General features: G+C 48.2%; 1 protein-coding gene across 3 annotated transcripts; it reads right to left on the bottom strand.

The window, feature by feature from the left end:
* Positions 1-1,438: 1,438 nt before the first annotated feature.
* On the bottom strand, positions 1,439-55,055 carry Apcdd1l (APC down-regulated 1 like). Of its 3 annotated transcripts, none has more exons than XM_078051874.1 (5): positions 54,796-55,055; positions 13,209-15,335; positions 11,656-11,794; positions 8,655-9,207; positions 1,439-3,844 (listed from the first exon to the last, which is right to left on the bottom strand). In XM_078051874.1, the coding sequence occupies exons 2-5, from the start codon at positions 13,330-13,332 to the stop codon at positions 3,098-3,100; spliced, it is 1,563 nt and encodes a 520-aa protein (XP_077908000.1). In that variant the 5' UTR covers positions 13,333-15,335; positions 54,796-55,055; the 3' UTR covers positions 1,439-3,097. The 3 variants fall into 3 exon arrangements, with proteins under 3 accessions (XP_077908000.1, XP_077908002.1, XP_077908003.1); XM_078051876.1 differs by having other exon boundaries at positions 13,209-13,277; positions 54,796-55,054; XM_078051877.1 differs by lacking the exon at positions 13,209-15,335 and having other exon boundaries at positions 54,796-55,053.
* Positions 55,056-60,948: the final 5,893 nt, after the last annotated feature.

Here is a 60,948-nt window from a genome sequence, read left to right as displayed (position 1 = left end):
CCTCTGAGAGCTGTATGCAATTTAAACTTTTTATTAAAAAAAAAAAAAGCTCATTTACTCTCCTGGGAGTTGGGCTATGAAATTATCAACTGCATGGGCTCCCCCCACCCCAAACGTGACTGCACATACAATGGAGAACATTAATTTTGTTTTGAATTAGGACTCTGGGCCTTCTTCCTTTCTGTGGATGCAAAGCTCCCTCCAGGTTTACATGGAGGCTGAGACTCAGGGATGGGGGCAAAGGGTCTGGAGGCTGAGTGTCCACCCCTTGCCTCTGAGATGAGCCCTCATCCCTCGGCCCTGTCTGGGAGAATAGGGAGCCCTTTTTCCATCTCTGCACTTCCCAGGAGCCAACGGGGGCCAGAGAGTGTGGTCCAGTTGAGGATAGCCAGGAAGCGTGTCTCGCTTAGCCCACCTCTTGGGGCTATGGCTCCTGCCAGATTCCATGAAATACCACCCAATTGCTTTCCCCAAATACAGCAGGAAATCCCACTCCCTCTGCTGAACCTGGAAACCGAGAAATGGAGGCCCAGATCTCTGGCTCTGGGGTCTAGCTGCTCAGGTTTAGATCCCTGTCTTTCTTTACAGTGTGATCTTAGGCCAATGCCTTTCCTCTTCGTGTCCTGTTCAAGATGCTGAGGATCGATCCCTTTGCCTGACTCAGGTGGGCCTCCTGAGTGATGTAGCACCTGCCCTGTGGTGGTGGCCTGTTCACAGGTCTCAGTGTGAGGCTGAGCCAGGATCACCAACCTTTTTTTTAAATATTATTTTTGTTTATTTTTATGTGGTGCTGAGGATCGAACCCAGGGCCTCCCGTGTGCAAGGCAAGCGCTCTACCACTGAGCTACCATCCCAGCCCCTAGATCACCAACCTTGTTAGCTATGTTTACTGAGGCTCCTTCCAGCAGGCTCCTGACCCACTGGAAAGATGGCCATACGTGGACTCTGCCTTCCCCTGTGAGCTCACATTCTAGGCGGAGGAGGCAGAGAATAAGCATGAATAAATAAGACATTTCAGATAGTGGTCAGAGTGCATTATAGAGAACATAAAACAGAATGGTGGGACAATAGGTAGAAGGACAAGGGACAAGGGGGCTACTCTTTTGGGATGCCAGTGGTGGGTGGGGGAGTGACATTTCATCCAAGAGACTTGAATGAAAGGAAAGAGCCAAGCACCTTGGGAGAAGTGTTGGCGGTGCACATGGATAAGGAAGCGGGCCAGCATGGCCGGGGTGTGGGAGCGTCCCCTGAGTTGGAGCTGGAGCTTCCTTCCCTTCCCAGGGAGCTCCAGGCAGGGCAGGGATAGCAGGAGGGCACAGCTGGCCAAGCAGGAGTTCACCTCCACTGGCTGCTTCTTCACATGTTTTCTGGAAGGCACTCCACTTCCTTTCTTTAGAACCATAATCCCCTTGGTTGACTTTAATAACCAGCAAGAACATTTTTCAGGCTGTTTAATTTTATTAAAAGATTCAAATTTGATGATAAATAGTGGCATGGTTGCTTCAAGCCTCAGATACAAGACTTGCTCAGCCATGGACATATTATCGACACCCACTGTCATCCCCACCGGGAACTCCCCCCACCAAGATGTAGTCGAAGACTGTAAATAATCTAATTATTTCTTGTACTTTGGTAAATATGCCAAGAACACCGTAGCTCTCTGAGACCCACACAGAATATTAACTTGGTGGTTTTTCTTTTTTCTTTTCTCTCTCTTTTTTTTTTTTTTTTTGAAAAGAAGAATGGATAATAAGTTAGAGCAATTTGAGCAGGCTGATTGAGACCCACACAATCTCAGGGAGGACAAGGGCTTCCCTCTAAAAGCATCGTTAGCCTCAGAGTGACTGTTGTTCAAAATCTGCAATAAGAGCCAGAGACAGGAACAGGGAAGAGGAAGGAGAGGGTGAATCAACCGCACACAGTCCCCCAAACCCTTGAGCCCATCAGGATACCAGTTAATTTCACAGTGTACAGATGAGGCCCTGGGAACATAGGCAGGGTTCCTGAAGAGGCACAGCCTGTCCCCACCGTGATGATAGCCCTCTCTGAGCTGAGAAGGACACCAGTATATTAGCACCACAGCGAGGGGGCTGGGAGGGGCCGACTTTCCTGGGTCCTGGCCTCCATGTGTTGCCATGTAGCCTGGTGATGCTGAGCTCCCCCTGGGGTGGTCCCAGAGCTGTGTACTCGGGAGGTTCCCCCCGTCAGACTGGCACAGGGAATCTGGAAGGCCAAGGACAGCGGTGCAGGGCTAATTACAGAGCATGTTAGCGCTGCTGCTAGCATTAGTATTAATTACTCTCCAAAGACTGGAACACTGCTCTCCTCCACAGACGTGCCCCCGGCATCCAGCCCAGTGTTCACTGGTGTTCTGCATGGGCGAGGGAGGCTCAGAGGCTAAAGCATACCAGGGGAGGCCACATTTCTCAGCTCAAATGGTGCCCTCTTTGCTTGCACGTGGCTCTGGAGAACTGGATTTATCCACACGAAGTGTTGACAGCTTGAGGTCTGACTCGAAGAAGCACAGGCAGATGCAGACAAATGCCAGCAGTCAGAACTCAAGAAAGACAAGTGGCCCCCTAAGAGACAGGCCCTTTGCCAGGAAGCTGAGAAGCTCTGGAAGCCCGAAGTGGCATCTTTAATTCATGGCCCCGCTTTGAGTTTGTATTGCTAAATTTGAATTAATAAACTTTCAACAACAGCCTGAAGGCTTAGCAGAGCAGTGAGCGGCACTGTCCCTAGGCACCATCTCAGGCTCTCGCTCCCATCTCAAAATCTCAAGGGCCAGGAAGGGAGGGGCAGGGAGCTCTTGGACAGTGAGCCTTAGGGTGGTCCTCTGGCTCCAGCCTGCTGGGAGACCATCCAAACAGGAGCATGGGTTTGTTTGAAAAGTCGTGTAGCCACGAACTTGACCACCATATCCCAGAGTGTGGTCATTGGCCCCAACTTTGCAGGTGCGGCTTGAGCTCATGTTTTGGGCCTCTGGGACACAGGCTGTCTGCTGAAGCCCTGGGGCCACGTGGCCACCACAACAGAGAAGTACTGGTCCTTCCGGAGGTGGCCCAGTCCAGAGAAGGTCTGGAAGTTAAAGAGGATGTCATGGCCACTGGAGGAAGGCCAGCTCTGGGAGTAGGAGCAGCAGGGCGAGAGGGGTGTCAGGAGGACACGGCCCCCCTCCACGGGGCTGCAGGGACCTGGGGGCGGCTCCAGCCTGCCCCCTGCAGAGCACCAGGGGTGCCTGGTAGGAAGTGGGGCGCTTCTCTGGGGTGTCTGGACTTGACCCGTCGGTGGGCCTCTGTCCGATGAAGAGCAGGCTCTGCCCGCGGGGGTCTTGCTCCATCTTGAAAAGCTCGTACTCCACGTGGGGGAGCCTGATGCCCAGCGGCAGGCAGCCGTTGGTGACCGTGACGTCCCGCTCGGCGCCCACAGACCAGGCCCCGGGACCCCCGCAGCTGCTCGGCTCCGAGAGGTTGAGCATGGCCGCGGTGACCTGGTCCATTGGAGTCACATGGGCTCGCGTGACCTCGAACACCAGCTCGGTGGCGCCGTGGACCCTGGCAGACGGCGTGCCCCTGGAGTAGCGGCCGGCGGCGAAGACGGTGAAGGTGGGCCGGCGGCAGGCGGGGTCCGAGAAGTGGCGGTAGTACCCTTCCCAGGAGCGGCCGGCGCCGTGGAAGGTGAAGAGCCGCGTGAGGAAGAGCACGGCCGGGCGCGCCTCGCAGCCTGTACTGGCCCAGCGGCCGCCCAGGCGCAGTGGCAGGGCCACGGGGGCAGGCAGCACTGGCGGGTGGCGCTCGTCAGCGCGCGCGATGAGCTGGCAGGCCGGGCAGGGCCGCGCGTGGTGCTGGCAGGGGAGGAACAGAGACCTCTTTTGAGGACTTGGTGACAAGGTGGGTGAGGCCTGGCCCCTCGATGCTCAGCTCCCTCCCAACCTGCTTACCTCTGGCCAGAGGGTCTCACTGCTGACCTTTGGCCCCAGTGAGCAGTCCCCTGCCCAGGATCTTAGCCTGCTGACTCCCCCGCGCCCCCCCAGCTCCCAGGGGAAAAGTCTGCAGCTCTTCTGCAGGTTTCAGCTCAGAAGAAGTCCCTGAGGGGCTTCTCCTGACCCAGCGAGCCCCTACAAGGCTGTCCCCTGTCCCCTTTTGTTCTCCTCTCCCTGCTACTTTCTCCTGCCTCCTCTGACCCTTTTCCTCCATGAGTAAGCACCAAAAAGCTGGGTCTGTCTCCTTGTCCGCAGGGCCTAGCACAGTGCTTGGCTCACAGCAAACATGCTTGGTGCATGAATGAGCGAGAAACGTGTGGAAGTCCTCGTGGGCCTTGTGTCTTGGGGTTTAGAAGAAGCTGTCTCCCTCACACCCAGCCGGCTGGGCCCTGAAATGGGACCACTGAAGCCCATCTTGTTTCTCACTCCTGGCTCTTCGAGGCTAGAGCTATGCTAAATGGCTCCTGCAACCATTGCACAGGAAACCAGAGGCAGCTGAGACCTAGAGGGTGGGCGGGGAGGGGTCTGCTCCAGCTGCCCTGGCAGGAAGGGGTGTAGAGCTGAGCTGAAACACAGCCCCGCACAACTTGCTTGTCTGCACAACTTGCTTGTCTGGGTCTACCTCAGTGTAGTTTGTATCTCCTCATGAGGAAAGAGTACTTTTGTCTTTAGAGATCTCGCCTTGGAAGGTGAGCACCCTTCCATCACCCCTTGGACAGCGAATGTGGCAACCAAGAACCCTCATGCTGGAGGTGGTGCCAAGGGGGTAACTGGGAAGTCATCAAGAGCTGCTCAGTGATGTTCATTCCCCTGCAATTTTCAGTGGGAAAACCAGTCACACCAAGTTTTCAGCCCTCTGTTGCTCCAGGCCATGAACTGATTTCCTCTCTAAGGTCTTATTTACAGTTGTCCGGCCTTACAGATTCTCCAGAGGTTGGTTTACAGTAAAACACGTCAACAGGAAACAGACGCTAAATCAAATTGTGTGGGAGTAGTCAGTCTGAATTTTGGAGTGAAAAAGCTCAGTAGAGGCCAAAAAGGAACCAGATACACATATCTTCTTTTTTCTTAAAGGGAGCTGCCCGAATTTAGCCAAGAGCATCATTCTGAAAGGTCCATGGCTTTGGAACAGCCACTTGTCAAAGCTGACCAGGGAACTAGCAAACACCCATTTTGCCATTCCTAAGGGAAACTTGGGGTCTGGGTCCAAGGGAAAGGGAGCATTTTGAGGACCTGGCTGTGAAGTTAGCTTTAGTATATATTTTCATGCAAAAACCCTGCAAGATTCCCACACATTACAGCTGGGTGAGTTTCATGCCAACCAAGTGGCATAGGGAAGTTCTGGTTTAGAAAGAAAATACCAGATGACAGGGCTCTTCTTGTTTTGGATTGCCATACTTTAAAAGCTATTACTTAATCCTTATTGAACTCGAACTTCCCCTGGTTTCCATAATATAGGAGACTATACCATTTTTGGCTTGGGGGATTTTTTGAGGGGGCACTGGGGATTGAACTCAGGGGTACTCAACCACTGAGCCATATCCCCAGCCCCATTTTGTATTTTATTTAGAGACAAGGTCTCACTGAGTTGCTTAGCACCTTGCCATTGCTGAGGCTGACTTTGAACTTGTGATCCTCCTGCTTCAGCCCCCCAGCCCCACCCCCCAGCTGCTGGGATTACAGGTGTGCACCACTGTGCCTGCCTTGGCTTGGGGGAATATATATATATATTTTTTTCAGATGTTGATGAACCTTTATTTTATTCATTTATTTATACGTGGTGCTGAGGATTGAACCCAGGGCCTCACACATGCTAGGCAAGTGCTCTACCACTGAGCCACAACTCCAGCCCAGCTTGGGGGATTTTGACCCAGAGTTTGAAGACACTTTGAAAAGCTAGGACATGACTGCAAAAATGTTTGCAACAGGAAAAAGCAAATACAAGAGTTAGCCTGAGTGTTGGTCATTGGGATGCTGACTGCTAAGTCTCTACTCTAATTGAGGCATTTTAACCTGAATTCCAACTTTTGTCACACTAATGTACATTGACAGGACATAATGCTTTACATCAAAATAATCCCAGAGCTGACCCCCCCACGGGGGTAGGTGGGGGTGCTAATTGGCAGAGACAAATTGAGAGTCAGCAAGCTTTCAAGGTGAGAGAGCTGAACGATAAGGCATTTCTTCCGTGGGAGATGTTGAAGGGTCCTGTCCCCCATAGACCATTTCCCAGACATCCTTCTGCAGTGCTCTGGAGTCTCAGGTGTTAATATACAAGGCCCCCAGCCAGCAGAATCCACACTTGTGCGGAAGCCAAACTCTTACTGGCCTGTGCCTGTTACATAAAGTTATTTCTCAAACAGCACATAACAGTTTCTAATTAACCCCCAGAGGTGACACCAGGCTCAGATGATTTTGGTTGAGTGTTGGCTGATTGATTAGGATTCTATATACAGGCAATGAATTTGGGGATCAAATTGGTTTTAAATTAACTTCTAAAAATGTTCATGTTTACCATCTGGTTTGGGTTGTGGGCAAGGCTTAGGCCCCAGAGAGCATAAGGTAATGACTAATTCGTTATTTGGGGATTTATCTGCAGCATTTCCTTATTTGAAATTGTCTCCCCCCTCGAAGGGGGCTTGGTGAGCGGACATTTAATTTTATGCCTGTACATCTGGCACTGTTCGGCAGTGCCCACGTTTCTGTGTCTTGCTTCTCAATCACATTTCAGGCTGCATAGGCCACCAGGACTGGCCAGGCAGCAGGGAGGGCAGGGACGGCGATGGCCCCAGAAGTCTGCCTGGGGACAGGTGAACTGGTTAGCCCCTGTAGCCCTCAGGGGTCTGCCTTTTCCCTCTTGATGGTGGCGCGGGGGGAGGCAGCAAGCCACTCACCGCCTTGCCCTGGTTTGCTAAGTGGGATTGAGCCAGAGCCGTCTGGAACATTGGTTGCCAAAAAGGGAATGATTTTGAGGTCACTCAAGGAACTCTGAGGCTGATTTTCTGATTACGAGAATTTTGTTGGGTTCCTTCTCTGCTACCCAGATCCTGGGTTTGTGGGAGGGGGTGAAAGAGAGATGGGAGAGTGGCTGGATTTGGGGTCTGTCTCATCCCCAGTGCCACCCCTGGGGACTCTGATAAACTGCTGTTCCCAGGGGTGAGAGGTTTCCCCATCTAGTTTAGTTCCTTGAGTGTCAAATACACAGTAAGCACTCAGTATATGCTAAATGATGTGAGGGTGGCCTAAGAGTTCAAAGGGTACTTGGCAGGGATGCTGAGCTCCTCCATCCTCCCCTCCCTCTTCATCTGCACTTTCAGAAAATGCTGAGTGCCTTGGACCGAAGTTCCTGACCCAGTGTCCTATACTAATTTCACATCCACTAACTTTTAACCTTTCTTCTTGTTGTGAATGTAGGCAGCAAACCCCCGTAGCATCTGCTGAACCTCTGTCACCAATGTCCCTCGATCAGTGTCACAGATACAGAAAGTATCATTGACACCCATCACTGCTCAGGCATGAGGGTGAAGAAAGAATTCCTGTTCTTCGTGCTCCCGTGCAGCACATTCGGGTTTTAAGATTGAGGAAATATTTTAATGGGGTGGGTTTCTATTTAAATCAGGTGCATTTCATCTTGTGTTTTTAAAGACAGTTTTTTTTTTTGTGGAGAGAGAACCTTAGGATTCACCTGCACCAGAGAGGTAGGTCTTGGAGACAAAAAAGGTCACAAGGACCACCCTTGTACTGGCTATGTGCCAGGAATACATAATGCAATTAAGATTAACTTTCTTTCTGTTTGATTATCGGCCAAAAAAAAAAAAAAAAGGCTACTAAAACTTCTCCAAATTAGGGCGGCACCTTTGAAATGGCTTCCTTTATAATCTAGGTTGATGGGCTTCAGGGAAGTTCACTCTGGAGTTGGGGCTGCATCTCATAGAAATCAGTTCATTTTAGACTGGGCCTCCCCACCCAGAATGCAGACCATGAGGATACATGTTAGAAACATAGGACCCCAGAACCTGCCCGACCTTCACTCTCTCAGATGCCCAGATCCGGGGGGCAATATTGATGCAACTCCACCTGAAGTTAGTGTGGGGGTGTGTGTCTGTGGCTCTGCTTCCAGGTCCAGGGAGGGGTCCACAATGAGATCCTGAGGGTGGCATCCAGAGGGTATGCAGCAGCCCCAGGAGGAAAGGGGGAAAGATGCCCCTTTGGTTTATTCCTGAGCATCTGTTGGCCAGACTCTGTGCTTTGGCCCCACCCTTGTGAAGGGTTTTGTACCACAGTGAGGAGGCAAAGGAGAAGGGGAGAAGGGCCAGCAGAGCTTCGGGTTGTGCTCTGTGCTGGAAAATATGAGGAGCGAGGATTGGAAGGGACATTTGAGCTGAGAAAACCCGCCCCGTAAGGATAGAAATGAGATCAGCAGGGCCCATGAGGACCAAATCTGGAGTGCAGGGACTGTGGAAGACCAGACGGGGAAGACTGAACACGTGTCCTTCTGTGAAGGCCTGGAAAGAGAAATCTCAAGCAGGGGCCATGGCGTATCCAAATTCCTGAAGCCAGGGTCAATAACGGACACTGATGAGACAGGGCAGAAAGGACCTTTGGTAGAGACCAGGTCATGTAGGGCCTTCTGGGTGGGCCCAAAGCTCCCCGCCCAGGGCCCCAGACTCACCAGGGCACTCTGCAGTGGGCGCTGGTAGCCGGTGGGCCTGTAGTAATGCCTCTCCGCCCAGGTGGTGTGGACGTCCCCCAGGTACAGTTCCTCCACAAGCTGGGGTGCAGCCCGGGGCTGTGGTTGCAGGCTGCGTTGCACACGGACCAGGCTGAGCTCATGCATGCTGAAGCCCAGTGCTACCATGCAGTCCCCCTGGGTCCGGGTGCTCAGCAGCTCATACAGTGCTCCTGGCAGCCAGGCCTGGGCTGGGGGCAGCCTTCCCATGCAATCCTGGATGGCGTGGGTCTGATTGAGGTGCCTGATGACATCGAGCAGGGCACGGTGGCTGTGGAAGGCGATGCCCACCTTGTGCAGGTGGTAGTCGGCCTCGGTGGCACCCCGAGTGACCCAGGAGGCCCTGCGCAGGCGGACTTTGCCCTTGATGAGCAGAGAGTGGGTTGGCTGCTGGCAGGAGGCATCTCCATAGTAGAACTGGTAGGCCCGGAAGTGGCGGTTGGGATAGAAGGTGTAGGAGCGGGTGAGGAACTCTGGGCCTGGTCGCACCTCACAGCTGCCGTGGGGAGGAGATGGGTGCTGGGTGGAGAGGTGAGAATGCGTCCTGGGGCCCTCTGTCCTCTGGGCTGGGCTTGGCCTCCCCAACCTCCACTTCTGGCCTGGCCCCCACACTTCAGTTTCCTTGGCTTGTTTGGGTCAGCCTCACTGCTGGGGTGAGTTAGGACCTTCCACCCACTGTCGGATCTTTCTAGTTCCTCTTTCATCCTAACCTCGGGCCTAACAACAGGGGGCTTTTGCAACCATCTCGGGACCTGCTGCTCTGTGAGGTCTGGGAGGCTGTGTCCTGTTTCTTCCCAGTGAGTTCCGGCACCCCTTCCCTGTGTCCTGGCCAGCGAATGAGGGGTGCAGGAACAAGTGATCAGACGATACATAGCTTCGATTTGGTGGGCCAGATGGTTCTGTGGCAGCCACTTATGACTGCAGTTGTAGAGCTAAAGCAGATGTAGGTATGGAAGTGCATTGGCCTGGTTGTGTACCAATAGAACTTTCTTTACAGAAGCAGGTGGTGGGTAGGCCTCGGCCCCCAGGCTCAATTCTACTGGTGATGCAAACAAGTTCAGAGTGGAAGGGTAGGAAAGGAAAGCCACCTGGCTCCCAGACCCACCGCCATGCCCCGGGCTGGGCAGGGTAGGCCTCTGGGACTTCCCCACTGGGGCTCAGGTGGGGCAATGGGTGGATGTACACGGCTCAACTGGACTCCAACCCGTGCCCCTGTTTTCTTGGTATGTTATAACGGGGCTGTTGGAGCAGAAGAAATATGTTGTCAACCAGCAAGAAAACGGTTTCCCTTTCTTTTCTTTCAATCTTTCTGCTAGTATCAAGGATAAAGGAGCTGGCGTGACTTTAACACCAACGTCTTTTTTTTTTTTTTTTTTCCCAGTGAAGAACAGACTTGGAGCCTTAGGTAGGCCATGAATCTAGAGCAAATCTAATTATGCTGTTTTGTTTCATTGAGTTTCTTTTTACAGTTACTTCTTATTTATGGCAAGTGGCTCTGCTCTTTGTATAGGGGTGATATTGTGCTTCCTTTAAAAATAATTATATTACACTGTAAATGTGTGCAGTTTACTGTATGCCAATTATACCTCAATAAAGCTGTAAAAATGAATGATTATGTTTAAGTAAATAAAGGGAGTTGGTTTAAAGAAAAATAGCAAATGAGTACCAGAACAGGTGGTGGTTAAAGATGGGGAGGGGCACCCATACCCCAAAGGCCACTGTCTGGAGAGATTTGCTCAAGGGATGCAGCAGGTCACACTGGATGTCTTGGTGGTCCCAGACCCCAGAATCTTTTCCACATTCCTCCCAGAAAGCAACAGGGCTTGCCTTGAGAACATATCGGGGAACTTTCTAGGAAGAAAGTTCTGGAAGAAATTCTAGAATCTGTTTTCTGACTCATCCCTTGGGTTCTCCAGAGTGTTGTTACCTGGAGGAAGGAGAAGCCTCACACCTGTGTCCCCTCCCCATGCCCTGGTTCGGCTTTAGAGTGGCCTTGACAGTGTTGCCTGGACCCCACCTGGACTGGGGAGGGCGGAGGAGCCAGCCCCGGAAAAGCCTGGGAAGAGTGTGAGTGGCTTTGTGAACTCCCAAGGCTCCCTCCCCGCAAAGCACTACCAGATGTTTGGCAGTGGGGTTTCTCCATGAGCTCAGGAGGCATATGGAGGACACAGAGAGTCCAGTCCTTGACCCCAGAATGGGACTGACCAGGGGGCGCATCAGGAGGGATGCAGGAGGAGGAGGCCACAGCTGTCCTACTTTCTACCCCAGCCCTGGGATGGGGGAGCTCAGCTGGCTGTAGCAGGTTTATGGGCCACAGATGAGGGCCCAGCACAGAGTCCAGGGCTTCAGAGTGGCCACCAGCCTCTGAAACGTCAGTGGAGCCTGTCGGTGAGGAGACCAGCATGGGAACACCAGGCTCTCTGGCCTGCCACTTCCGGCCTCAGGGCCTTTGCCCCAGCTGTGCCCTCTGCTGGGCTTCTCTCTGGCTCTCTGGAGGGCAGACTCCTTTTCTTTCAGCTCTTAGCAGAATATCACCCCCTATAGAAGGCTTCCAGGTCATTTGCTTTACAGCCTTGGTTTTATTTCTTTCGCTGCAGACCTCGGCACCATCTCAAGTTGCTATCAATTGTTTCTGTTTGGGTACTCAGCACATGCCCCACTGCTGAGCCCTTGTGCCCAGCTCACAACAGGAACTCTCTAAGTATCTAGATAATGGGGCTCCGTGTGTTGAATGAACGCATCTCCTGGTCTGCTGTCATTGGCAGGGGTGTGATGTCCCAACGGTCCCTGCCCCCAGGTGCCGTCTGCAGAGGGGAGGTAAGCCATGTGCTTAGCACCTACCAGACCTCTTGGGAACTGGGCACACTGTGTGCACACATGTGGACACCGAGGCTCGGAGAAGAAGTCCCTCAGCCTAGGGGTCTGTGAGGACTTGGGGTCTTACCCAGTGGAGATCCAGGGGCCATCAAGGTGGGGGGGCAGAACTGCAGTGATGGGCATGCCTTCAGGCGCGGGTGGCTGGCAAGGGGGCTCCCAGCGGAGGTGGCCACTTCTCACTTCCCCGGTCACTTCTCTGGTGCCAGCTGCAAACCAGACAGATCTGGATCAGAGATGTGTACACCCCAGGTACACCACCTGCCTTCCCTACTCTCCACCTCCACCCAGGGCTGTAGCTTGGGAGGCCAGAGGAAGCCCCATAGCCTGCCTGCACCTCTACCTCATTCCCCAGGGCGACCATTCCCCTTTCCCTGCCTGTACCTCCACCTTGTCCACCAGGTGGTCCAGCACCCCTTAGACTGCCCCCAGTTCTGGACGTACTCTGCATATTGGAATTCCTAGAATCAGCTTTCTGACTCATCCCTTGGATTCCCAGTTGTGACCACCCTGGAATGCAGGCCTCCTGGAGGGAGGCTGGCCCAGATTCTTGGGCTGGGAAGCCTCTGAAAATTCGGCTCTGGGATCCAGACTCCTAGAAGCCCTGCCCTTCTGCAGGCCCCCTCCTGGGCAGTACTGGACAAGGAGGACTCAGATCTGAGGAGCCAGGCCCAGTGCCCCTGTAGAAGGCCACCTTGCAGCCTCATCCCTAATCCTAGGCAGGAATTAAAATGTCTCCGAAGGAGGTGCTCAGAGGGTGGTTGTGAGCAGCAGAGTCATTGCACTGGGCTCCAGGTCCTCTTGGGGAATCCCCCATGTGCTCGGCCCTGACCCTGCAATCATTGAGCCAGGGCGTGGGATGGCCACTGTGATTTCCAGGAGTTGTTATGAGGAGCACCCAGGACCTTCAGCTGCTAAAGAGCAGCAAGTCCCTCAGAAACTGTCATCCTCACTCAGAGGCTGAAGCAACCCAGATGGCGGGATGCTGTGGGAAGCTTGGCAGGAGCCACATCCGAGCATTGCAGCATCGGGCTGTGCTCATGGGGCCCGACCCTGGCCAACCGGCTGCTGCAGCTGCTGTCCTGTCTTGTCCTCCTCTGAGCAGTGGCTAAAGTGGGTCAGGAGCAGCTGAGTCTCCAGGGCTTCAGCCCAGGGGGTGAGACTTTGCCAGGCAGGGCCCTGGGAAGGGTCATGAGCTGAGAGGTGCCTGGTCAGCACGTTCTGCCCTCTTCCCTGTGAGGGTTTGTACTTTCCCATCTGGGTTTGGGGGGCCACGAGGCCCCACACAGCCCTCTTGGAGCTGTGTGATTGGAAACAGGGGCCCCACGCTTGCCGTGCCCCGGTGACCTCTCAGAAAAATGAAGTGGAGCAGATTCCTCTGCCCCCGGGAGGTTGGGAGTCCCAGTCAGGGTCCGTGGGGTCCCCAGTGCCCAGCTGAGAAAGCCCAAGTCAGGCTGCTGATGACAAGGACGATGACAACAAGGCTGGACTTCCTGCACGTGCGCATATCCTCCGGTCTGAGGCTTCACGGTCCCCACAAGAGCCAGAGTGTGGCCCTTCTCCTCGAGCAGGCCAACGGGCTCATCCAGATGGGCCCAGCAGGAGGGGGATTGTGACACTCACGTGTGACAAAGCCAGGACCCACAGCAATGTTCTCCTGGTCCACCGGCCCCTCGGTTTCAATCAGCCAAACTGGAGAAATGGAAGAAAAGAGCCAATCCAGGCCAAGGTGTCCTCCCACGGACATGTTGTCGTGAGAGTACCTGAAGCTGCTCAAGGCAGCGGAGCAAAGGCCTTGGAAGGAAGAGAGAAGCTGGTCGCTTTGCGTGGCCCTGGCACAAGGCTGACGTGCTGAGGGGAGCCCGAGCCAGGATGTGGGGGCCAGTGAGGCATCCACATTGGCCCTGTCCTAGTGTCACCCCCACCCCACCCCCCAACCTGCACTGGGACAGGCTGCCTCAGGGTCGGCACCTCGCAGGTTTGGGTGCGTCTTCATTGGAAGACACCGGGTCCCCCGGATTCAATTCTGCAGGTTAATTTGAACATCACCGGTGTCAATGAAACCTGTCTGCAAGTGTTGATTTGAAGAACAGATGGAAGCAAGGCGAAGAAAAGGATCAGGAGGGGTCAGCCCGACTCGCCTGGTAGGAAAACCGAGCTTGCATCTCAGAGCGAAAGAGCGGGTGGCCCTGCAAATTATATTTTCATTGTTTCATGAAAATCGGTGTTTTGAGAAAATGCTCTCTGTTCCAAAGAAAACAAGCCTCCCCCGACCCCGCACCCCTCCTGAAGGTACCAACGCCGTTTTTTGTCACGAATCCTCAGATACTGTGTTCCCGCTAGCCGAGTTTTGGTTCCTCTTGTTTTTCTGGGAGAAATTAGGATTTAATTATGTTAGCAGATTGTGAGATACGGTCAAGCCTGGCTGTCTTCAGAACACGCACGCACAGCACAGGACACGACCGTGGACCTTCTTTGTGAAAACACCCGGCCCCCAGCACAAAGCCGCCTCTTGGCCGCGGGCGAAGCCTCGACTTCAAGGTTGCAGAGATAAGCTTAACCAATTAGCAGTGACTCCGTGACATTAGCTCAGTTGCAGCTTTTGGGGTGGACTTTGATTTTCTTTTCTTTCTCTCCCGCCTCTCTTTTTCTCTCCCACAGAAAAGTCCTAACTAGATAAACAACTGGAGGCAGATGAGCTGGGGCTGGGCTGCGCAACTTCTTGCAAGGACCTGATAGACGGAGTTAAATACAAGGACCAAATTGATTTTTATCAACCATGGATTTTTAATTAACAGTGGTGTCCACTTACTGCCATTCATTATTTACTGTTTACTCACTAATTAAAAATTATGCTGCTCTTGCACTCATAAGAGCAGGGACATTTGAAATTAGATAGCATCGTTCAAATTACCTGCAGAATTAAATCTAGAGTGCCCAATTGCTCAGACCAGACTCCCAGAGCTGAAAATATGATCTGCCATGGTCCACTGTGTGGTCGTGAGTCACAGCACCAGGGACAGGCCACTTGGACACAGGAGCATGTGGAATCTGCCTAGGGATTCAGGGGAGCGGACACTTGCTGAGCTCCTACTGGGTACGGGTGCTTGGCTAAGCTTATCACCAGGGCATCATCACCATGGTGACCGCGTCTACCGAGCATGTACCGTGGGAGTCGCCTCGGTCAGAGGCTGTTTCTGCATCATGGCCATGACCCCTCCAGCAGTCCCAAGGCAGGTGGCGTGTCGACACACGAGTGCAGATGCTGTATGGAACAACGGATCTGCACGGCCACCCACCACGTGGGTCTGTTGATGCCCCCTGGTACAGACGAGGAAACAGAGGTTCAAAAGGGTGAGAGGACTCGGCTGTGGTCACTCCTCGGGCAGCTGCTTCTTGGACAATTAAAGAATGCAGCAAATCCCATCTAACATAAAATTCACCACTTTGACCATCTGCAGGAGTATAGTTCAGTAGCATTTAGTACATTCCCCACACTCTGCCACCACCGTCTCAGTCTAACCCAGAACCTTCCTATCCCCTGAAAGCAGGCCCACACAGCAAGCACTCCCAAGTCCCTCTCCCCATGGGCCATGCCACGGACTGGCCTGTTAGTACAGGCCCTCCTCTTACTTGCCGTTCACAGCGATGCCGGCAGGTCAATGTAGTCATCCCCCTGCTACAGAGGCACCCAGAAGGCTTGGAAAGCCACGCCCTGTCCAGGTCCTCTGTTGGGTTTCCTCCCAAGACCTGAAAGCAGGAGGCGTGGCTCAGGCAGGGTGGAGGGCGAAGGGTGCAGTGGGGTCCCTCCCTGAGCAGACACAGAAAGGTCAGCTCTTCAGTTGCCTTCCTTTTGGGGGCAAACTGGCATAAAAGAACCATTGCCCCCTGTCCTAACAGGTTGGGGCTGAGGTTGGAGAAGTGCAGCTCGTGGGAGGGGGTGGGTGAAGGGGTTTAGGTGCCACCCTGATTCCTTCACACCCACTTCCAGGCTGTTAGAAAAGCTGCTGTGCAGAGCCCATGTTACTGAGCTTGGAAAGGGGGTCCATCTGAAGGGGACTTTCAAATGTTAAGTAATATTTAAAAAAAACATTTCATATGCACATCAAAACCACCCTAAGATACCATCTCACTCCAGTAAGATTGGCAGCCATTATGAAGTCAAACAACAACAAGTGCTGGCGAGGATGTGGGGAAAAGGGTACTCTTGTACATTGCTGGTGGGACTGCAAATTGGTGCGGCCAACATGGAAAGCAGTATGGAGATTCCTGGGAAAGTTGGGAATGGAACCACCATCTGACCCAGCTATTGCCCTTCTCGGACTATTCCCTGAAGACCTTAAAAGAGCATACTACAGGGATACTGCCACATCGATGTTCATAGCAGCACAATTCACAATAGCTAGACTGTGGAACCAACCCATATGCCCTTCAATAGATGAATGGATAAAAAAAAAATGTGGCATTTATACACAATGGAGTATTACTCGGCACTAAAAAATGACAAAATCATGGAATTTGCAGGGAAATGGATGGCACTAGAGCAGATTATGCTAAGTGAAGCTAGCCAATCCCTAAAAAACAAATGCCAAGTGTCTTCTTTCATATAATGAGAGCAACTAAGAACAGAGCAGGGAGGAAGAGCAGGAGGAAAAGATCAACTTTAAACAGAGACATGAGGTGGGAGGGAAAGGAAGAGAAAAGGGAAATTGCATGGAAATGGAAGGAGACCCTCATTGTTATACAAAATTACATATAAGAGGTTGTGAGGGAAATGGGGGAAAAAAACAAGGGAAAGAATTAAATTACAACAGATAGGGTAGAGAGAGAAGATGGGAGGGGAGGGGAGGGGGATAGTAGAGGATAGGAAAGGTAGCAGAATACAACAGTTACTAATAGGGCATTATGTAAAAATGTGGATGTGTAACCGACGTGATTCTGCAATCTGTATTTGGGGTAAAAATGGGAGTTCATAACCCACTTGAATCGAATGTATGAAATATGATATGTCAAGAGCTTTGTAATCTTTTGAACAACCAATAAAAAAATTTAAGTAAAAAAAAAAAACATTTCATAAATCAATGTGTGAGTGGTGGATGTGGGAAGCAGCCTGAGGGCAGCCGAGGGAGTAGCCCTTACTTCCCAGGAGAGCACAGGACAGCATATGAGTTCCTGGAGCTACTGTGACAAATGACCACAAACTGGTGTAAACAATAGGAATTTCTCCTCTCTGGCCTGGTGTGTGCAAGTCTAAGTTCTGAAACCCACGCGGGCAGGGCCGCCCTCCCTCCACGGCTGCCTGGGGAGGGTGCTTCCCGCCTCTCCCAGCTCTGGGTGGCACCTCCGTCTGGTCTCCGCCTGTCTTCTCGGCTGTGTGTGTCTCCTCCTGTCCACATCTCCATCTCCAGTCTCCCTCTCCTTTCTCATGAAAAGGCACCACTCACTGATCAGACCCAAGGGTTCAGCACGACCTCGTTCTACCTTGATCGCCTCTGCAAAGACCCGGTTTCCACATAAGGCCACACTCTGGGGAGGTGGGGGGTCAGGTCTTAAACACGTCTTTTTTGTTCAAGCTCAACCCCCACCACAGCTAGGGAGGGCCATCTAAAGACGGGGACCCTCCCGTCACCTCGCCTGCTTTCCCTCACCCCTCTGCTCACACACTGCACACCTACCTCTGGTTTTCCTGGTACCTGACAGGCTCTGGATTTATAAGGCTGCCCACAAGGGCCAGAACTCTTATTCCGATAGGGAAGCGGACATTAAATAGGCCCATTGTGGGATACCGTCTCACACCATCTGAGGGTCTTGAAGGAGAATCATGCAATAACCCCAAACTTCTGTGGTTCCCAGCGCACCTGGAGTCCCATTCAAGCTTTCCCAAGAGCCTAGTAGGCCCTTTGGAATCAGTTACCTCCTGTCTTTCTTGTCATCCATGGGGCACTGCTGAGAGCCTTCCCTATGGCTTCCCAGAGATGACCTGGGGACTCCCTCTGCCAAGCACTGGGTGCTCCTTCCGCTTCCCAAGCATTTCCTGGCAAATGGCCCTCTGCATTTCTCTCCTGCTCTGCTCCACCCCGCTCTCCTGTGCAGTGTGCACATCTGGCAATTATTGATCTGCTTTCAGTTTTTTTGTTTACTTTTATTTTTTGACTTTTCTGTTTTGAAATAATTTCAGACTTACAAAAATGTTGCAAAAGGAGTAGAGAGTGTTATACCCTTTGCCCAGCCGCTCTGAAGGTCGACATCTGACACAGACATCCAACAAAGGTCAAAAATCAGGAAGTTAGCACGGGTGCAATGTTATGAGCAAATCCACAACTGATTCAAGGCTCACCCCCACCTTGCTGGCCCAGGAGGCCATCCAGGGTCCAACAGGGCATTTAGTTGTCATGTCTCCTTCAATCAGTGACATGTCTTTGTCTTTCATGAATTTGAAACTTTTAAAGAGTACTGGCCGGTTATTTCATAATATGTTCCTTAGTCTGGGACAGCCTGATGTGTCCTCATGGTCAAATACATCAAATGCATTTTTGGTAATTGAGAAGTCTAAGTGATGTTGACCCTTGTAGGTTCATTATTTCAGGAGGTCCCTCTTGTCAATCCACCTTTTTCTGGTGTTGTTCACTGTGATCACTATCTCATGGAAGTGCCTACCAAGTTCATTCACTGTTAAATTATCATCTTTCCTGTTGCAATTAATAATCATCTTCTGAGGTTCTAACTAGAGATGATGAGAACATGTCCTTTTGCATTATTTATGCCTCTAACATTTGATCATCTATTGGTGACCATTGATGATTCTTGCCTACCGCAATTTGCTATCTTTTCCCCACCATCCATCCATCATTCCAGTGTTACTTCTAGTAGTACAAACTGTTAGATATTTATTTTGCTTATAGGTGATAATCCATTACTATGGATATTTTGTTTTGCTCAAATTGTCCCTGAGATGGCCACTGAGAGCACTTCCCACTCATCTCCTGTATCCTTTCTACATATTCTTGTTTTGAACAGTTCCTTATTTCCAGGTGCGAGGTGATTTCCCAGGCTCATTTTGTGTTTTTTCAGCCCTGGTCCTGGAATCAGCCATTTCTCCAGGAAGCTCTGGCTCATTTATTGGAAAGTGGTGTTTAGAGACCACAATCTGGGTGCAGGGTGCTCACTAATGGTGGGGTGCCACTCCAGCCATTCAGTGTTCTCTGTCTCTTCTTTCTTTTCTCATTCCTGCCTTCTCTCCTTTCTTCCTTCCCTCCCTCCTACCTCCCTTCTCTCTTTCCTCCCTTCTTCCCTCCATGTTTCCGCACCAGTGTGTCTGCTCTGTTTAAGATGGGCCTTTCTTGCTCACCGATTATGCCCCACCAAGCCCGGTGCCTGACTGACACTTGATAAGTATTTGTTAAGTCACGGAAAGTTCTTAGAGCCACGCCTTCACATGTGCCCACTTTGAGCTAAATGGAGGAAGGTCACGCAGTGCAGGAGTGCAGGTGAGGCTCCTTCATGACATGGCTTTAGGGCCAGGCAGGAGGGTGCAGTTGCTGGGATTGATAAGAATCTGGCTGCTTGTCAAAAGAATACCCAGAAGGCTGGTGGTCTGGACTGATCTGAGCAAGTAGAGAGGGACAAGAAGGGAGATTCAAGAGCAAGCCTTGTCAAGAGCTTAGATGGACTGGGGTCAGCCTAAGACTCTAAAGTGGGTGCTTTGTGGAAGGCAACTACTTATCCTGGGAACCTGCCAGCTAAAACAGCCGGACATGATCCTAGCCCTTCCAGGTAAGGTTTCCCCAGCTCTGCAGCATGGCCCAAGAGAAGCTGAACTCAAGCCATAAATGTAAGCCATGGGTGTGGTTTTACTGCATGATGTTTTCTGGACCCAGGCTTCGGTGGCCAAGGTGGGCCTTTGTGAACTCCTGTGCCTAATACCTAATACCTCATACTGAATGTGCTTAGGTGGTGGTCATGTTGAACAGATATTTTACTCAGCCCTAAATATTCTATTATAATATGCAACACATACAGAAACTATGAATGAGATGTTTTATTTGCTGTTCTTTCACACCAAGCCTTCAAAATTCATTGTACAATTTACACTCACAGCTCTGCTCAATCTAGACTGAACACATTTCAGGTGCTCAGGTGGCCTACATGAGGGTCAGAGCTACAGCTTGGAAAAGGGAGTGTGTGGTCCGTGGGGTGCAGCATTGGAAGTTTTCAGGTTGGTTTCTGATGACCCCTGAGGTTGTCTTTGGGACAGAGGGGAGACTCTGTGAGTGAGGCCTAATTTCCCAGGCTCAGCTTTGGCCTAAGCAGCCCCACTCTTTGCTCAGATGAATACACTAGGATTCTGATCAACATTTGCTTTAAAAAATGTGTTTGCTTAAAAAAAAAAAATCTGGAACATTCTGGTTTATTTCAAATCCCTCAGCTTGAGGTAATTCACCTAAAATGTTTGGATTTGGAAGCTTGTCCACATTTTAAATAAAAATGTCAGCAACAGATCCACCCAAACAATGAGCTCTCTTGATTAGAGGGGCCTGCCTTCCACACACTGAGATGTGCTGGCCGCTTGGCCAGCAGGCTTCAGAAAGCGTCTGTTGAAATGGCAGCCGTCACTGGGTTGCTACAGCAAAAGATGTGCTTTGCAATCAAGTCACTGCATGAAAGCACAAAGTTTCCACTGAAAGTCCCCTGAGAAGTTACGGATTGGCACGCTAAGACAGTCCCAGCAAATCACTGCAATTATGACGACAACCTTGGAATTCTAAGGAGCCAGGCCCCCTATTGTGGGTGGCTGGCCTGCAGACACCTCACATGTCCCATGGTGGACTCTGCAACCGTGGGAAACTCAGAAATGGTGTGTTCTAGAAAAAGCATGTTCCACTCCCCGCTCCCGCTCCCGGCAGCCTCCCAGGTCTTTGGAATGTGCCTTCCTCTGCAGGGTGACCTCAGAGAGTTGGCCCTTGCCCTGAGGAACTTGGGAAGGACCAGGCAGCTGAAAAGAAGCAGGAGGGTGGGCTTCAGATTGAGAAGTTGTGCATGGAAAGGTGGTCGAGGGGACATGGTATGTTCCTCACTGTCCTCCAGTTCTTAAGACCAATCCCGGGGTGAGCCGGACCCAGGCTATGGTGGCAAAGGTGGGCCTTTGTGCACTCCTGTGCCTAATATCCGCTGAAAGTGTCTTGTAAAGGGGAGCAGCTGGCCGCTGAGGACACCTCCCTGTGGCCTGTGTTTAGCATCTCTGCTTAGGGAAGGAAGCATATGGCTGCCTGAGTGGGAAAGGAATGGGGGGCTTGGGGAGACCAGATTTGGCTTAGCACGCCAGCTCATCAGCCAGGTTTTTCTGTTTGTTTGTTTAGGAAGGTTCCAGTACAAAAACCATTCACATCAGAATCCTTCCTCAGCCCCATGGTAATGCTAATTACTCTCGCTCTGGCTGGGGCTTCCACCCAGATGAAAACTGGAAAATTCCAGCCAAAGCCCAGCTGTTTCCCAACAGCCAAGACATCAGAGTGATTGATGGGCGCATTTCCCCCTTCACCCAGATGTTCTGGTGTCTTGGAGACAAGGCCTCGTTAGCCCAGCTTCAGCACCTGTGTTCCCAGATCTGCACACGGTCTGCAGACATTTATAATCTGTACCAAATTTGGCCAGGGCTCTCCAAGGACACCACACTTCCGCCCTGGGCTGTGAGGAGGCCCAGGCCCAGGGGGCTCAAGCGAGCTCTTGTAGTGGTAGGTCTGGTTGCACAATGGGGACTGCCCTGAGGGGTGTAGTCACAGGTCAAGGTTTGCTAAACAGAACCTGGTCTAGAAGTCTCTCCTTGGATGGAATCCTTATTAGCTCTTTTGGCAGAAGTCTGAAGCTTCCATTGTTCTCCAGAACAGGAATTTGGCAAGATAATCAGAAGGTTTGGACGTACTCAATAAGAAAGAAGACGTCTGTATGAATCGTGACAGACGGTCCCCACGGAACCCCGGAAACCCTGGAAAGGAGGCCTCTTAGAGGCACCACAAGAGCTTAGCTCTTCACGGAGCCTTGCGAAATGGTCGTCCACGAGGTCTTCGCAGGACGGGCCCACCACCGTCTCGTCCACCAGAAACAGTCGGGTTTGGCGGAGCGATGGCCGCAAGCTGGAGGTGCCCGTGGGTGTGTGGGTCGGGGATCCTGGAGGTGCAGGGCGGCACCCCAGCGCTGGGGGAAGCACACACTGGCCGGGCTGTTCCCGGGACTCTCCACACGGGGGCCCTCTTGAGCTTCGGTTGGGGCGCCTGGGAGCCCGGCGAATCCCGGCGGCTCCACCGGCCTCGGCCCCCCGGCCCGGGCCACCCGCCTCCCGGCCTCCGCGCGGTCTTCGGGAAGAGCGAGCCCTCGAAGGCCCGCGCTGGGCCCAGCTCTCGTCCACGTGCGGGATCTTCGTGTCCACTCGCGTAGAGCAGGGTGTTGAGGCCGAAGGGCAGCGGTGACGAAGTCGCCCAGTTGTCTCCTGCGGGGAGCACGGCGGAGGGGACCTGGGAGGCGTGGTCAGCGGAGGACAAAGGACCTCGAGGCCTCTCGGCGGCCTCTCCGCCGGTGGCGCGGGGCCTGGGGCGCCGACGGGAGCCCGGAGAGAGAGATGCACGAGGAAGATTGTCATTTAACAAATCAATTTTTCCTCCATCGTGTGGAGATGAAGTCCGTGGTCTCCTTCATACACGGGAAATAAGGCATTTCCCCCGAGTGCCGTTTCCCGGGAAAACCTACACCGCGTTTCGAAAAACCCATTTTGTGAGAAGGTCCCAGATTTGAAGAGAAACGGTGATACTTAATTACGGCATTATTTTACCATCTAGGAAATTAATGTGCTTCCCGAATTTCGGGAGGAAGGTGGGCTGCAAAGTCCAAACCCTATTTTTGTGAATTACCATACAAATAGGATCCCAAAGACGCAAATATTGGCTTAAGTGTTGCAGAGGAGGCGCGGGAGAATGAGTTGGCTTCCTGAATGTCAAATAAACAGGCTTGTCTCTCTTGCCTTCCCCTGTGACCCTGAGCCAGCTCTGCTGTCTTCCTGGAGAAGAGGGTCTCCACTCACAAAAGGGAAGCTTGGCGCCAACTGGGTGACCACAGTGGATTAGTCACCAAGGGCATCATGGTTACCACTATGGTAAAAAGGCATGCATTTCTGGAAAGTTCTAGCGTTTGCACAGCCTATGTTTAGGTGTTCTTCATAATAGACATTTAGGGTTTATTGTCTTCATAACAAACATTTAGGGTGGGCACTGTTACGACCCCAGAAAACAGAGGCTCAGGAGAGAGCCCGCCAGTTACTTGCTTCTCCCATGCAACTCTGTGTAGAAAAGCCCAAACTCGAAGCCACCTTGGGTAGCCATAAACCCCAGCCTCTTTCCTCCAGGAATCACAGCCCCTGATCTTTGCTTGACGTTTATTGAGCACCTACTATGTGTCCAAGCACAGGACTGTAAAGATTTTTCTTCCAGTGCTCTGGGTCTGACCTTCCAAGCTAGGCCTGGAACAGCCATGTGTTCTGCCTGGTGCTGGCCCAGTTTGCCCGAGGGAACTGGAGAAGGAGGGGCCTTGGAGGGCTCTCACAGTCTACATGTTCCTTGAGGGTCTTGTAAGAACAGAAGCCGCCTGACAGATGTAGCTGTGCGTAATGGGCGCTGGGGCAGAGCTGCGAAGGTGGCCGAGAGGTGTGAAGCACAGAGATGGAGAGGATGTAATTAGTCCTGGGCCCGGCGGCCTGGGGGAGGCTGTGGGGAGAGAGGCAGAGGCAGGGGGCCGTCCAAGCTGCCGGAAGGCACGGCCACCGCTCCAGGGGTCAGTACTGTGTGTGACGGGTGAGATCACTGTGTTCTCAAAACCGGTGCACTGCAAAGAGCATTGTGCCTCCTGGGGGGAGCCTGCTATTCCAGGGGGGCCTGATGGACGTCTTATGTTTGATTAGTTTCATGTCTATTTTGACTCAATTCAATATCTGACACATCAAGTCTGGGATGGTGTTAGGATGACACTAAGACATAGAGGGATAGATTATTTTTTAAAAATAAGTGAAAATGAGTTAGTTGATTTCAAGAGAAATGCTGACTCAATTATAGGACAGCAGCTATCAGAGGTGACCAAATTGGCGGTGGCCCACAGCCGCAGGCGGTCGGGGGCCAAGGCTCTCAGGCCCCTGTTGTGTAGAGGATGACGTGGTACCTGGATGCGGGTGGCCAGCGGGGGGGGGGGGGGAAGGAGGTCCTGTGGGGACACTTCAAGTCCTGAGGAGGCCAGGTTGAGGCAGTGGGGTGTGGACAGGAAAGCGCCTGTGGGGGGAGCTCGTGGTGCGGTATGAGCCCCAGGCCTGGGGTGGGGAAGATGGGGTGCCATCCCTGCGGTGGGGGTCTGGGGAGTGCTGTTCTAGGGGCTTGCTCTTTGAGCACCCAGGGAAGGTGCTGGCTGGGGCCAGACCCTTGCCCATCGCGCACACACACAGATGGTGACAGCATCCCCAGGACCACAGCTCTGCAGGGAAGGCCAGGGGACGGAGGAGGGCTCTCTGAGGGGCAGGAGCTGGAGAGCAAGGAAGTGGGACTGCAAGTAGGACTGTAAGTAAGACTGTAAGTAGGACTGCAGGTAAAAGGCAGGATGCCTGGCTCAGTCTGACAGCCAGATACACAATCAAGTATATTTTACTACCACTGCATCCCAGATTTTGCATAGGTGAGGGTAGAAATGTGTCCGTGGACAGAGAAGAGAGGTCCAAGTAGAGGGATGGTGTGAGAGAGAGATTGTGTTTAATGGTCCAATTACTATTTTTGCATAGATTCTTTAAGACCATACGCAGGGTGACAAAATTAAATCAGAAAATACAGAAAAGCACTAAGATGATTTGATTTCAAGGTCACCTCCTTCAGAGTGGATTGTACCACCTGCTGGTGTTCATCCCTTCTAGATTCTGGGCCCCAGGACTCCAAGGGGCACAGAATAGGGACTCGGGTCTCCTCTAGACTCTGTCTCTGCAACAACGCCCCATCCTCGAGAGGCAGGCAATATGTTTTTGTTGAATGAATGAATAAATCTCTCTAGGCTCTTCTTCTTTTCATACACATATAAAGTGTATTTATTCTGTATTTTTTAGAAAAATGGGATTAACCTGTATGCATTATTTGAAATCTATTGTTTTAACTTCATAATAGATTTTAGAGATCTTTGCGGAAGGTTGATTTTTTTTAAGACCAGAGGGTCTGATGCATATTCATGGTAAGCGAGAAGGAACCGGCCAGGATGAGGAGGCAGAAGCAGTGGCTGTAATAACCCGGGGAAGCAGGTGCCCTAATCAGCGAGAGTCCAATAAAAACAGGCTCCACTACTCAGACAAAAGCAGGACGTGGCTCGCAGTGGAATTTTCAAAATGTATAAAAAGGTGTAAAATGAAAAGTGCGAGGCGCATCCTACCCTGAAGCCCTGGTTGCTTCCTCCAAAGTGAATCATTTTCACAGTTTCTTGTGCATCCTCCCAGAAAATGGTTTCATGCCGATGTCTGCATATAAATGTGTATGTTTTTTATTTGGCTATTAAAATATTTTTATGAATGCAATCTTTCTGTACACATCGTTCTGCATTTTGCTTTTTACACTTAAATTATCAGAGATTTTTTTTTTCCACCTGAGACTTATTTCTTTTTGGAAAAGACAAAACAATACTCCATTATATCAAGGAAGCTTGATTTAGGATCTAGTTAGCCTTTGCTCTGTCGATGGCTATTGAGGTTGTGATCCTTCCCCTTTCCCTCCATCTCCTCCTTCTCCTTCTCTGATTTTTTGCTATTATATCTTTGTGTAAATTTTGTGTGTTTAATGAAGATGTTTCTAACAGAGAGGCTGAATGTGCATTTAGCATGTCAGTACATTTGACCAAAACCATCCTCAAAAAAAATGTTTCAACTTATCAATGATGTGCGAGAGTACCTGTGTATTTACCTTTTTGGTCACACTAGATATTATCAGAAATAAAATAGGATATGTTCATTTTTGCAAGTTTAACAGATGAAAAACTATAAGAGAAATTCAAAATTAATAAAGATTTGTGGTTAATCACACTTTTTTTGTGTGTGTATGTGTGCCTACAAATGAACAAGGGACACGTATTAATGACTAGGTTACTCCACTGCCATGGTTTATTCTCAACACCACCACTCTGCCTTGGGCACCTGTCATTCTGATCATGGCCTCTTGCTGCCTGCCAGGCAACTCTGTGCCTGCAATCATTCTCCACGGAGCTGCAAGCATGGTCTTTAAGGGCCATAAATCAGCCCTCTGCCTCTGCAATTCAGCCATCTGAATCCTCAGAGGAACTTCTCCTTTGTGCAAACCAGACTTGACTTAATGACACTTTTTCATAAAGCAGGGAAGCCTCGAGTTCCCTGGACCCCAAAAGTGCATGGAAGTGGGACCTGTGGAAACCGTCCTAAGGGCAAAGTCAGTGTCAGCCTTGCCTGTGGCATCAGGTTGGGTGAATAGGGGATGGGGTGGTCTTAGGTTGCTGGTGCTTCTTGGCTCCTGAGATAAGCCAATATGAACACTCTTGAGGAAAGCATTATCATTTTAGATTCCAATGTTTTCACAAATCAGATCAAACAAAAATGAGTTCTCAATTAGAGATCACCAAGTATACAAGTAAGCAACCCACTGCAGAGTAAGAGTGAGCAGAAACAAGAAGTTTATATCCCAAGACCATCAGATAATGGAATTATTTATTACAAAACACATAATAATATGTATGAAATGTTTAACAAAGTGAAATGCGAAATTAAAAAAAAAATAAGCAAACAACCTTAGCCTATAAAAATGACCAATCAGATTTTAAAAAGAATCAAGTAGAACTTTAAGAAATATAAAAAATTGTTGAAATAAAAATATAGTGACTGGATTATGGAGCAGATTAGACACAGTTGAAAAGGAGATTAGTCAACTGGAAGTTAGATGTATAGGAATTATACCACATTCAGAAAAGGAAGAGAAGGGCCTGAACACTAAGAAAAAAGGGGCTAGAAGACAGAAGAGATATATTGAGAAGGATTAACTAATGTCTTCCAGAAGGAAAGGAAAGAAAAGAAAAGGTAGAAGAGAATGAAGAGGTAAAGGAAAAAACATCCGGTAACATTTTTGGAAATTATAAAAGACAGCAAACCTCTGGCATCAGGAATCCCAGTGAGCACACCACAGGGTTAATGAAAAGAAACTAACACTGGAGTCTACGGAACATCAAAGACAAGAAAAAGAGAAAAGGATCATCAACTCCAATTTGTGTATCTACTGAAATATCCTTCAAGAACAAGGGTAAACAAAGACACCTTTCAGACGAACAATACTGAGAGTGTTTACTGCTCTATTAATTGTCCCTTCTGAATAAAGGGATTTGAGAAGAAAGAAATTTACTGGAAGGAAGGTCTAATTTTTAAGACAAAATAATGAATAAAGAATTTGAATATATTATGTTTAAGGAAAAAAATAAACAATAATCTCGAATTTTGTGGCATCAGAAAAAAGAAAAAGAAGAAAGAAAGAACAGAACTAAAAAGTTGGAAAAGAGAAACATGTAATTTGAGAGAGGGATGATTAGGTGGTTGTTCTAAATTCCTTGTGTTAATCAGGGAAAGGGTTTAGATTAATTAAATTAATTAATTATAGGAATAGCCGCTAAAACAATGGAAGTATTGTATCATTTCCAAACCGGAAGAAAAAGAAAGAAAGGGCAGTTACAAGAACGAGTTTAGAAAACGAATCCCTCAAGTATTAAAAAAACCAGAAGCAGACAAAGAGCACAAGAAGTACAATCTGTAGAAAAGATGACGAAAACAAACGGAATACATCAAACCATTTACTTGCCGACAGAAACCATCAAGTTGGTTTGAAACCCCCAACTCTGTCATCTTTACAGTGGACACACTTGAAGCATGAGGACCAGAAAGGCAGAAAACAGATGGGTGGAACTTACCAAATACTCAATCAAAGGGAACTGGATGACTATACAAAGCCAGATGAAGCAGGACACACAACCCCAAACAAGATTAGGGATGTAGGTTGTCACTGCATAAAAGGCCCAATCTACCAGGAAGCCTGAACTGTAAAATAGCATCAAAATATACGAAGCAGGGCTGGGGTTGTAGCTCAGTGGTAGAGTGCTTGCCTAGCACCGGGGAGGCCCTGGGTTTGATCCTTAGCACCACATAAACAACACGACAACAACAACTAAAATAAAGGTTACATTATTTTTAAAAAATACATGAAGCAAAGATTGCTGTAGATCAAAAGAGACTTGGACAAATACACCATCATTGAAGGGATTTAGCACAATTCTTTAAAAAAAAAAAAAAGAATGTTTTTTTCCCCCTTTGGAACCCAGGTCCTTGTGCATGCTAGGCAAGGGCTGTGCCACTGTGCCCACCTCCTCCCTGTAGATGGAAGATCAAGGGAGATGAAAGATGAGTAATAAGGCAGAGGATTTAAAAACACAACCAAAGAGTTTGACTCACTACGTGTGTGCATACACAAGTGTGCCTTAGAATGCACACTCCCTTTGAACATTTTAAAATATGCAGCATTTACAAAAACTGATCCTGTGAAGGGTCATAAAATAAATCTCAAAAAAATTCTAAGAATTGGTATCATGTAAGCTGCATGTCTGATCCCAGTGCAATGAAATGAAAAGCCAGTAATAAAGAATTTTTAATACATGAAAAGCCAGCAATTGGAAACTGAAATAAAACACTCAGGCATCAAGGAAGAAATCAAAATCCAAAATGACTCAGATGTTAGAACTAAGCTGAAATTGAAATAAGGTGCCTCCAAACTTGTCCATCGCCGAGAAAACAATTCCTTGAGGTAAACCTATAGACGGGCTTAAAAGAAGAAAGTCTGACAGTCACTCTAACTTAAGGAGTCAGAGAAAGAAAAAAATAAATCAATTCAAAGTAAGAAGAGAAAAGAAATAAGAAAAAAAGAAGATATTAATAAAACAGAAAACAAAGCTCTGACACCTTAATAAACTAGAACCCTCTGGTGAGACTGACTGACAATGAGAAGACAGAGGGAAGAAGAGTGTGCGTGGGTGTCTGGGGAAGAAATGAATAATGTCGGGAAGGGAGCCACAGGTCCAGCAGAAAGGGTTTTTTGTTTGTTTGTTTTTTATTGTTAACATGTACATCTGTATCTACCTGTGTCTTCCTGGAGAGTCCTATAACTGCTGAAGAAATTGAGTAGGGATTTAAAATATGCCTCCAAGAAACATAAACAAAACCCGAAACCAAACCAAAGCGAACAGCAAAAGGAGCAGTGATCTTTTGAACTTCAAAGAAACAGACCCCTTCAAGTTTGCATGAACGATTCCAGAGAGCAGAAAAAGGGAGCAATGCCCAACTCAGTCTGAGTTCTCATTGCCAAGGGCAGGACCAGCCCTCTCAAGGAAAAGAATGCAAATTATATTAAAACTCATGTTTGGCATAAATGTAAATATTTTATATACTTTTGGGCTTACTTGTTTTTTTGTGGTGCTAGGGATTGAATCCTGCATGCTGGGCAAGTGCTCTATCACTGAGTAACATCCTCAGCTCCCAAATATTTATTTAAAATAAGAAAAGCATAATTATACGTCTTATAAGCCGGCAAATATCACAGATAGCAAAATCTGGAAAAATACCACAGTATTTTTCACAATCAGCCACTCCTGAGTTCACTCTGATGGTTGTCCCTGCGTTTTCTGGATTGCGCTCTGATTGTCTTTTCATATGACAAAAGCCTCGCTTTTCATTTTCAATGGCGAGAGGAGAAAGCCCATTCAGTCCTCTTCTTCCTGTGTTGATTGCAATTTATTTTTTTTTTTGTTATTGATATTGAGTGTTTTTTTTAGTTCCCGCAAACTCATTTTTATAATGCCACGAGTTTGAGTTTCGAGTTTCGAGGTTGTTACCAGGTTTTGGAAACCGGTTAGGTTTCTTCCCCCTGAGTTGTGAGACGGGCGGCAGCTTGCTGCAGTGGGGCTCTGGTCCGTCTGCTCCATCTGTGTCTCCTCCACCTCCTGGAGCTGGACTGACTCCTCCACAGTCATCGTCATGCCACCAAGGAGGGGACGTGGTGCAGCCTTAGAAGTTAGCCACAGGGAGTGGCTGCAGAACACGCGCGCTGGTCCCAGTGACCGACAGAATTGTCACGCAACTGCCTCTGACACTGGATCCCCCAAAAGCCTGTGGTCATGCCACCAATTTGCAGCAAAGGCTTTGTTAAGCAGAAACAAAGTGGAGTGGGACAGAAGCAGGAAAGCAGGGTGGTGGGAAGAGATGTCTCCACTGATTAATGTTAGAATATCTGGGCTGGGGATGTGGCTCAAGCGGTAGCGTGCTCGCCTGGCATGCGTGCATCCCAGGTTGGATCCTCGGCACCACATACAAACAAAGATGTTGTGTCTGCTGAAAACTAAAAAATAAATATTAGTATTCTCTCTCTCTCTCTTTAAAAAAATAAATAAAGTTAACTATTAAAAAAATGTTAGAATATCTTTTGTTTTCAATGTTTGCAAAACTTCCATCCCTGTGAAGGCACTGCCCCCCTAGGTTTTCCTCACCCTGCCACCTCTGGGCTTTGGAAAGGACTCCGTAGGAAAGGAACCCTGAAGTCCTTGAGGATAGTGAGAGGAAGAAGAAACAGAGCGAGATGAGAGCAATATTATTTAGGGCCTGCTTGCTATAAGTCCTGAGTAAAAACTTAGTAGATGGCATAAAGAAGACTATGACAAAACGTAACAAAAAGATAATGCATAGGTCTGTGTGGGGTCTATCTCAGTGAGGCAAGAATGGCTTCCGTCAGAAGGATCTGTGAATGTCAGACACCACGTCCACAGATTAAAAGACCCATTCATAGATGCAGAAAGAACATCTGATAAAATTCCGCACCCATTCATAATCAAAAGCTCTCATCAAAAGAGAGATAGTTTGATATGTTCTTGTGCTGATTAAAGGCATTATCAAAAATCCCTACAGTAGATGATATTTTTTTTAATGGTGAAAAACCAAACTCAAGACCAGGGATGAGACAAGGACATCGTCATCACAATGAATGCCAATTACTTCCGGCATTTTACCAAAGGTCCTGGCAATGAAACACAAAAAAGAAATAAGAGGCTTAAAGATTAGAAAAGAGACAAAATCACCACTATTTGTAGATGATGTGATTGTCTGTGTAAAAACTCAGCATCTACAGACAAAATTATTAGTAATAATTTGTATTTAGCAAGATGTGCACAAACTAAGGATGTTCCCTGGCAGCAACCAGCAGCTGGGGAGAGACCACTTGCAGCAGCAATAAGGACTTCGAGGTCCCTAGGAACATACTTCCTCAACATAAGCAGGGTGTGCTTAGCAGGGATCATGAAAAATTTTGAAAGACATTAAAGAAGATGTAGATAAACCAAGAGAGGCACATTCCTGCATAGAGCATACTGAGAGACATCTGTTGTCTACCCACTGATTCAGATACGATGGATTCCATTTGGAATCCCAACAGGTCCCCTTATTTTATGTTTTTGGGTTCTTGACAAGATGGCTATAAAACATAGGACAGAGCCAAGGTAACAGGAGCTGAAGGAACATAAGATATAGGGGTGTCTTGTATCAGAGACCGAGACCTATTGGAAATTTGAATAATTGTAATGCTGTTTATTTTGCAAAGAGATAAACAAATTGACCAAAAGAATGGAATACTGAGCTCAGATCTTGACTCAGGGAGTTTCTGCCAGCTACTGGGAGCGGAAAGAGAGGGAAGACCCCTGATAAGTAGGGCTGGGAGGATTGGCCGTCCACCTGGAGAAGAACAAGAAGTCAATTTCGTCCTCAGCTACACCCCGGAACCAATTTCCAAAGATCAAAGACTTAACATAAAAGGTAAAGTGCTAAAGCTTTTAGAAGATATGGAGTGTTTTATGATCTCCGGAGAGTAAAGGATTTCTTACACAAAATGCAAAAACTACAAAAGGGATTGAAAGGCAACTTGGTAAATATGACCACATTAAAATTAGGAACTTCTGTTACTCGAAGGACCCCACAAAAAGAATGAGAAGGAAATGTCACAAACGGGAAGGTGCCTGCCACACACGCACTGCCAGGGAAAGGTAACCGACAGGCGTGCAAAGGCACCTCCGACCTTAAGACAGACTGGCGCATAGGGACACTGGCACGGGACAGGAGATGGGACCTCACCGACGAAAGTGGAGCGCAAAGGAAGATGCAGAGAAACTTCCCCTGGTGAGCATCAGGGCATGCAAAGGAAGACCAGCAAGGTGATACTTTGTGCTCCTTGGAGAGGGAGAAGTTACGAATTCCCAAAAGTCAAGTGTAGGTGAGGATCCAGGGGAACCCTGCCACTCGGAGCATAAGCTGGGCTAGTGACTTTGTAAAACGACTTTGGTGAATCAACTCCGTAGACGTCCCCAGCACGAGCACGGTGGTTAACGAACATTCCCCGTGATTCTCAGTCAGAAGCACATTTGATGCCACCACCTGATGTGCACACTCACGCGGTGTACACAAGTACACTCGCATATGATGGGCACAGAATTTCCAGGAAATAATGCTGGCTCTCCCTAGGAGCCACCACTTGCAAGTACCCTCTTTTCTTCCATGTGTGAAAAACTTGGGTCCTGCTAATGTGGTTTCACGACTCATTAGGAGATGGTGACTCAGATGCTGGCAACGTGTGTACCAGGCAATGAGGACAGGAAGGTCCTTCACAGCCGGCTCACGACAGCCAAGGCTGCACCCAGACGAGCGCCTGGAGACAGAGGCTCAGGAAGCAGCCCGCGGCTTCTTCACACCCCGGAATATTATCCAGTGGTGAAAAGTGGGTGATGCAGCCACACCTGATAGAGGCTCTTAGCCAAGCTGTCGGGGGACAGGAGCAAGTGCTGAAGCACAGGTGCTATCAGCCGCCCCCTGTAGAAAGCCAAGAACACACAGGGCTAAAAATATGGTGTGCAAGAGCACCTTGCTGGAAAAGACAGCCAGGGAGGAAGAGGCAGGAAATTCACAAAGACCCGGTGCTCAGAGGCACAGGCAGCGGAGTTTGGGGTGAGGGTATTTCAAAGTGTGCATTCTCCCTAGTCAAGGCTCCATCAAGCCTCCTGCTGAGACCCTTCCCCTTCCAAAGTCCTAAAAGCCCACTCTGCGCCCAGGATTCCTCTCCTGCCGTGTTCTCCTTGCTCAGTGCTCTCTAAACTGCATCAGTTTTTTTGGTCACGCTGAGCCCATGCCAGCCCCCAGCCCTGAGCTCACAGCTGTACGATTGTGGCCTTGAGCCCACTTCTCCAAGCTTTTGGTCCCTGAGCCTGGTCCGGGCCTGGTGCTCCCACGCCCTCTTCCCAGCACCAAGCGCAGACTGCTCAGAGTGGCCCGCAGAGCCAGGGCCAGGCAACGCTGACGGTGCTCAATCCTCCTGAGCACAGACATCAGGGCTTTCCTACCCAGTTCCGCTCCCCAGGGTTCAAGAGTGCCAGTGGGTTTTCTGAATCCCGTGAGGGAATATCAGAGGGTGCAAGTCCTGGGCAGGGGCCGGGTGTGGGAGGGGCACCAGGCGTGGAGCATGGCTCCAGGGGGACTAGGGGCCCAGCCCAGGTGCATGGCCGCTATTCAGGGTGCCATGGGGACTCGTGTGCCTCTGCCAGCCTCGGGCATGTGCCATGCTGGGTGTGAGGGTTTGCTGAGCAGGGGCGGTCAGCATGGGCCCTCAGGCCTCTGGGCAGACAGCGTTGCCCCAATCATCCTTTGAGGGACCCGGTTCCTTTAAGTAAGACTGGGAGCTCCCTGGGGTCGGGAGCTTAGGGAGCTGAGGTAGAGAAGCAGCTGAGGTGGCCTGGCTGAGGAGCCAAAGCTACCAGGACACTAGTCACATTGGATTAGGGTCCACCCCAATGGCCTCGTTTTAATTTGATCACCTCTGTTAAGACCCTATCTCCAAACAAGGTCCCATTCTGAGGTCCTGGGGGTTAGGACTTCAACACGTGAATTTGGGTGGGTTGGGGACACAATTCAGCCCATAACACTTAGTTGGGCGGCGGGACCCACCTGCAGTCTCTGAACGCATAGTCACCGCTACCGAACATCTGTGGTGGCAGGCCCTGACAACAATGTGGCCAGGTTTACTGGGCGGTCTTTCGCTGTGTAGGCACATTACAATGACGTTCACACAGTGACGAGATCACCTCAGAACATGTCCCATTAGGCCACAATTCACATATCAAACGCTAATCCATACAGAGACTCAAAGTGGCCCTTTGTCCCTCCAGCCACGGGCAGTAACCACTGTTAGTGGTTTGAGTCCCCTTCCAGATCTTCTTCTAGGAAGAAATAGACATAAATATGTGTTGGGGGTGTGTCAGGCTGTTTTTAATATAAATTTAAATCCTTGTTACAGTGAAAAAATCCGTCTAATGAAAATTGTGTTTCAAAATAGACTGAGGCGTTCTTCGTGCTAAATACATGTTCTGTGTCTCATTTGCAATGGAAAAATCTTTTCTTTCAAAAAAAATTACATTATTAAGAGGCTTTACAATACAAACCACATTTTCCAGTTCAATAGCGCACAAGGTCAGCCAAGCAGAGACTATGCAAACTAGCCTTGAAGCCGCTTGCTGACAGCCTGGCTCCGAGCGGCGCTGCAATCAGTGCCCTGACATGATAACCCGCAACCCACCCTTCGGCAAGTGGACCGTATTGAAGGATGCTTAACTGCTGTGCCAGCCGTGGCATTTCCTGATTAACAAGGATATGATTTCTTGAAGGAGGAAAGAAAGGATCTTGTTAATATTCTTGGTTTTCCTGAATTGGTCCTTCGCAAAAGAAATACCACCTGCTGCTGGTCTCGGGGTTGTTGATGGGAGCCTGCAGGGACAGCGGGGCCCCAGGAGGGGAGAAGATCTGTCTGAAGTGGCCACTGGAGTCCTGCTGAACCCTAAGCCCGGCTGGATCCACATCTCCCTGCCCAGCACCCTTTCCCTCTATCTGCAGGTTGACCCCTGATGGCGGGTCCCAAGCTACAGAGCTTTCAGAAGGATCCCTCCCGCTCTGTGTGACAGCCCCTCGCTCCTGGGGCCCACCTCACGCTTGGTCCTCTGCAGTGACATGGTCGGCAGCCAGTGTGCTGCTCTTGGCTGCTGAGGTTGTGAAGCACTCCAGCTCCTCATTTCAATTAGTTCTTTAGAATACAACAGAGACCACAGTATGGTCACCATGGCCAGGTGGAGAGGCCTCTGCAGGAAAAGACAGGTTGGTTTCACAGCTCTGACCAGGCTCCTTCTGTTGTGTGACTGTGCCCCGACCCTGGGCATGACTTGCATCTACGTGGTCCAGCTGGGCAGGGATCGAGTCTGTGTTAGTCTGCAGAAAGGGAAGCAGGGGCAGGCACGTCCTTCCAGTTGGCCAACCCACCGGCCGCAAAGAAGTTGCAAAGAAGGCTGGGAAGGGCTCTACCACCTCCGGACTGCCACGTAGCCAGGTAAAGACAGGGCTTCCAGGACAGTGTGCAGGGAAGCTAAGGGATCCTGAGAGACAGCCCTCGGTGTCCCCCACATGGCCTCTGACTATGTCCATGGCAGGGCCTGTCTTAGGAGGAATATTCTCCTGCAATAACCCTTTCTCTTCTGGCCTACCTCCTCATGGCCTCACCTCTGTGGTTCGGTTTAAAAATCAGTCACTTGACCCTCCTTCCTCATCCCCATCCCAAGGGGCACTGGAGGAACAGCCCTGGGACAAACGGTGTCTCCTCCTTAGCCAGCTCCTGTTCTCTTCAAAACTGTGGGGCCCTGTCTGCTCCTGCCCCGTGGGTGACTCCCCTCCACATTGGGGCTGTGGGAGACTTTGGAGCTTGGGATACCCCTGGGCACGAGCCCCTCCCTGTCCCCACCTCCCCCTCTTCCTCCAGCTCTCAGCCTCCTCTGATCTGCTGATCATTCTTTCGAGTATCAAACCTGCTCAACTTCCTCTCTCATTCCCTTGGCCTCAGTCTGTTCATTTATTCTTCCAACAGATATTCTGTACGTGTGGCCTGCTCTGGACGGGCTGTTTCCACCTCATACCATCAAACTCAGGGTCTCACAAATGCCTGGCAACTGGTCTACCCTGAGTGCAGCTCAAGATTTTTTTTTTTTAAGACTTAATACTTGAGGGTTTTTTTTTTTTTGAATTTTTTAATATTTATTTTTTAGTTTTCGGCAAGCACAACATCTTTGTTTGTATGTGGTGCTGAGGATGGAACCTGGGCCGCACGCATGCCAGGCGAGCATGCTACCGCTTGAGCCACATCACCAGCCCTAATACTTTAGTTTTTAAATAGAGCTGGTACCTATGGGAAAAAAAAATTAAAAAGTATTATGTGGAAGGCCTAAAATAAAGTTTCTGTCTCCTTCCAGCCTAGTCTATCTCTCCAAAAGCAAAAACTATTTCTAGATTCTTGAGCATTGGTCCTTTTTCCAGATCCACATCTTCATCACAGTGGACATGTATACTTGGAAGGACCTCAGGCCATTGAAAGTCAATGTGGGGCTGGGGATGTGGCTCAAGCGATAGCGCGCTCGCCTGGCATGCGTGCGGCCCGGGTTCAGTCCTCAGCACCATATACCAACAAAGATGTTGTGTCCGCCGAGAACTAAAAAATAAATATTAAAAAAAAAATTCTCTCTCTCTCTCTCTCTCCTCTCTCACTCTCTCTTAAAAAAAAAAAAAAAAGAAAGTCAATGAATTCACAGTGGAATTAGTCACCTTCCCAGTGCCCATTCAGTCACAAACATCTGGAACAAGGAAGCCACTAGCTACCAGGCAAACCCTACTGTCAGCTCCCTGTCGGCTGTCACAATATCCAGAAAATTCTACCTTTCTTGGATGTTTATTTATTTATTTTTATGTGGTGCTAAGGAATGAACCCAGGCCTCACATGTGCTATGCAAGTGCCCCACCACTGAACCACAATGCCAGCCCTTTCCTGAACTTTTAAACCTGCCCGCTTCTCACCAACCCCCTGCTCTTGCTCAAACTCAGCTTTTGGATGTTGCCACCAATGGTATTATACAATGTTATTATTTATACAATGGTATTATTTATAACGTCTACTTTAAAGATGGCCCCTGGGATGAATCTGAACATTTCCAATCCTATTTGAAGCCTCCTGGGTGCTACTCTGCTGCCCCATCCGTGGAGGAGAACATAATCCTGAATTTTGGACAAATTATTCCCTTGAATAATTGTGGTTGACTTCAAAATGTAATTCTACATTTGTTAGTTTTTAAGGGCCTCTGTTTGTGGCTGAGCTGTGTCCCCAAATTAACATGTTGATGCGCTAACCTCTAGTTCCTCAGAATGTGACTGTATTTTGGACTCTTTAAAAATGGGATAAAATTAAAATGAGGCGATTCAAGATGCCTGAGTAGAAGCAGCCGGTGTTCCTTGTTTCTCTGAGGCTTGGGATTCAAGCAGCAGGAGGACTGCTCTTCAGTGAGGTGAGTAAAAGAGGGATGTCACTAAAATCCAATATTGGACAGTCAGGGTGTCTTAGAGACTCAGAAATTTGGGTGCATTAAACAAAGAAGAAAGAGTCCCTGGAGCTGAGCCGGTTACATGGTAGTGGCGCTGGCTCAGCACAGAGGGAGGGAGAGCACAGAAAAACTAGACCAGGAAAGAGACCCGAGCTTAGCTGACCCACATAGTGCACTGTGCACTGGTGCTTGGAAAGTGCTCTCTGTTCTTCAACTGGCTGTAGAGCTGAGCTGGAGCCATCTTGTGATGGCCATGCTGTCGCTGCCGCGGCAGAGCCAGGAGATCACCGCAAACACTGTCACACTGTCCTGGCAATTACCTGTATGTGGCCTTGCAGAATGTGAGTGAAACAGGCATAGAGAAGATTGTACCCAGGGGAATTCAAGCGGGAATGTTGCTGAAAGCTCCATCCTTGTCCCCAGATGCCAATCCAATGACAAGGACACAGTTTTGAGAAAAAGGTAAAAGATGGTTGATTGCTTTGCTAGCAAAGAAGAAACACAAGGGGATTTCTGTCCCAAAGGCTGTGGTTCTGCAGACCCACAGGAACAGATGAGGTGACTGGAGATTAGGGAGGAGAGATCAGGAAGGAGAAGGTCAGGGAAAAGAAGATCATGGAGGAAAGGTGAGGAAAAGATTGGGAAAAACAACAACAACAACAACAACAATGTAAGTTTCAAAGCCACAAGGGATACAGTCAAAGCACCAAGTGAGCCTGTGTTACAGGAAAAGCAAAGGGGAGCCCAACTCACTTCTCCCTTTGAGTGTGGCAGTTCACGTGACCAGCTGCAGTGGGTCTGGAATCTGCAGAGGCAGGTGTAAACACACCGGTACTAAACCCCAGAAGCCTGGGAAGCCTGTGTTCACGGCCAGCAGAGGGGTGAAGGATTGGCTCTCCTACCCCGTGAACAGAATCCTTGGGAGACTCCTGAGATACCAACTCCCAGCAGAGATTAGTTAGCAACTGCCAGGCCCTCTACATACATTGATCTAATCTGTCCAGAGCAGAAATCGCCCAACTAAGCCCCTGAGGCCTGATTAGACCTAAGCCTGACCCACTGGTCCTCCACTCGCAGAACTCTACAGCAGCCCCATCCTGGGAGTGCCCTGTTCTGGTCTGTGTGGCCCAGACACTAAATGACAGTACTTCTACCCGATCCTATCTCATACAGGTGAAGGAGAAGCTGAGACTTATTTCACCCAGCTTTAGGCCCAGCCCACTCCAATTGGCAGCTCTGAAAGTAACGCAAAAACAGAAAGGGGTCGACAACCCCTGGCTCTTGCTCTCTGTCTCAGCATACAGCTCAAGAAGAAATAGAAAGAAAGACACTTGGGAATGGACAGTGACCATCCATTCTTGTACACTATTTTGACCACTTCAGTTTTCTTCTTCTTTCTCTTTTGCACCAGGAATTGAACACCAGGGCATTTACACTGAGCCACATCCCCAGCCCTTTTTTTGAATTTAAAAAATTTTGAGACAGAGTCTTGCTAAGTTGCTGAGGCTGGCTTCAGACGTGTAATCTTCCTGCCTCAGCTTCCTGAGATGCTGGGATTACAGACATGGGCCACTGCCCCTGCCTGCCATTTTTCATTAAGAAAAGTTTTCTTTTTTCTTTCTTTCTTTCTTTTTTTTTTTTGTGTGTGTTCTTGATGTGATGATTGGTTTGGGGACATATATATATGAACATATTTGTTTATTTTTTCTCATTTCTAGCATTTTTTACATGTAGTTATTTTTCCTTGCTTTGTCTTTTGAGGGTTAGGATTTGGGGGTTGGTATATTTTGGTTTTGTTTTGTATTGTTTTCATTTGTTTTTCTTTCTCTCTTTTCTTCTCCTGTTAACAACCAAATTCTATTAGTCTCCCTTTTTCACTCCCTTTACTTTGTTTCTCCTATTTTTCTCTTTCTTCTTTATAACCATCACCTGCTAAATCTCTTCTATATTCTCTCTGTTCACATTCTGAAACTGTAAACTCTTTTTTACTTGTCTATCACACTCTTTTCATTAATTAACTGTATTTTACTATCTTTTAGAATTGGCTTATATAATTTCTGCCCTCACCATTAATGCTGATGAAATTGTTACTGCTATGGATGACACAGTTGACACCTGCTGTTTGCTTTAAAGCCAGATCTAGTTCATGGTTATTGTTTCTATTGTTGATAATTGTTGACCCCACCATTCCTGTTTTTCATGGTAATTAATGTTGTAGAAGTCATAGCAGGAACTGAGTATTTATTTTAATGTTATGTATTTGTTTGCATCAGTTGTTACTGCTGTTTGTTTTGCCCTATTCTATGAGGTGCTGCATACCTACTGGGACACTACCAATTCACAGGGTTGAGGCTCTATTGTTGAACTAAACCCAACCAAAAGACGGTGCACCTCACCCACAAATAAATGACACTCAACCTTCAGTTATACTTTAATACAAAGAAGAGACAAAAACCCAAACTAACAACCAGGCCTCAAGTAGAAACAGAGATGGGCCCCCACATCCCACCTACAGACTGTTAGAGTCTGTAAACAAGTCTGGATGGCGCCTGGCAAAATGCCAGAGGGATCGGTTTGTGAAGTAACACCAGTGAGCCATTAAGTGTGGAGATTCCTTATTGGTTGACTGCTGTATCCAGTTTATGTTAATTAAGATAAGCTGTGTGGAATGTATAAATACTGCTCTGGTCCTAGAATAAATGGCTCCCGCTCCAGCTGTATCAATGTACACAAGTTATTCGTCACCCCCCCCCCCCCCGGGTTATTTTGCCCAGCCAGCTGGGCTGTGGCAACAGACATCCACTGCTACAGCAAAAACAGAGAATTAACACAAAATCTGTGGGTACCATACCTATGATGGGGTCTCAATTTAAATCACTCTAGACATTTTGGCAAGTGAAGACTGTGCCCTCCAAAGGCCCACACGTAAGAGCAGAAGAGAAATTTGTTTATCCAAACAGATGGATAAAACCCGACACAGAAATACAAGAAAAGTGAAAAAAAAAGTTAGCATGAAACCTCCCAAGGTTCATAATTCACCACAACTGACCCCAAAGATACTGAACTGAATGAAATGTCAGATAAAAAATTTCAAAAAATTATTATAAGAACAATCAATGAATTCCAAGAGAACATAGAAAAACAACTGAATGAATTAGGGAAGTCAGCACAGAATATTAATGAGAAACTCAATAAGGAGATAGAAACATTGAAAAGGAACCAAGCAAATCTTGAAAATGCAAGACACAATAAATCAAATAAAATGTTCAGTTGAAAGTCTCTCTAATAGAGTAGACCATGCTGAAGACAGCATCTCAGAGCTGGAAGGTAAAGTGGCCAGTCTTGAACATTCAGGCCTCTTAAAGAAGAGAAAATAAGTAAATCAAGATCAGAATATACAAGAACTCTGGGGTAACATTAAGAGACTAAATTTAAGAATAACTGGAATTGAGGAGGGTTGTGAGATGCAGGCTAAGGGAATTGATAAGCTCTTCAAGGAAATAATAACAGAAAAATGTCCAAACCTTGAGAATGAGATGGACCTCCAGACACAGGATACATTCAGAGCCCCAAATAGACAAGATCAAAAAAGAACTTCTTCATGACACATTATAATTAAGATGCCTAACATACAGAACAAGGATGGAATTCTAAAATCCTCAAGGGAAAAGCATCAGGTCACATTTAGAGGCAAGCCTATCAAAATCACTTCCAATTTCTCAGCACAAACTCTAAAAGGCAAAACGGCTTGGGATGATGTGTTCCAAGTCCTGAAAGAAAATAACTGTCAATCAAGACTGCTATATTCAGCAAAGTTATCATCCAAAATCAAAGAAGAAATAAAAACCTTCCAAAATAAGCAAAAACTAAAAGATTTTATGACAACTACATCAGCATTACAGAATTATTTAACAAAATACCCCACACAGAAGAAATCAACAAAACAAACCAAGAGTTCATTTGAAGAATTCCTAAGCCAATGAGAAATAAGACCAAATTAAATATTATAAATAAATCAAAATGGCATGAGTGAATAAACATCTCTCTGTAATCACATTGAATGTAAATGGTCTCAACTCTCCAATTAAAAGACAGGCTGGCAGAATGGATTAAAAAACTATATGTTACTTGCAACTATATGTTGATGCAAATAGATGATATTTGCAAGAGACTCACAGGCAAAGATGGTCACAGGCTGAAAGTAAATAATGGAAATTAATATACAATATGAATGGAACCTATAAGTGCCTACTCTCATATCTGACAAAACAGATTTCAAACCATAATTAATTAGAAGAGACAAAGAAGTTCAATTCATACTGTAAAGGGAACAATCCAACAAGAAGACATGACAATAATGAGTATGTATGCCCTCAAAAATGGGTACAACTAATTATAGAAAAGAGACACTACTCAAAATCGAACCCTTACATAGACCTTAGTACAATAATACTGGGTGATTTCAACATACCTCTCTCATTATTGGATAGATCAACCAGACATACACTCAGTAAAGACTCTTTGGACCTGAATGATATTATAAATCAAATGGACTTAATAGACATCTGTAGAATATTTCATTCAACAATAGTTGGATACACTTTCTTCTCAGTGGCTTGTGGAACTTTCTCTAAAATAAAGAATATTTTAGGACACAAAGCAACTCTTTCAACTACAAATTAATTTGATATGATTCCTTGTATCTTATCAGATTATAATGGTAAGAAATTAGAAATCAACCTGAAAAAACCCTACAGAAACTATATAAATACATGGAGATTGAACAATACACTTTCAAGTGATAAATAGGTGATAGAAGAAATCAAGGAAGAAATTAAAAAACTTAGATTCAAATGAGAATAGTGATACAACAAATTAGAACTTCTGGGACACTATGAAGACAATTCTAAGAGGAAACTTTATAGCTACGAGTGCCTATGTAAGAAAATCAGAAAGATCCCAAATAAAAAATCCTAATGATGCATCTTAAGGCTCTTAAAAAGAAAAACCAATTCCAAAACCAGTAGAAGGAGAAAAATAATTAAGATCTGAGCCAAGATTAATAAAACTAAGAATAAAAAAATATAAAGGATCAATGAAAGAATTGGTTTTCTTTGAAAAGATAGACAAGGTTGATAAGCCCTTAGCTAAACTAGCCAAAAGAAAAAGAGGAAAAAAATTAATAAAATTAGAGATGAAAAAGGAGAAATCACTACAGACATCACAGAAATCCAGTGGATCATTAGGGACTATTTTGAAATTTTATCTCCTAACGAATTGGAAAACCTAGAAGAAATGGATACATTTCTAAACAAATATAATCTACCCAAACTGGTTATATATGAGATAGAAAACCTAAACAGATCAATAACTAGCAATGAGATAGAAGTAGTAATACAAAGCCTTCCAACCAAGATATAGGCTCAGATAGATTCTCAGCTGAATTTTACTAAACTTTTAATGCTGAACTAATGTCAATACTCCTCAAATTATTTCATAAAATAGAAAGGGACAGAATACTTCCAAATTCATTCTATGATGCCAATATCACACTTATACCAAAAGGACACATCGAGGAAAGAATGCAATAGATCAATATTCCTAATGAACTTAGATGCAAATATACTTAATAAAATAACAGCAAATCATATACAACAACATGTTAAGAAGATTATATACCACAGTCAAGTTGGTTTTATTCCAGAGAGGCAAGGATGTTTTAATGTGCACAAATCAATAAATGTAATTCATCACATACACAGAAATAAGGACAAAAATCACTTAGACATCTCAATAGATGCAGAGAAGGCCTTGGAAAAAATTCAGCATGAATTCATGATAAAAACAACAACAAAACAAAACAAAACAAACCTAAAACTAGGGATAGAAGGAATCTACCTCAACATCATAAAGGTTATATATGAAAAACCCAAAACAAACTTCATAGTAAATGGGGAAACGCTAAAAGCATTTCCATTGAAATCTGGGACAAGACAGGATATCCATTCTCACCATTCCTGTTTAACATATTGCTAGAAATTCTAGCCATAGCAATGACATAAGAGAAGGAAATAAATGGGATGAAAAATAGGAAAGAAAGAAGTCAAATGATCTCTGTTTGCAGATGATATGATCCTGTACCTAGAAATGAAAGGAACTCCCCCAAAAGACTTCTAGAGCTAATAAACAAATTTGGCAAAGTAGGAAGTTACAAAATCAACATACAAAAGCCAATAGCTTTCCTATATACCAACAACAAAACTACTGAGAAACAAATCAGGAAAACAATTCCATTCACAATAGCCTCAAACAAACAAACAAACAACAACAAACAAACCAAAAACTAGGAGTAAATTTAATCAAGGAGGTAAAAGACCTCTACAATAAAAGATATAGAACACTGGAGAAAGAAATTGAAGAAGACCTCAGAGGATGGAAAGACCTGCCATGTTCATGAATAGGCAGGATTCATATTATCCAAATGACCATGCTATCAAAAGCAATATACAGATTCAATGTCATTCACATCAAAATATTAATGACATTCTTCACAGACATAGAAGAATCCTAAAATGCATTTGGAAGGATAAAAGACCCAGAATGACCAATGCAATTTCAAGCCAAAAAAGCAACGCTGGAGGCATCACAATACCTGACTTCAAAGTAGACTATGGAGCTGCAGTAACAAAAACTGCATAGTAACTAGCATAAAAAGAGACACATCGGCCAACGGTGCAGAATAGGACACACAGACAGACCCACACGTCTGTAGTCATCTGATCTTTGACAAAGGAGCCAAAAACACACTGGAGAAAAGACAGACTTTTTAACAAATTGTTCTGGGAAAACTGATTATCCACATGCAGAAGAATGAAACTAGAGCTGTATCTCTCACTCCGTGCAAAAACCAACTCAAAATGAATCAAAGACCCAGGCATTAGACCAGAAACCATGCAACTCCTAGAAGAGAATGTAGGGTCAACACTCCAGCTTTCAGGGATAGGAAACAGCTTTCTCAATAGGACCCTTAAAGCTCAGGAAATCACGCCAGGAATTAACAAATGGGTGGCATCAAATTAAAAAGCTTCTGCACAGTCGAGGATGCAATCAGAAATGTGAAGAGAGAACCTAGAGAATGGGAGAAAACCTTTGCTAGTTACTCTTCTGACAGAGGATTAATCTAATGTATAAAGAACTCAAAACCTTTGTACCAAAAACAAAAACAAAAACAAACCAAAACCCAAAAACTAAATAGCCCAATTACTAAATGGGCAAGTGAATTAAACAGACACTTCTAAAAAGAAGACATACAAGTGACCAACACATATATGAAAAATCATTAGCAATCAGGGGACTGCAAATCAAAACTACCCTGAGATTTCATCTCACTCCAGCCAGAATGGCGGCCATCAAGAATATAAACAATAATACATGCTGGGGAGGATGCGGAGAAGAAGGAACACTTTCACACTGTAGGTTGGACTGTAAGTTAGTAGAGCACTATGGAGATCAGTATGGAGGCTCCTCAAAAGACTAGGCATGAAACCACCATGTGACCAGCTGTACCACTCCTCAGTATTTAACCTGAAGAATTAAAGTCATCTTGTTACAGTGATCCATGAAAGCCCATGGTTAGCAGCACAATTCACAATAGCCCAACTACGAAATCATCAATGGATGAATGGATAGAGAAAATGTGGTATATATACACAATGGAATTTTATTCAGCCATAAGGAAAAATTAATTATGTCATTTGCAGGAAAATGGATAGAACTAGAGACCATTTTGTTAAGTGAGATAAGTCACACTTAGAAGGTGAAGGGTTTTATGTTTTCCCTCGTATGTGGAAGCCAGAAAAGAAAAAGGAAAAGAAAGGTAGGGGATCTCATGAAAATTCAAGGGAGATCAGCAGAGGAAAGGAACCACAGGGTGGGGGTCGATGATGGCTGGGGAGTGATATTGGCCTAATTATATTGTTTGATTGTGTGTATGTATGAGTATGCAGCAACAAATCCCATCAGCATGTGCAACTACAAAGCACCCATAAAAAAGTGGGGAAAGCAATTAAAATGAGGCCTCAGGGAGGCTTTGTGTTCCAGTTGGACTGATGTCCTTATTAGAAGACAAAATTTGGACATACAGAGAGATGGATGATGTATGCACACAGAGGACTGGCCACGCGAGGAGACGGTGAGAAGCCTAGCCAAGGAAAGAGGCCTTAGCCTCTGGCCTCCAGAACTCCCGTTGTACTAAGGCCACCAGTTGGTGGCACTTTGTAATGTCAGCTACGGGAAGCATCAGCCTCCACATCCAAACCACCCACAAGTCCTGACCATCCTGACTCCATCTCCATGTTCCCCTAGAGATAATGCCTCCTTCTCTCCATCCCTCTAAACACGGCCAAGTCCCTGTCACTGCCTCCCAGTGACACTTCTCCACCTTGCAGCTGGAGGACCTTGCACTGAAAACCGGCCGCTCGCCTCACAGAGCCCTTAGTCCTGCCTGACTTGCTGTCAGTTGGTACCTTCGGGTTGGCTCCTTTCCATCTCTTAGGGCTGGGCCTCATCGTGGCTCCTGAGGAGGAGCCTCCCTAAGCAGCCCCTCGGTCCTCTCTGGCCTGTCTTCTTATCACCATTTTCAGCACTTATCCCATTGGGCATTTTCTTGTTGACTTATTTTCCACTCCACCCTTCCAACTGGAATAGGACCCCCCCCAGGGCCACATCATGTCCTTTTTGTCCCTGGGGTGTACAGTGGCACCTGGCAGGTGGGCAGCACCCACTAAATGCTTGCTGAAGAGCTGAGTACCTGAGCAGAGAGCATTCACACCATCAGGCTGAAGCTATAGGAATCTATGGAGCAAACATGTGCTCATTCATTTAAGCCATCCCGAAGATAAAAAAAAAAAAAAAAAAAAAAAAAAAGCTTGCCTTTGTGCTTGGGAGATAAAATAAAAGATAAGAAATTTCTGGGCTGGGGTTGTGGCTCAGCGGTAAGAGTGCTCGCCTAGCACCTGCAAGGCCCTGGGTTTGATCCTTAGAACCAGATAAAAAAAAATAAATAAAATAAAGGTATTGTGTGCAACTACAACTAAAAAATAAATATTAAAAAAAGATAAGAAATTTCTAAGCAAATGACCCATGTTACTAGGAATCCGTTTCAGCCACTTACTAATGAAAGTCTTTTTTGCACATGCTTAGCACTGCTCCAAGTGATACATGTCCTGGCTGAATCCCCTATTGGATTCAGGAGATTACAGACCTGACCTCTCTTCCCTGGGCCCCTGTCAGCAGCAATAATGAAAGTCCTGGTGGGAATGGACTTGGCTTTACATGGAACCGGGGACTCTGACTTTTCTGAAAATCAGGCTGCCCCCAACCACCCCGGAGGCTCCATTATGAATGGGACTCCTTCAGTCCTTGGAAGCCTGAGATGGGGTTTACTAGAAAGTTCCATCCGTCACTCACTCGGGCAGGTTCTTAGCTTCTCTGAGATTGATTTTGCTGCTGCAGAGTCAATTCTCTGCAAGAAGCAGATAAAAACGCAAAGGTATTATAAGAGTGTGGGAGAAATAATAAATTGGAATGCTACTCGTGTGAAAGCCCAGACCCTCTCATTCACCGGCAAGTCGGTTTTAATTTCAGTAACTGTGGGTTGCTGTAAAGGAAATAGGAGCCCATCAGAATTTGGTTAAAGCTGATGGGCCAAACAGTAGACTTCAATTTCAAACTATCTAGAAACCACACCCAACCACCAAAAACGCATGTTAAGACAACTCTAATTGTACATTTCAAAGAACAAGTAATTTTGTTTCACTGTGGTCATTGCTAATTCCATTCTAAACACACCCATGTCCTGTTCTCTGTATTTGCCCATACTTTTGGGAAAGTGCTTGCCCCTCCCCCACCCTGTATAATTTAATACTGAAACTCAGGGAGGGCAATTCAGCTTTTTTTTTTTTTTAACTGTACCCCAAGCTCTGGGGGTGGTGGATTATGAAGGCGAATGGCATGTCCACTGTTAAGCTAATTACTCAGACAGCATGGGCCTCAAATGGGCATTGGAAGCATACTGATTAGATGCTTTGGATGTAAGCAACAGAATGTCACCCATGACCCCTGAAGGCTAAAAAGGATTCCTCAGAAGAGCATGGGTACCCAGTGGACCAAAGGATGCTCTGGGAATCCAGCTGGAGACACCTACTCTGCTTTTTCCAGGACCTCTTGTAGGTGTAAACGCATTTAGTGTCTGCTCATTGTTTTTAAAAGTCAGGGTCCTGGAGTGATCCTCCTGTGGGCACAGCTACAGATTTACCTGCTTGGTGGAGGTGATGGCCCCTGACTGGCAAGCTCCCCAGGAGTGGCACCCCTGAGGGATGGGTTCTGTAGCTAAATAAAGGGCCCTGCAGGCTGGGTAGGCACAACCATCACTAACTTGTTCACTGCAATTTTGCATGCAGCAGTCCATGGTTTGCGGTGGGGGAGGGATGGGGCAGGCAAAGGCTCCATTGTCCATGGAACTAACAAGTATGGTGTGTCTCCTGTTTTGGTAAAGGACCCCACTCTCACTGGTTCATCTCTGTAGTGGGCAATGGGTGCTCATGGGCTGACCATACAGAGAGATTATTAGTATCTCAGGACCAATAATCAGGAAGCAGTGAGTTCCAGGTTTAGCTAGAATCCCATATGATTCCTAAGCAACCAAGATCCCACCAGGCCTCAGTATCCCAGGATTTCTACACCTGAAGCACCCTAGTCCAGTAGCATCCAATTCCTCAGATTCAAGTGTTGATAATAACAGCACCTAAGTGACAAGACAGTGTAAAGAAAGAATGCAATGCTCCTACAGGAATCAATCAGAACAGTACCTAGTGGATGCTCACAGCAGTACCCATAGCTATAGTTTGGCCTCAATCACCCTACAGGAACTCCATTTGCCTGTTGTGAAGTCCTGTCCACCAAACTGAGGATAGGTTACTTGCAATCCATTCTCAACATAGTAGGGAGGACACAGGACCCTATCTAAACATCCGGATGTCTGAGTATTCCCAGATCAACCCTCAGGAATACAGCCTGCCTAAGAGCATTCCTCCAGCCCAGGACCCTTAGCAGTATGGGTGATCCCTCTTCTGATACCAAGAATTGCATCCAGGCTAGGTTTTACCTCTGTAACTTCAGCCCCTGTCATATCTTAATCAGCCTCTCTAGCTGAGTTTTAGCTAATTAAAGGTTGAAACCTGGGAGACTGCAAACCCAGCTTCTTTCCTTGGGATCCCCAATCCCACATGGAACTGACCCTATGGGAAATACAGAAGAAAAACATTAAGACCCAGAGAGAAATCACCCACAATTCCACCTCCCAGAGAGAACCACTCATTTTTTTTTTTTTTGCTTTCTTTATGTACTTAAAAAATAAGGACAACCCCCAAATGAAAATATACTACAGTCTGTTTCTTGAGTTAACATGTCATAAATATATTTGCATGTGCATAATTCCCTCAAAATTTGTTGAAGCTGGGGTCTCTTGTTGGGTGTTCAGGTTTTGGTTTCCTGGTCTTTCTTGCCTCCTGGGTACCTGGGTGTTTCTTGACTCTGTTCCATTGACCTATCAACTACCGAATGATCACATGACTGCTCCAACCCCCACTTCCCAGAAACTCTTAGTTCACCCCATCCACCAGAGAGGACCCTTTGGCTGCACCTCAGGCAAAGGCAACCCGAGTCCCCTGTGCCTTTGGAAGCAGGAACTTGGGCTCATGATCTCCTTTTTTATTCTGCACCTCCATCATGCTGTGGCCAGTCCAGCCACCATTTCTGACCCTTGCTTCTCCGCCAAGCTCCTCATGTCCCAGAGTGCCTTGCAGCTACGGTGAAGCAGCGGCATAGCTTGGCTCCAACACTGTCACCCATAAGGCAGTGTCCTGTTGCCCTAAAGAATGACGTGGGTGGCATCTACTGAGCACTTGCTCTGTGCCTGGCAAGGTGAATGCTCGCTTCCGCAAGCATGGAGAGATGTGGCTTTGCAAATGAGGAAACTGAGGCACAGAGGACTAAGTTGCAGGCAAGTTAGTGGGCAGCTGGAACTGGAACTGGGCAGCTGAATTCCAGGGCCCCGTGTTTCTGCAGCCTCTGTAGGTGGAAAATAAGGGCCTTCTCTCTTCAACACTCTCAGGTTAGCATTTAACTGGGGATTTACAAAACTGTTCATGCCAGCACGTCTATAGTGTCCCCACTGCAGTCTTTCCAGTAGGGTGTGCTGGGGAAGCCCTGAGTTCAGATGCCAGAGAGCATGCAGCTTCTGGTGCCTGGACTTCCCTTTAAAAATCATGTTCTTGCCAACAGGCTGCAGAGAGGGATCCTTGTGTGAACTTGAGTTGAACTTTCCCTGGATGGGGGCAATTGAGGCATGAAACTCAATGGCCCACAAATCTTAGCCCCTGGGCTTGGTGGCTGGATGACCTGGGTGCATGGGCTCATTTCCCCTTCCCTGCCACAGCATCCACCACAGGGAGGTGTATAGTGTGCTCTCTCTCTCTCTCTCTCTCTCTCTCTCTCTCTCTCTCTCTCTCTCTCATACACACACACACACACACACACACACACACAGAGCTCATACTCATATACATACTTGAAAGTAGGCATTATGGCAGGAGTATTGGCCACCTGCTCTCCCCTCTGGGGAAAGGCACGTCTGCTAATGGCCCACATGTGGCTGCAGACATGTCAAGGGTGTGACCATGCATGAGAAGAGGAATAGCAGTTCTATTCTGGGGACTTGGGTGAACAAGCAACGAGCTTGGGGGAGCTGCGCATGTACAGGCGACAGCTGCTTTCCTGTATACAAAGAGCACTTACAGATCAATAAGAACAAAGATTCTGTTCAGAGTCCAGTATAAAGCTGGGTGAAACCTATGACCAGGCAGTTCACAGGCAAAGCAATCCAAGGGCCATAAAACACAGACTTTTCCTGTTTCCTAATGACATGAGTGCAAATCACAACTACCAAACGTGGCCTCTGCGAGATTCTTAAAGAGTGCTAACGGAGAGGGCTGGTGGGATGTAAGCAATTCCTGCCTTTGTAGGCCACCCGGACCCCACGACCCTCCAGGACCTGGCTCTGCTGACCTCTGACATGGTCCACCTCCTGGCCTCAGCCCCTCGCAGCCCAGAAGCCTTCTGTCCTTGAACACATTCCCGCTGTCCTGAGCATCAGGCCTCTGTGCTCCTACCTGGAGGTTCCTCCAGCCCTGGTTACCGGCTCCTCCTGTTCACCAGGTCCAATTGACCTGTCTATCACCGTTTTAGGGGCCTCTTCAACCTCCCTGATGCCCCTGGACCTGTTCTGTAGGCAGCTCTTCACTCTTGTAATTACTTCCACCTTTGAGGATTAAATGCCTGCTTGACTTTGGTTTCCCTGGGTGCAGGGAGCCATCTGACTGTCCCTCCACCTTCACCATTGCACACCAGCAATGGCACATGCAGAAGGAGCCCGATACATGTCCCCCAAGTTGAGACTCTGAACACAGCTCTGCCAGACCGTTCCTCTTCCCCCCACCTGCCCGCCGTCTGTATTCGCGTTTCACATAAGAACGTTGGTGACAGAGAAAGGCCTGGGCCTGGCCCCACAGAGCTTCAGGGCGCCCTACATGGGAACAATAGGGAATTTTGTGGCTGTTGTTGGTACTATCACAGCAGCCAAGGAGGCTCCTGTGGGCACATAGGACATCAGAGAGGGAAGAAAACATGGCACTTGCCACCAGGAATGAACATGAGGTGACATCTCTAGCTCCAGCCAAGGCAGCAGCACCCTGTCTCCTCCTTCTCTGGGTCTGGGGAGCTCTGAGCAGGGACAGTGCTATGGTAACAGCACGGGACTAGCAAATCCTTGGTGTTAAATACCTAACCACGCATCAATCCTACTTAACCCTTTCAGCCCCCCAAGGCCACCGCTGTCACCATTCCCAATTCACTGATGGAGACACAGACCCAGGGAGGCTCAGTGGGTACAGGTGACAGGTAGGAACGTCATGAAGCAAGGATGGGATCTAGTGTATTTCCAAAAACAGTGTTCTCAAGCTCTCTGCAGCACACAAAGTGTGCTAGTTTCAGCCCAGCCAGCTGACTTCCAAGTGCATGGGCAGAAGACTGGGGACGGTCTGCCCCTACCAGTCACCTCAGTGCTCCTGGCCTGCCGGTCACCACTCCAGTGGGCCTGACATCCTTTGGGACAAGGCTTCCCACATGGCCTGTCCCTTTCTTCTTTCTGCCACAGATCTAACTTCTTAGGTGTCAGTTTTTCCACATCAAGGTCTTTTGGAAACAATCTGATAATCCATGTGGCGACAGGATTTGGCTTTGCACAGAAGTCATTCTTACTTAAGAAACAACAGCACCAAACCCCCAGCTACAACTCATAACTGCCCCTGCACCACCTTCAGATTTAGTCCTCCCCAAGAGGCTCCTTGCTCAGCTCAGATGCCCCAACTTCACTCAGTTTTGCAGCCTCTCTTTCCTTTGCAACAGGCTCCTGATCTCCATATTGACCTTGACAGTGAACCTCCCTATCTTAAAAATTGTAACAGGGGTTCTTTCTGGCTTGCAGCTCTCATGAGCACAGTTGACTCTCAATATGTTGCAAAAATATTTCTTCATGTGTAGCTTCTAACTGGTTTGCCATCCAGATGGTTTTGAAATCAAGGAAGCTGCTATATTTGCCTTGAGCTGGTTATTTTGAATTTAGAGATTACAGCCTTGGTCAGAAGATAAGTGAAACAGCTGCCCGGGATGATTTGCTTGCGACTTGCCAAGCGGCAAGATGAAGTTTCCATTGATAATTTTGTTTTAAATAATTAATATGATTACCCATCTCTATTCATATTTAATTTTCAGACAAGTGTGTTTTTACTTAATTTTCTTTCCCATTTTTATTCTGGGTTTTGAAGCTCCGCATCAACAACTAATTTATTACTGTACAGCCTGTGATTTTGTCCTAGTTAATCTGTCTCCAAATGATAACTTGCAATCACAAAAAATATATGGCTAGAGATGAAAACAGGACCAAAATCTGAAAAAAAAAATACAAGTGACAAAAAAAAAACCTTTGGTTTCTCTTTTTCCCCCTCAAGCATAAATTGTTGAATAAGGAGATTTTTTTAAAAGGCAGAAATTACTGAGGAGGGAACCAAAGCTGGCAGCTGGAGAGCTGGCCTGATACATCTGGCATCCTGGGTTGGAGGCAGGTTCGCTACAGCGGGTAACTGGGTGTTCCGCAGTCTCCCTCCTGTCCCAAACCCGAGGACATTGTCAAGTACAGATGGAGGGAGAACAAATGGGAAAAATCAACGTCCCCATTAGAAACCACCTAGGCTGTGTTGTTTTTCCTGGGGCCCCGCTGTGCCCTTGATTTCCTGATTGTTCAAAGCAAAAATAACCAAGTCCACCCAACCCGATGATTTGGACAAAGATTTATGTGAAAAGCTACCAACTGGGGTCAATCTCTCCATACCACACCAGACCAGTGGCTCTTAGCAGGGGACAATTTTGCCCCCAGGAGACACCTGGCAATGTCTGGGGACTTTTTTTGGATATCACGACTGAAAGGAGGTGCCACTGGCAGCTGGCAGGGAGAGGTCAGAGATACTGCTAAACAGCCCACCATGGGCTGGACAGCTCCATGCCCCCAACAAAGACTCTGGTTCCAAATGTCACTCAGTCATGCTGAGGTCCGGACACCTTGGCGAGGGTGTGTGTGTGCATGTGTATGCGTGCTCAACCTGAATGTCCTTGGCAGGGCACTCTGGGTGCCATTCTACTCCAAGCTTCTAGAACCTGGACACCAAGTTCACATGCCTCAGCTCAGGTACCAAATGATGCAAGTGGCTGAGGGATTAGCTGGGCTGTTTCCTTTTAGGAAAGCAAGAGGATCTTGCCATCTTGTGAGGCGGCCAGTGGCAAAAAGGACATCTGACAAAAGTACCCCTTGGAAAATGGTTCCCAGGGCTCCTGCTGGTGACCGAGCCCTCTTGGCTGCTCTCCTCCGGAATCTGTCTGACCTGCTATAGCAAAAAGTCACCAAGGAATGAAGCAGCAGGACTCCCCAAGAGCCTTGATGTAAACTTCCAGTGACTTTATTGGCATGTCGAGAGACTCGGGCCTGCCAAAGACAACAACCCTGCACTGTGACTGAGAATGTCGGCTCCCGGGGTAATATGTCCTACCAATCAGGACTGCCCTGTTCCCCAGCATGGGAGAGCTGGGGGCCGGGTGCTGCAGGAGTGGATACGGATGCAAGGTATCCTTGTCCGCGCATCTCAACACCCAGCATGGACTCTTCTTGGCTATCCCTGGATACCCTTCCGGTCCTGACTTTCTAGTAAGTCAACGGGGTTGTCTCGGGCCTATTTTTGCCAAAAATAGGCACTTAGTAGCCAAGGATAGCTGTGTGACCTCTCAATTCCAGCTGAGTGGGGAAGGCAGCCCTTGACCAATGTGCCTTTTGAGGGGTGCATCTGCAACTCTTCAAACTGAGCACACCCTTCCCTTGACCTTCCTTACGGAACCTCTGTATCTTCTCAAAACATCTTGTGAAGAAACCAGGGCTATAAGAAAAGCCTGGGCTCAAAGAGCACCTGTGCCAGAGGTGGGCTTTGTTCTCCGCCTGTGGGTGGAGTTGAGTGCCCACGGGAGTGGGCAGCACTTCATGGCCATGGAACTGGCTGCCATTTACGGGACACTTGATTGGTCCCAGGGGTGCCAGGCAGCAAGCCGAGGGCTTCTCTTGTAACCCTCTTGCAATCCTTGCAGTGATCCCCAAAGGCAGCGAGTCTGCTGAGCCGATCTGAAAAGGAGGCAGTTGAGGAGGACAGGGCTGGCGGCCAGCGGCCAGCGCTGATGGCCACGCGGACAGAGCTGATGGCCATGCACACAGGTTGAAATAAAGCTGATCTGGGTTTCCAAGCCAGTGGGTTTGACTCCAGGGCCAAAATTCTTAGTTCTTTATCATGTGAGAGGATGCTCGGGATGAGCCCTGGGCTGACCCACACTTCAACAACTGCTGTTGTTATCATCATTTTTGCCAACAGTGACTGGACCCCCATAATGACATGCCACACTCAGGTGGCATTTACAGAGTCTCCACCCCGTGAAGAGCCATCAGGAGGCCACTGTCTTTTCTACTAAGTTTTTCAGGGGGTCCTTGACTCTCTCTGCCAGGCCTGATGGGCACCAACTTGGGCCCAGTTACACTGCACCCTCCCCTAAACTTCTCCCAAGCTGAGCACCGCCAGGTTCACGGTTCAGCGATCCATTCCAGCAGCACTCCTCTGAGAGACCTGGGGTGAGTCCCCGGCTGGGTGGGGGGTGTGTGTCTCGGTGGACCTGGGATACTCCTGCAACTTGTTGGAGGACTGCACCCCTGGGGCCCTACACAAGGAACTGCTCTTGACCTATGGAGGCCAGTCCCCAAAGACACAGAGTGACAATTCCTCCTGCCTGGGCTCCTCTGCAGCAGGGCTGCAGAGGGGCGCCTAGAGCACAGCAGCACTGGCCAGGCGGGGTACAGCAGTCCCTACGACCTCAGGGAATGTCAGACTGTGAGCTCTCTCCCTCCCTTCCCTTCTCAGGCGGTGAGACAGAGTGAGGGGGGCCGAGTGGCACCTACCTCCCAAAAGCACCAGCATACAAGCGTAGGGGAGCATGGCTGCAGGCATCCCGTCGGGGCTCTCAGGAAGTCCTGGAGGCGCTTGCACTGAGAGGAGGCGAGGGCGCGGGGTTCTCTGGCGGCAGCGGACCCGGCGTCCAGGCTGAGTCCTGAGACAAAGTTGCAAAGGTCCTGCGCTCCTGCCCCTGTCGGCTCTCACACGCGCTCACCCTCCCGGGCTGCGGAGAGTTCTAAGTGGAGCTGCGCACTCATAGGTCCAACTTGCCAGAAGAGGTGGAGACAGCCCCCAGCGTTGCTCGCTCACCCGCCGCAGCCCTCACAGCCCTCTGGAGCAGCTCCTCCTGCCATTCAGACCCCCGGCAGACCCCGCTCCCCACGCTGGCCCTTGCCTCTGCCAAAGTCTTTGCAGTGGGCAAGGAGGCCTCCCCAAACCCTTGACTCCTCCAAGCAAGAGTGGTGCGCTCCTAGAGCCAAAGTGCACCCCTAGCCAGCAATTCCCTGGAAGGGGAAGGGCGTGGGGGTCGGGAAAGCTCCTCTAAAGTACCCCTGGGTCCTAGGACTCCTGAAGTTTTTGTGTAGGCTTCTAGACACTCTCGGAAAAGTTGTGTCAACTTGGAACCCAGCAAGCAGAGGAGCGCAGTGAAAGTGGCCAAGCCCGGTGCCCAGAATCCAACAGCCACTCTGTAATTAGCGGTCCTCAGCTCCGCAGAGCATCTAGGCAGTGTGGAAACGACAAGGGCAGGCATCTTCCCACCCCTCCTCCTCTTGCTTCCTCACAATCCTCCTCTGAGTGAGTCTGTTCAGGGTGGAAGGCCGAGGTAAGGCACCTGAGGACAGACAAACTGGCTTCTCCTACCAGCACCCTCGCATTGGACATCCTTGGTGACATCCTATTCTGCAGGCAAGCCTGAAAGATAGGTGTGAGGGCACCTGGGAAGAAGACTTTGGCCTTTGTTGGTTTTATGAATGGGGTAGGGGGAGCTGGATTGCTCCTCTAGGCCTGGAGGTTTTGCTGCTAAAGTAGAATGGTGGTGGTGGTGGTGGTGGTGGGGGAGACCTGTGGATCCCAAGGACCAGCTTCTGGTGCAGTTGTGAGCTGGGAGAGAGAGAAAGGAAGAAAAGGAGAGAAATGGGGAAGGAAGAAGTGAGTCAGAAAAGGAGGAGGGAGTGAAAGGGACCAAGGATGGAAGAATGAGGAAGAGGGGGCAAAAGAGAATAGGGAGATGCAGAAGAGAGTGTTCCCCTGGGGCAGGGTTGGGGAATCTGTGCCCTGGGGTTGCACAAATTAATCTGTGCCACTCTTGTGGGCTGATCATCCCAGAAGAGGCTAGGACATTAGCTCCCCTTGACTTTTTACCAGAAACTTGAGCGATACTCTGGGAGTCATAGAGCCCTTCGCCATCCACCCCAGGACCCTGTCCAGGCCTCCTGGCCACCCTTGCTTTCCTGCTATCCAGAGGCAACAGCAAACACAACAGAGTGGGACCACAGTGTGATTTTATATAGTTGGAAATGTGAGGAAAGTGACCGGTTTCCTTCTCAAAAGTGACAATTCCCCCTATTTCTGTAGATTACCAAAAGTGGCATGAGGCTCAAGGTGGCCTGCTGAAACTAGAACTGGTGAGAACCTTCCGTCAGACAATGGCCACATGCCTCACATTAAATCCAAATAAGAAAGAGATAACTTTTATGGGCCAGAGGAGAGTTGTATGGGGTGATTATTTATAATTGCATAATTATGACTGTGAAAATTATGTGTCTTTAAATTTGCAAAATTTGTAATTACAGATAGTATAAACACTACATGTAATTCTGGCCATGACTGCTGAAAACTGCCCTCTCTGGGCTTCCGAATGTGGCATTTCCAAGTTTCCGGCACAGTCGAGGATTCAAGTATTAATGATCTGTCCTAGGGAGTGGAGAGTCACTTTGATGCGGTGTGGTAGGGGTGGGGGTGTCATCTTTCCGTACTTGCAGAACTTATGCACTGTGATTTCAAATAGGAACTTCTCCATAAAATATGGTGTGTGTGTGTGTGCGTGTGTGTGTGTGTGCGCGTGCGTGTGTTAACAGAGTATTGGTTATTTGTAAGAAAGGAATTTCCAATGACTCTTGAGACTATGGTGTGGGCTGGGGCTGAGTCTTTTTCATCCAAGTCACCCAATGAGAAAGGCAAGCATTGATATTATTAGTCCCATTTTACAAAATGGGTAAATGAGTTGCTAGAGCCTGTACCACTGTCCTGATGCCCCACAGCTGAAGGGCAGGAGGGCTCCTGCTTGTGATCCCTGTGCTGGGTCTCTCCACAGAGCACTCTGTCTCACCATGGTGAGGAGGGCTTCAAAGGCATTCTGCCCTTCACAGGTGAGGCCCCAGAAGCACAGGGCAGGTGGGTCACTGGTACCTACCTCACAGCCAAGGGCATTTTCACAATTTGACCTCCAGACCTGGCCTTTCTGGGCTGGTAACTGCAGGGGGCCTCCCCAGGTGAGCAGAGCTGCCTGGGGCTTGGGGTGGACACAGGGTTGTCTTACTGGGGTCAGATATAGGGGCTTGAGAGGGTGACCATGAGCCAGATGTCCAGGAGTAGGAGAGAGGAGGCCAGCCTTCCTGCTCCATGTTCCCCTATCTCTCCCCACAAATCACCTAAATCAAAGTCCAGTGTAGGTGGATGGGAAAGCATGGAGGACAGGCCCTTTCTCCTTCTCCTCTGTTCCTTGTCCCTTTAAAAGTACAGTGGAAAGATAAGATCACTCCAGGAATCCTGCTAAGAAACAGGCTGTTTCTTCTGCTTGTTATCAGGGCTGTTTATCAAAGAAACAGGGGTGCCAGCCTGGTTATCCAACAACCACATACACCCAGGCCAGCCTCCCAGGTGGCTCTGGACAAAGTGAGGACCAGGCTGGAGCAGGATCCAGTGTTCTCAGACCCTGAAACTCTAGAGAGACGTCAGAAGTCACAGAGCTGGTGCTTCATGGAGCCTGGATGAGAACTTGTCTGGGCTTGGAAGTCTGGCTTCTCAGCCTGACTATCAACTGCCTGGGTCCTGGGTGGTTTCTTGTCCTGCTGCCCCTGGAGTAGGCTGTGGAAACCTCTTGGGCTACCTGGGAACTTCTTCCATCAGTCCTCTCACCAGCCTCTGCCTTGCTTCATCTGGCTATTATGTGTTGTGAGGAGATGGCATTGGAGGACTTAAGAACACATTTTGAATGTACAGTAAATTTTAGGGTGGATGGCTGAATGAGTATGATAGATGGATGGGTGGTTACCTGGTGATGGGTGGATAGATGGATGGGTGGTGAATAGGTAGATGGGTAGGTAAATGGGTAAATGGATGAATGGATGGATCATGTATGTGTGGGTGGATGGATAGATGGATAGGTGGGGTAGATGGATGGATGAATGGATGGTTGGATGGGTAGGTGGATGGGTGAATAGGTAGATGGATGAGTGGATGGGTGGATGGATGGGTAGGTGGGTGGATGGGTGGATGGACAGATGGTTGGATGGGTGGATGGATGGATTGTTGGATGGGTAGATGGATGGGTGGATGGGTGGATGGATGGGTGGGTAGGTGGGTGGATGAATGGATGGATGGGTGCATGGGTGGGTGGATGGATGGATGGGTTGGTGGGAGGGTGGATGAATGGGTGGATGGATGGATTGTTGGATGGATAGGAGGATGGGTGGGTGGGTGGATGAATGGGTAGATGGATGGGTGGATAGATGGGTGGATGGGTAGATGGATGGATGGGTGGATGGATGGATGAATGGATGGATGAATGGATAGAAGGGTTGGAGATTGGGTGGATGTTATCTAGCATTGTAGTTATCATAATTATTTCTCTGGGGGTTTCCCAAATTGAATGGTTTGGTGATTTTATCCTCACATTCATTAATTATTAGTAATAATTCATCCACTCAGAAATTCATTAGTTTGTCCTTGAATTGCCACCCCCTAAGTTGTGGAGGACTCAGGGCACTTACCCACAAAGGAGGCCTCATATAAGTAGCCACAGGACAACATGGTGGGTTGGTACTTAAACTTTGCTGGGCAAAGAGCAAACACTTATTCTCACATCACCAGTCTTGTCTGCCTGGGGGTCTGGTGCTTTTTCTCTTTAACTTTTGGGTTTGCTGTCAGCCCAGCCCTCTAACTAATGCCCTGGCCCTGTGTTGTCCCTGTGTCTACTCAGAGCTGGTTAGTTGTGGGGTCACCTGATGCACAGTGGGGGCTGGGTGTCTGTAGTCTGGTTCACATGACCCCCAGCTGGTTCCCGCTGCTCATGGGTGATAGAGAGTCTGGAGCTTTTCAGATAGAACAGGACTTGCAGACTGTTGAAGGAAGAATGCAGTGGCTCCTTTCATTTTACTTGAGAAGCAAGGAAATTCAGCTGAGAAAAGCTTCTCTTGGTGCCAGGTTGAGGAGCACTGCCTGCCTGGAGCAGGACAGGGCATTTCACAGAGTTTAAGAGACATCACTGCAGAGGTGCGTGACTGTGGACACCCTCTTTGAGCCTAAAAGTGAGGATCCTCTGAGGGTTTGGGGGAGAATCTGGTAAGGGATGCAGGGAGAGCTCTTAGGGTGGTGCTGGTGGTTGTAGGTCCTTGGTAAGGGAGCGGACACCGCCTATGGTTTCAGTGGACTGTGGGTGGGTGGGTGGATGGATGGATGGGTTGGTGGGAGGGTGGATGAATGGTGTGTCTCCCATGTGCTGAGACTCCCTGCTGGGGCTCTGCACTACAGGCAGCAGGAGCTGGGAGGCCCTGAGAGGTAATCAGGTCCCTGTCTCCAAATGGCTCTGTGGGTGTATCGTGGGAGGAGAGGCCCATCCTGAACCCTTGCCCTGGCGGGTCTCAGCAGCTCCAGCACCATGTGTGTCATCATAGTGCTCTCTGGATGGGTGGGATGGGAGGCCTGTCAAGTGTCTGTCACGTGAGGATTGCAAGGAGAGATCCCCAGCTATCAGAGCAACAGAGGAGACACGCAGCAACGTGGAGAGATCTAGAAAGTGCAGCATCTCGTGAAGGAGAGACTAGAGGAAGAGCTCAATCACAACTGCACACAGGCGTGCATCCACGTGTGTGCATGCCTGTGTGTGTGTCTGAGGCCATGCATCACACATATTTGAGTGGATGTCTTTTCAGAGCGGGCAGAAAGAAACAGGCAAAGGAAGGATGAAGAGAAACATTTATAAGAAAATGAGACCAACAAGGGTCCTAACATAGACCAAGGTCATCAATTAGTGCAGCTTTCTGTGTCTGAAGTCCAAAAGTAAGAGAAGCAAAAAGAGAGTCTAATCCCCACTTCTGACTCTGGGAAACTGAGGCACAGGCAGGGGTTGAGGAGTGCCAAGATGGGGCTGGGTGTCATGATTCCTCTTGGCTTCTCCTTCACACCACTCTGCCTAGACCACTGAGGATATGACCCAACCCAGCTTCTCACACCTGCTCACGTTTGTAAAAGAGCTGCTTCAGGTGGGGTCCACCTCTACCTGTCCATTAGCTGGTGCCAAGGAAGGGCAAGCTGCAGCAGTCCGGCTTCAGCAGAATAGCTGGGGGGGGGGGTGACGAATAACTTCTGTACTTTGATACAGCAGGAGAGGGAGCCATTTATTGTAGGACAACAGAGCTATTTATACATTCCACACAGCTTATCTTAATTAGCATAAACTAGATACAACAGTCAACCAATAAGGAATATCCACACTTAATGGCTCACTTTTGTTACTTCACAAACCACTCCCTCTGGCATTTTGCCGGGCACCAAGCAGACTTGTTTACGAACTCTAACATTCCCCTGGCAAAATACCAGGTGTTATTTTGACTTGTTTACAGACCTTAACAGCAAGCCTTTTGGGATGGATCCCCTGCTTTGCTAGAGGAGGGGGAAGAAAGAACAGTTCATCTGCATGGCCTTAGACTGTCGATTGTGAAGTTTATTACTGATCTTCCATGTAAAAACCAGTACATGCTCCTGATACAGAATCTTCATAGTGCAAAGTTTATCATTCCTTTTCCATTTTAACATGAACAGAGCTCCTGACATATTATTTGGGAAATACAAAGTAAAAAGAGAAATGAGAGTCACACATGCTCCTGTCACCTGGGGACAACCCTGCCTACACTTAGATGTGTATTCTCTTCTGCATT

Source organism: Ictidomys tridecemlineatus, chromosome 5, assembly GCF_052094955.1.
Source record: "Ictidomys tridecemlineatus isolate mIctTri1 chromosome 5, mIctTri1.hap1, whole genome shotgun sequence".
NCBI classification, from domain to species: domain Eukaryota; kingdom Metazoa; phylum Chordata; class Mammalia; order Rodentia; family Sciuridae; genus Ictidomys; species Ictidomys tridecemlineatus.
The sequence above is the reverse complement of the archived record's forward strand: the minus strand, read 5'-3'. Positions and strand labels throughout refer to the sequence as shown.

Excerpts from the sequence above, each read along its gene's own strand:
- Apcdd1l (XM_078051874.1), bottom strand. The coding sequence starts at position 13,332 with ATGTCCGTGGGAGGACACCTTGGCCTGGATTGGCTCTTTTCTTCCATT. Across the intron at positions 11,795-13,208 it reads GGGTCCTGGCTTTGTCACAC|CTGGCACCAGAGAAGTGACC; the intron begins GTGAGTGTCACA and ends TCTGGTTTGCAG. Across the intron at positions 3,845-8,654 it reads GCCCACTGCAGAGTGCCCTG|CACCACGCGCGGCCCTGCCC; the intron begins GTGAGTCTGGGG and ends CTCCCCTGCCAG.